The sequence below is a fragment of the Nelumbo lutea genome, chromosome 1 (assembly GCF_056320005.1).
Source record: "Nelumbo lutea isolate HS-2025 chromosome 1, American lotus-T2T, whole genome shotgun sequence".
Taxonomy (NCBI): Eukaryota; Viridiplantae; Streptophyta; class Magnoliopsida; order Proteales; family Nelumbonaceae; genus Nelumbo; species Nelumbo lutea.
Window position 1 is genome coordinate 99554346 of NC_142684.1, and position 72089 is coordinate 99626434.

The 72089-nt window shown below is 41.1% G+C and overlaps 2 protein-coding genes across 11 annotated transcripts; both read right to left on the bottom strand.

Moving 5' to 3' along the window:
- Positions 1-17926: 17926 nt before the first annotated feature.
- LOC148876382 (uncharacterized) lies at positions 17927-19276 on the bottom strand. The gene has a single exon (XM_088978956.1). It carries the CDS (start codon positions 19124-19126, stop codon positions 18068-18070), a length of 1059 nt encoding a protein of 352 aa, XP_088835082.1. The 5' UTR covers positions 19127-19276; the 3' UTR covers positions 17927-18067.
- Positions 19277-20709: 1433 nt separating this feature from the next.
- LOC148876383 (endonuclease/exonuclease/phosphatase family protein) lies at positions 20710-59731 on the bottom strand. 10 transcript variants are annotated; one of them, XM_088966707.1, is made up of 10 exons: positions 59160-59560; positions 58931-59042; positions 57696-57926; positions 57317-57402; positions 43155-43270; positions 42492-42572; positions 39984-40184; positions 23997-24148; positions 21660-22387; positions 20710-21093 (listed from the first exon to the last, which is right to left on the bottom strand). In XM_088966707.1, exons 1-10 carry the CDS (start codon positions 59265-59267, stop codon positions 21022-21024), a joined length of 1887 nt encoding a protein of 628 aa, XP_088822833.1. In that variant the 5' UTR covers positions 59268-59560; the 3' UTR covers positions 20710-21021. The 10 variants fall into 10 exon arrangements, with proteins under 10 accessions (XP_088822833.1, XP_088822840.1, XP_088822836.1 ...); XM_088966714.1 differs by having other exon boundaries at positions 43155-43265; positions 59160-59555; XM_088966710.1 differs by having other exon boundaries at positions 40008-40184; positions 59160-59555.
- Between the last annotated feature and the right edge of the window lie 12358 nt (positions 59732-72089).

Sequence of the window (72089 nt, forward strand, 5' to 3'; positions counted from 1 at the left end):
CTTCATTTTACATATTCAATACCACCCATGTTTGCATTGTTAAATAGTTTAATTCTATGATTTCTTATTATATCCCACACACATTAGTTTAGGTTTCTTATATGTCAAATAGATTGATTTTATTTCCAAATTTAACTTGATTTATTGGGCCTTCTTAAAGCAAGGCAACTTCTTTCTTAATTGTATCTAATAAAATCCATCCTTTACTCAAATAAAATGTATCTTAGGTCTTAATTATTTCTAATAAAATCTATTATTAATTACTCTTACCAATAAGATCTCTCTCCTTCACTCACTCTCTCTCTCTCTATCAATGTTTGTAACATTTTTTCTTGTCCCATTAAATCCCAAAGTATATTTGTATATTAAAATAAGGTTGCCTAATCATAATCTTTTTTTTTTATGTTTTGAAAATTCTTTTAAACAAGTATATAAAATCTGACATTTACAATGACGATAATAGTTTTTCATTGGGTGTTCATGAAATGAAATTTACTAACATGTAGCTATTTTGGTTGCTCACAAATTGAAGAGAAATGGAAATCTTTTTGTAAAGAGTATCATACGGGTTAAGAAACTATGAGAGCACAGGAAATCTTGCATAATGACCATAATGAGCAAGATATTTACAATCCCACCCCTCACTCTAATATACTCTATTAGCATAAATTCAAAGAAAAATGCTTGTTAATGTTTGTTAGGATAGACATAACAGATGAGCCACAGTAAATTGAACGATTAATTTATGGTACAACATTCAAGATGGTATAAATTTTTTTTCTTATAATAATTATTAATTATGATAATAACTAGTAACCATTAAATTTTATAATTCTATTTTTATTTTGTCTACTGATTTTACATCAAGTATTGTTTTGCCCATTGATTTTATTTCCCGTTATGATGTCATTACTCCATGCGAAGCGTCATAAAAATGATTTACACAAAAATGATTTCTAAGACAGGTTTATATGACATCTATCAATACCATGCAAGATGCAAGGTGCCAACTGAGGCAGGGGGAGGGTTGGGTTGGGTTGGGTTCGGGGGATGGGTAGGGAGTACAATTGAGATCAGATCTGCTCTTTACTTAGGGCGCTTCACATGTGCCTCACACACACATCCTCCTCACACATGTCTCACATACACATCGTACCATGTATTGGGAACATCTTTCATATTTGTAAGTTATTTATCATGGGAGATGTTGTCAGTGCACGGTGGATGTACATGTAAGGTGCCCAAATGTGAGGAGCAGATCCCGTTCCAGTGCAATTGGGTTGAAGTTGACACACCAACCTGTTAATGACTTGTTTATGAAAAAATCATCATTAACCCAACACACAAAAAAAAAAAAAAATGATTAGCAAACGCCAAGTTGATAGAACGGGAAAAATGAAAGAGGGGTTACAAAACACGGGAGAATTTGATATTTATAATATGCAAATAATCCGAGTAACTATAGGCCCTTTTTCACGATTGGGCATAGAATGAAGTTTGTGAAGTTAGGTTAATTTCAAATTGATTCAGCTGGTTAACTATAACCCAAATCTATTTAATTTGATTAAACATTCATAAATACAAATATAGGTTTTAAATTAATACTGCACTAATTCAATATTAATTTTAAAATTAACTTTTCTTGATTTAAAATATATTTAAATTCCATTTAAGTATAATAAAGATTAATAAAAATTTATTGACTACTATGCGAAAAGACATGCATGATACCAGAAAGACTTATAACCAATAATATGGCATAATAAAAGTCATAAACAATCAGGTAGATTTTCATCGAAATTTATGGGATTTTGATTGGTCAAAGGATTTTTAGCATTATAGATTTTTCCTAAGAAAAATTAATCAATTTAACAATGTTTTAAAATTCTAAATTTTTTATTAAATTAAGAGCAATTTTTATTAATTTAAATTTTATTTGAAAATAATAAAACTATTAAAAAGTTATATAAAAATAACTAATAAAAATGAAACTTCATAAAATCTAAAACCCATTCAAAAATAACATACTCATAAACATTTATAAAAACTAATAAAATTTTATAATTTTAAAATTACTTTTACTAATTTACAAACAATCTACTTTCATTTAAAATTAGTAAAATAATAAAACTACCAAAAATAATAAAAAAATATTTAATTAAATTAAATTTTAAAAATTTAAGGGAAAGAAGATAAAAACATTGAGAAGCCTATTCAAATTACTTATTGTGTCGACTTTACTATATTAGGAATGCTATAAGTCTCCTACTTAGAGATCGATGTTAACTAGTCAGGTTTAGTATTGGTATGCCTCAATACAAACTTGAACCCAAACGCTACTAAATTTAAGAGGGAAAATCAAACCCAATCATATCCCATATATTTAACACATAAATTATGTAACAAAGCCAAATATATATATATATATATATATATATATATATATATATATATATATATATATATATATATATATATATATATATATATATAAATACTAAACCTGACTAATGATGCACAATCTAGATGCTCTCAATTGGTAGATGACAATCTACCAATTTAAGAGGGAAAATCAAACCCAATCATATCCCATATATTTAACACATAAATTATGTAACAAAGCCAATATATATATATAAATACTAAACCTGCTAATGATGCACAATCTAGATGCTCTCAATTGGTAGATGACACGGATGCCGAGTTGAAGATTTTCTTGTCGGAAGCCGAGCTAAGTATGGCTGAGCTAGAAGTAGTTCGGATGCCGAGCTAAGTAGCAACGAGTTATGCTGTCCTACAAGAGAGCAATATTAGAGTGCCCGGGTTGTTTTACCCGAGGAGGGCACTTTGATGCTTAAATCAGCGATTTGAGAGTTTTAGAGAATATTGGAATGCTAGAAGCTTAGAGAATGCAAGAGTTGAATCGTGCATTCCTTCTCTCAGGAGAATGATGCCTTTATATAGGTACAATGGATTAAAGACCTTTTGTAACGGGTCCAGGATTCCCAGGGAGTCGGGAAGCCGCTTCCGCTAAGTTGGGAGGGAATATTTCCATCAGTTATGTAATTTGCGTAAAGAGATAAGGTCCATTCGGTTGACTCTAATGCGGGTAGGCCAGCTTAACGGTCGAGCGTTATTACTCCAGAGAACTTGGCATTGATAACGGGTCTGATGGAGGATGATTTGACCCGACCTATTGAGATGATGATACATGGACCTGACTCAGCACGAGCAATAGCTCAGCAGCCTGGCCTGACCGCGACCAAGTAACCAATTTGTGGAACAACTCCCTACGTCATAACTCTCTATAGGAGGAGCTCACTACAACGCGAGCTCCAGATCCCTCGAGCTACTGAGAATGGAATACTCCAAGATTATTTCAACTCGCGAGCTAGGGAAACCAGCTCACTTAGCACCTGGGCGGAAGAACTGCCCCAAAGACCAACCTTGATGAGGGTCACCTCGAAGTACCCCTAAGGGCTTGCTACTAGGTAGCTCGTGACAAGGATGGCCCGCTACAAAGTAACTTGCAATTGTGATGTGACACTCTCAGGAAGCTTCCATCTGACAAGGCCGTACTCGTCAGACTGTGCTACGTCTCTCGACTGACGGCGTAGTCCCTGCCCGATTGACAGTCTGCCCCACATCTCTCGACAGATTGTGGCGTGCCTGTCTCTTCATAGATGTGTCACTCAGCTACGCAGGCAGTACGTTGTAATGATCACCTGTGCAGCGCCGGCAGGTAACGGCAGCGACAGGAGCCCAGTGGTGGTTACGCCGGATATGACAAGAGCGCCCCTATAAATGCCCTTAAATCAAAGAGACACACTTTCTCTCGGAATTAGATCTGAACTTGCACTCTTAGTTGCTCACGAGCTAATCTTGAGACGTAGTGATCCAGTGCGATCTACACTCTTAGCCTTTTGTATTCTCTTTTCTTCCTCCCTAGTGTTCTAACATAAGCTTCGAAGTATTCCAGCCTGGAAAATCCCTGGGAATCCTTCTTCTTCATTTTCTCAAGTGCTGTTCGTTGCCAACAAGGAGCCAGTCAGCAGTCAACAGTCAACTGTATCGAAGATCCTACACGCTCCCCTACCTGCGTTGCTTGCAACCTACCAAAGCCGAGCTCGTACTCCGCAACACTCATGAAGGTCTGTGTGGCAGACACTTAGGGGGCAGGGCCCTCGCCGAAAAAGCACTACAACAGAGATATTATTGGCCAACGGTGAAAGAAAACGCCATTAAGCTCATCAGAAAATGTGACAAGTGCCAAAAGCACGCCAACATCCACCATCAGCCCGCTGTCGACCTCAAGTACCTCACCAGCCCGTGGCTTTTCGCATAGTGGGGTATCGACATACTTGGGCCATTTCCACCAGTGACAGGCCAGAGGAAGTTCTTAATGGTAGCAGTGGATTATTTCACCAAGTGGGTAGAAGCCGAACCTCTTGTAACAATCACAGCCCGAAACATCCAAAACTTCTTTTGGAAGAACATAGTGTGCCGCTTTGGGTTACCTCGGGTGCTAATTTCTGACAACGGCAAGCAGTTCAAAGACATCAAATTCCAGAACCGGTGCCAAGACATGGAGATCCGGCAGAATTTCACCTCGGTCGCACATCCTCAAGCAAACGGTCAAGTAGAGGTCACAAACAGAGCTATTCTTCGCGGACTCAAAGTGCGCCTAGACCGAGCTAAAGGACTGTGGCCAGACGAGTTACCCAGCGCTCTATGGGCTTACCGAACAACAGAGAAGACCGCCACAAGAGAAACTCCCTTCAACCTCACCTACGGCACTGAAGCAGTCATCCCAGCTGAGATTGAGGTTCCCTCGCTATGACTGGAAGCATATGACAACAAGGCAAATGAAGACAAGCTACGTACCAACCTCAACCTACTCGACGAAGTAAGGGACCTTGCATATATCAAGACCGCAACTTATCAACAAAGAGTAGCTCGGGAGCCAGGGTCAAGAAGCGGAACCTCCGCCTTGGCGACTTGGTCCTTCGAAAAATTATGGTACCTAAGCCCGGCATTGGTAAGCTCGGACCGAATTGGGAAGGACCTTACCGAGTGAAACGAGTTCTCAGGGAAGGAACGTATGAGCTCGAAACCCTTGAAGGGAAACAAGTACCTCGGGCATGGAATACTATCAACTTAAGACAATATTACCTATAACTACTGAGTAAACCATGAGTCACTCCTAGAGCCTAAGGGCAAAATGCCGAGCTAACGCGACCTCGGTGCAATAAGACCTAGTCATCTCTATGGCATGGGCGAACTACTGAGTAGACCGTGAGTCACTCCCAGAGCCTAAGTGCCAAAATGCCAAGCTAATATGACCTCGACGCAATAAGACCCAGTTGCCTCTATGGCATGGCCGAACTACTGAGTAGACTGTGAGTCACTCTCGGAGCCTAAGGGCCAAAATGCCGAGCTAACACGACATCGACACAACAAGACCCAGTTGCCTCCATGGCATGAGTAAACTTCAAGGGCAAACTATGTCACCCCCTCGGCCTAAGGGCTAAAACACCGAGCTAACAAAGACCTCAACATCAGGAAAGACTTAGCCGCTTCAGTGGAGAAGGCAAAGTATGAAATATCAGAGGCATAGGTGGCTCGGGTTTAAACCCCACGAAGCATGGCTCGTCTCGACACATTAGTTGAACCAAAGTATAAGCAACAAACGTCGTTCGGGCATACATGGTAATCACTCCGCGGTATACTATAGGGATGCCCTAAACGTAACTGCCAAAAGGTCCTATTTTGGGTATGTAGCCCTAACAGCTTGAAGTGATGAGATCACTCTAGCAAGGATAAAAAAAGCACATCATACTTAGAGGAAGAAAAGAAATTTCATTACTGTTTCAAAAAAAAAATAAAACAACAACCGAGCAACATAGCTCGAGAAAGTTCAGTAGCAGGTAAAAAGGGCACAACTGCCCAACAAGATCTTTTCAAGACTGGGTTTATGGCACCCGGGAGCCACCAGAAATCAGAAGCAGAAAACCAACACTGCCAGCCTCAAGGGTCCACCTCGTCCTCGTCCTCTTGGGAGTCATGCTCTTCCTCTTCCGCCTGGTCCGCCGTCTTAGGAGACAAGCCCTTCATAGTAATATTGTCAAGGTTGAGCCCGGAAAATTTCTTTCGGACCAACCAGTGGCAAAGCTTGAATCCGAAGCGATATGAGCTCGAGCCATACTCCACTTGGAGGTCGTGATGGGAGTCCTTGAAGTCCTAGGCTACCTTCTTTCTCTCAATCTCCACCATGTTGTCGAAGTTCCGAGTTCGATCCAAAAGAGTGGACTCCAAGTCTCGAACCTGTTGGCGAAGGAGCCCCCTCTCCGCTGCTACCCTCGATGATTCCTCCCTGTAGCGCGTGCTCTCTTCAAAAAGCCTGGCAATCTACGCCTCCTGGTCTCGGACGAGTAGCTCCCAGGACTTGCTCCCCTTGCGAGTGTGAAGGAGTTCGCCCCGAGTCCGGTCGAGCTCGCCCTGGAGCTTCTGAACGTTGACATTCTAGTTATGAGCATCATAGGAGTGGATGTGTATCTGGAGGGCCATGGCGTGTATGGTGGTGTTCACCTGCCAACAAGAGACCAGAGTCAAAGGACAACCAAAGGAAGCAAAAGACAAAGGAGAAGTGAAGGACCACTTACCACCATACAGTGAGAGGCAGTGAGTGCGGCAAGACCCCCAGGTTCCATCACCCCCCACTTAGCAACCTCTTCGTTGTAGATCACTCTCTGGCTCCTCCGACGAGCCACGATGAAGTCATTCAAGCCCTCCTAGTTCCCCACTAGGAACTGTGGGTAGGGAAACGACTGAGAAGAACCTGGAGGGACCACCCCTTGCTGTAGAAGCTTGCCCTCCTCGAGGCTGGCCCCACCAGCACCTCCTTCGGATGGGGGCGGCAAAACTTCGGGCGGCGGAGAGGTGAAGTCTGGCTCAGTAGACCCAAACTCGGTACCCCCAGAGGGGGGAGTCCGGTTGGGGTGCGACCTCTTCACTTTGCGGTTCTAGTTGCTCGAGAGGAGGTGGCGCGAATCAACTCCAAACGTGATGGCTACTAATAAAAGAAACCACAAGATATCAGTTCGGTAAAGAATAGAGTACATGTATACACGCAATATTACTACAAGACACTACGCGACCTAGAAAGACAACCTACCTGGACTTAGGCCGGCCTGCACGAGCTTCTCCTCGGTCAAGTAGTCCGAATAGAGGAAGCCTACCGATGCCCAGGACAACATCATTTTCCGAGTTTCGGGGTCCAACTCGGTCCCAGGGTCCTGGATGGCACCCCTCCAAGAAGTGGGGAAGGGCTACCCCTCGGGGTTACGAACCACGAAATAATCCCGCTTCCTGGCGGGAATCTTATTTGGTAGCTCATGCAAGAGCTTATAACTACGGCGGGGAGAGAGGTAGTAAAAGCGCCTCTCCGGTGGAACCCCAGGAGTGGCATTTTTTATACAAAGAATAGAGGCAAAGATGTCAAGATTCAAAGAAAGACAGTACTCATAACACAAAGATATAGTTCCAACCATGTTCCGAATAGCGTTGGGATGGAGCTGATCGATGGCGACGTTAAAATGGTTTAGAACCTCCACTATTAAGGGGTGCAAAGGGAGACGTAGGCCAGCCTCGAGCTATTCCTGGAAGATAACTATGTCATTGGGACCATGCTCCCAAGGGAAGTTGCCAGTGGGGAGGCTGTAAACCAGGTTCCCAAGGAGGTGAAAATAGCGGATTAGAGACCTGAGTCTCTCTGCTGTCATGGAGTAAGGGCCGAAAGTGTCAGGCTCCCTCCCCCGGGAAGTAGATGCTACATCACTTCCCTCGAGCTCGAGGGAGCATAGCCATCCTAGTTATCGCCCCGGTGGTAGGTGTGGTATGGGTACCCAGACATGGTTCGCAGTGATTGGGACTCACCGGAGAAGACGAAACGGAGCATTCTGAGAATCAAACTTGGGACCTCTCGCATGATTGGGGTAGTGACGGCTGCACGACATCTGGAGTTAAGAGCCGCTTCAGCACGTTTTCGGTATTCGAAAAGTCAGAAAATCCCCTCATTCCCGCGTAGGCATTTAATATGAGTAGTCAATCAAGTTTGAATTTCGGTCAAATCAATCTGTCACACTCCATGAACTCCTCGCACTAAGGAAGCACTCTTAGCTCGAGGAGTGGGGGGCAATTGATGAAGGATGATTTGGCCCGACCTGTTGAAATGATGACATGTGGACCTGACTCAGCATGAGCAACAACTCAGCAGCCTGGCCTAACCGCAACCAAGTAACCAATTTGTGGAACAGCTCGCTACGTCATTGCTCTCTATAGGGGGAGCTCGCTACAATGCGAGCTCCAGATCTCCCGAGCTACTGAAGAAGGGAATACTCCAAGATTATTTCAATTCACGAGCTAGGGAAACCAGCTCACTCAGCACCTGGGTGGAAGAACTACCCCAAAGACCAACCTTGATGAGGGTCACCTCGAAGTACCCCTAAGGGCTTGCTACAAGGTAGCTCGCAGCTACAAAGTAACTTGCGACTGTGATGCGATGCTCTCAAGAAGCTTCCATCTGACAAGGCCGTACTCGTCAGACTGTGCCACGTCTCCCGACTGACGGAGCAGTCCTTGCTCGATTGACAGTCTGCCCCACGTCTCTCGACAGATGGTGGCGTGCCTGTCCCTTCGGAGATGTGTCACTTAACTGCGCAGGAAGTATGTTGTAACGATCACTTGTGTAGCTCTGGCAGGTAATGGCTGCGACAGGAGCCCAGTGGCGGTTATGCCAGATATGACAAGAGCGCCCCTATAAAAGCCCTTAAAGCGGAGAGACACGCTCTCTCTCGGAATTAGATCTAAACTTGCACTCTTACTTGCTCATGAGCTAATCTCGAGACATAGTGATCTAGCGTGATCTGCACTCTTAGCCTTCTGTATTCTCTCTTCTTCCTCCTCAGCATTCTAACTTAAGCTTCGGAGTATTCCCGCTGAGCAAATCCCTGGGAATCCTTCTTCATTTTCTCAAGTGTCGTTCTTTGCCAACAAGGAACTAGTCAGCAGTCAGCTAGGAGTGCCTAGATCGTATCGCATCAGAGTCCATGTAATAGGTTGAAGAACACGCCTTGTAGGTTGCCATTTGTACCCTACTTAGCTTGGTGGGTCCTCAAAAGAGGTCATTTCTTATACGAAGGCCCTTTAGGTCGGCTAGGCTAAGGTACTTTAGGTTGGCCTTAGGTGAAGTGCTACTAACCGCCCTACCAGGGTGATTTGCTTATTTAGTGCCAAGGTATCACCTGGATGCCACATATCGTGATATTATTCGGAGGACCAAATTACCCTTCATCATCTACAATGTCAAATCATCTAGTTTAATATGTGTTCACCCCAACCTGACTATGGCTGCCCTGATGGATTAATGTGGGCTTGCCACTTAATCTACTAACATCTCTAATCCTACTTCAATTTTACTTAACAATGCATGTACATCTCATGGGGCCTGACTAGTAGAAATATAAAAAGTATTGTAGAAAAATGCTGGAAACAGTATCAGCATCTAAAATGGCCATAGGGGTTCTCATAAAAAATCGAAAAACTGAACCAAACCAAATATATGGTTAACTAAATAAGTCAGTTCGATTTTGGTTTAGTGTTTTTGAAAAACAGAAGGTATCCGTTTGATTTTGGTTATCTAATGTGAAAAACCAATTCTTAACTGAAGCGACTGATATATACAAATACGTATATTGTTTTATTATTTTTATATTATAATTATAAATATTTAAATTTCAAAACATTTATCCAAGTCATTTCTGGCCCAAGTTTAGGAAGTAATATTTTTATGTTTTAAATGGTAATGAGTATTGACTGTCCTTGGAATGTTATTACTCATGCCTGCTTAAGGCTGTGTTTAGTTTGAAATTAAGGCTGTATTTGTTTAAGGTCTAAATGTGAAGCGGGGTAAATTCTAGACTCCCGTTCAATTTTACTAAACGTTTGGATGAAATTTTACATCGAAAATCGGTGAAAAGTTGCCACCGATAAAATCCATGTAAAACTCCATCTTCCATTGTTCATCATCGCCTTGAACTCGTCAAAGCTAACGTTTCCATCACCGTCGGGCATCGATGGAGCTGATCATCCGCCTGCAATCATCAACTGTATACGGCTCTCCCAACCCATTCAACACCATTTGCAACTCCACCGCCGAGATCAACCCGCTCTTGTCCATGTCATACAAGTCGAAGGCGTCCTTCAACTCACTCAGCTCATTACTTCTCTTCTTTGCCCCAATTGTTCTAATCTCTGTCGTTTTCGGTTCTTAGCCGAACCTGTCTCACCCTCTGCTCTCGTTTCTCTATCTTCCTCCTGCAATTACGGAGCTGTGAAGGTACGGGCGACGGCGCCTCTTTTTCTTTCTTCGTTAGGTGCTTGCAAGGTCTCCAAGAGTTGGAACTCAGGACATGTAGGACGATTGCGGATGGGGTCTTGTTACGATTAGCTGAACACGACAACTCTCTCAATTCTTTCCTTATATACGATGGAGGTGGCAGGGACGATTTCCACCAGTTTATAAGGCGATGCAGCTCCACCCTGCAGAAGCTTGACCTGCGTTTGCCTCTCGACCTCGATAACGACCACCTCTCTGCTGTAGCGAAGAACTTTCGTGGTGTCAGCCTTCGGCTCCAAAGTTGCTGCCTTGTCACAGGTGAAGGACTCAAGACTCTTGGGACGGCCATGATCGCCGGACTTGAGGAATTGGCGCTTATTAATTGACGTGGTCGAAAGAGAACCTGGATTGTTAACCACCTTGGGCTACAGCCTAAAAGTGCTCAGGAAGTTGGATTCTTTCAGGTCGATGAATCCATTTCCATCGGTGTCCATCTCCTCCATCATGCGTTTAACTTCATCCGCTGACACCTCGGTGCCGAGGGCTCGTAGGACGTCGCCGAGCTCCTTGGAGGATATCTTACTGTCATCATTCACGTCGAATCGTCTGAACACTCTCCCAATCTCTTCCCTCTTCTCAGCATCCAGTGCAATTGAAGAACCAGATTTCTTGGATTTGGGCTCCGAGAGCTGCTGTACTTGTTTTCTCTGATCTTCGTCATTACAACTACCGACCAACCGCTTTCGTTGTTCGGATTAGCGAAAAAAGATAGAAAAGAGAAGGGTAGGCAGTGAAATGCTTAAATTACTTGATCCTCCAAACTACCCCACATTTTTTTCTATTTTCTTATTCACTTGTTCTTGGCCATCAATAACAAACAATATCCCCATTGTCATCGGTGTTGATTTACCAGTGTCGTCAGTTCCACTCGCAGAGTTAACATGTGAGTTTTATTTTTTTTGCTTTCCCTTTTCCTCTTTTCTAGGAATCCGCCATGTTGGGTGTTGCCTTTCTTTTTCTCTTTTCATTCTTCGTGAATCAATAACCATGAGCATTTTTTAAACTGGCAACTGGATATAAAAAACTGAAAAATCGAACCGATTAAAAATAGTTAACCGATTTTTGTTTTAAATTTTACAAATAACAAAGGGCAGGTTCGGTTCAATTAGCCCCTACCACGTACAAAGCATATGTACATTTACTATTAGGCTGTGCTTGGTTATAAGGAAAAAGTAGGAAAAGGAAGGGAAATGTGGGAAAAAGAGAGTATCAATACCAGTACTCGACCACTATAGGTCTAATATGTTATAACTAGAGGTGTAAAGTGGGTCATGCCATGCTGCCCTCTACGGTGAAAAATTTAGGGGGTGGCCCGGCATGGCCCACAGCACAGGCCCATGTAGGTTCGCACTATGCCGTGAGTCGGGCTGGCCCGTGGGTCGAGACTTGGGCCAAGTCGGACTGTGCATCGAGCCAAAGTTATTTATTAAAAAAAATTGATAAAAAACATAAAATTTTAATTTTATATGAACTTTGTGTATAAAATTGCTTATATATACAATAATTAAATAAACTAGTATAATAAAATTAAAAAAATATTATTTTATTAATATATTATATGCTATATATTATTATATAATTATAATTTATATGGGTAATGCTGGCCCATGGGCGGCAAACGGCATGGCTCGTTTAATTGTATCGTGCCATACCGGCCCATGGACCTAAAACCCTAGGCCCAACACGGCCCACATGGTCATACCGGGCCTGGCATGGCCCATAGACTGTTATGCCAAGCCATACCAAACTGATCCAAATTCCTATAGGCCACGAGACACAGCCAGATTTACACCTCTAGTTATAACATTGGGATTGTCAATGTACCAAGTTTTAGGTGGCGTTCAGTAGCGTCGTATTGAATAACACTGAAAATTTTGCTTTTTCAACGATTGCAGGTCATTCAGCTAAACCTCTGAATCGATCCTCCAAATGCCCCAAAAATCCTATGAATCATTCTGTGATTGAACTAGCTCTGAGTACGTTCAAAGATAGTGGACGAAAATCACATGCCAACTGTGCCCTTAATAAAAACCATAAATATTTGAGAATCTAAAGAATAAACCAAGAGCGATCAGGCGAAAGTGTGAAAACCAAGATTTGAATGTTTCACATTTCATGTTTCTCCAATGGTGGCAACATGGACAAAAATGATGGGTTTCTTCTCCAATGGCAGCCACCCCTTCTCTTCATTTTTAAAGTGCTTGATCAAATGCTCAATAGAGTTCCAAACTAATAAGAAGGTCCAACATTCAATAGATGGATTTCAATTGATTGTCATTTGCTGTGGTTTTGAACGTGAAGGCACAACAGCTTGACAGGCAACTAATATTGCAGACTTACCGCTGTCTTCGATGTGTATCAAAAGCCACCGGTGCCTCTAGTATAATTGTTAAGGCTTCGCCTAAGCAGGTGCCCAGTTTGGAGGCTTGTCTTGCCTAATCATCAAATAGTTTTGTATATTGTGTTATAAAATATTTTTATGTTTTTAATTTTTTGAAATTATAATTATTAAATAGGTATTATTAAAGTAAAATATTTATTTTGTGTGTTTATATATTAATTTATTTTTATTGTTTTTTTTAGCATTTAATCAATATAAACATTGATAAATACTTTATTTAACATTGAAATACTTCAAAACCTGAACGAATAATGAAGAACTTAAAATTGTGTCTAATCAATACATTATCTTCTTCCACATCTTCTTCTTTTGTTACAACAAAATAGGGGTTCAGCCCCTATATTTTTAAAATTTTCTTTTCTTTTCCTTTTTTTATAAATATGTTGATTTTCTATACTTTAACATAAAGTTTATAATTTTTTTATGAAAATTATGGATAATTATTATTGAAATATGATTATGGAACCTAGGGACCTACCCTAGGATATATGTTTTTCAGTTAAAACAAAAAAAAAAAAAAAATCCATCTCCTAAGTACCACCTAGGCAATTAGGTGATAAGGCGCCCCCTTATTGCCTAGCCTCGCCTTGGCATCTTGAAAACTATGTTGGTACTATTGTCATCTTATATAAGGGCTTTCGGCCATTGGTTTGTCCATGGCCATTTTCGGTGTCAGTATAATTAATAAAATATTACAATATTTATTCACTTATTACTTATTTTATACTATTTATATTATTAATATTATTTTTTATAACATTAAACTTTTTTATTAATTTTTAATATCTTATCATTTTTATTTTTTTCATATTTGTTATAATAGCATAATATTTTAATAATTCTTATTTGTTATTATGTAAATAACACTTTAGGGATAAATTTGTAAAATGCAAACTTTTCAGACGTCACAACATTCAAATTACTAAACTACTCCACCATGTTTATATGTCAGCAAAAGAAGAAAAACAAATTTTTCCAGCGTATACTTTTAGGTTTGGATGATGATGTAACAATTTCCTGCATGCATTAAAAAAATTGGGATCTATGCTTACAAGGAGCAAAGAAGAGAATTCCCCATTTTGAAAAAGCCTCACGATCTGTTACATTGTTACTTGCAACTAATAACTACTCTGAGGTGCAGTCTAAATGCAATGGATTAGGACATAATTAACAACCCCAAAGGATTAAATGGAGTCAATCAAATTACCCCGCTAATATTTATGATTAATTTTGATGCTTCTATCATACCCAGCGGGAATTTTCCGTTAAAACTGAAAAACTAAATTTAAAACTTTGGTTTCAATTTTTTCGGTTCGGTTATTTTGGTTTTCAAGTTATGAAATTTGGTTAACTAAAAAACCAAATTAGTTAAACTTTATATTTATAATATATAATATGTTAATATATATTAATGGATTAAAGAAATTCAGTTTTAACTGAAATAACTGAAAACTGAACTGAAGATTTTGGTTTTTCATTATTTCAGTTTCAGTTTAATCTTCCATTTCAAAGTTTGGTTTTAAAAATTTGGGTTATTCAGTTCGATTTTTAATCGAATAAACCCATTGCTCACCCCTAAACTTGCATCAATTGCGAATAGCTATATCTAAGGTAACATCTCAAGAGTACAAATATGTTTCTAGGGAGAATGAAAAATCATAGTAGAAGGATGTAGAGCTAGAGATGATATCCAAGTAAGCAAAAGAGCTTGGTCTACAAAGAAAAATAATGGAGGGAGACTCTTAAGCTTATTAGAGAGTGCATAAATAAGAAAAGTTGAATTCCCATAGACAATAAGAGGTTTTATCAGTGATACAACAGCATTATAAGCTGAGTTTGTTCTGATATCAATCATACATGGGAATGGACTCAAAACTCTCTGTTAAACCTCGGTCCAGTAGTTGAAGATGATACTTGCGTCGTTTGCAGTGCAATTGTATTTGTACTAATACATATATATGAGAGTGCAAGTGAAAAGAATGTAAATTTTGATTTAATTTTTTTAGTTTGAAGAGTCTTGCTTTACTTTATTTGTACTGTAATCCAACAAATTAAGGTAAAAGCTAAGAAAATCTCCCCCATTATTGTAATTTAAATCCCTCTCTTGTTGCAAAACATTAAAAATAAAGTTGTGAATTCCCAACCTAGAAACATAAAGATGAAGGACGGAATTATTCATCTTTATTTCGATTCAAATCTCTCTTTCTAAATATATGCTTAATTCAACTATAGACATCTCCGCCTGTGGTTGTATGCCAATTTGTAATCATCATTATCCAACTACCCTAACTATATGTCAATTTATATCGATCAACATATATAAACGTTTCAGGTAGAAACAATAATGGTACAAACACAACTTAAATATTCTTCTATATGTATATATACAGGTACGTGTGCCATTAAAAACTAAAAGGGGTAAAAAGTTGAAAATACATATGTTTAAATTTTAAAAGGTTTTTTAATTGTAAATTTTTAAGGCCCTGAATCATTAAATACATATATATTTATAGATAAAAAATATGGATAAATTTCTTAAACTACGTTTATGGTTTAACTAATTGATTAAATATAACCCAACTGTTTAATTATTGTCCAACACTATCCCTAATTCGTTCCTCCCTTTTGACTACTGTTTGACTATTGTCTAACACTCTCCCTATTTCCCAACGGTATCAACACTATCCCTAAATATGTTTGACTATTGGATGAAACGTCTGTTTTGCCCTTAATTCGCTCCTCCAGTTCTTCATCTTCCTCATTCTAGTCTTTGTTGCGCAAGTCCAAATCCAGTCATCCCGCCTCCAATGCCAAAACTATTGGGTCCCATTAGGCTGTTCAACTTTGCACTGCTTGAGATAAGCATTCTCGATTTCAATATAGCTCTTTGATATTGGTTCGCTGCTGCGTCGAGTGGGATGAAAGGAGAATAGGGCGGGTCAAAGGTGGAAGAAGAAGAAGAAGAAGAAAGAAAGAAAAGAAGATAAAGGGGAGTGATAGAAAGAGAGAAAAAGATGTCGGAGAGGAGAAGGGAGTGATGCTGCTCCGCCACTATGCCAAGATTGGGAGGGTATAAAGCACCGGAGCAAATCAAAACCAAGAAGCTCGCGAACTTCTCTCTCTCTCTCTCTCTCTCTCTCTCTCTCCTGGAAGTCTGGAACTGACTAGAAGCTCGCAAACCTCTCGGATCCCTCAACGACCCTTCGACACCCCTAGGACTGCGAGATCTTCATTCACAAACCCTTCAAGCAGTTACAACCTTCCCTCTCAAGCCTCCGACATTCCAATTGAACCACTACAGCTCCACGAAATTGCACAGAGCTCACCGCCATAGAACAAAGCATGTCTGAGCATTTCCTATTGTCTGTTTCAACAAACAAAGAGACAGAGCTCCACTGTCATGGAACAGAGCATGTCCAAGCACACAAATGAGTCTAAGATCGAAAAGGGGTGGTCACGACGATGTACAGTTCCGGAGGTTCTGGGTTGCTGTGTGCAGATCGGAAAGGAGGTATGGATTAAGATCTAGGTCTTGATCACCAAATTCCGACGAGCTTCAAATGATGCTAGAGGAGCGGCATGAGTCAAAGATTTGGACTCTCATATGTTTGTGATCTGAACTCTCATATCTTCAGAACTGCTTCTAGGACTGTGAAGGCCATTCTTTCTAATTCCAGGAGGGGTGGCAATGCCTTGATTGGCAGTCCACTGTATCAGGAAAGAGGTGAGGAGAGAGAGAGAGATTTAAAAGGGTATTTTTTAAATTTAAAATAAAAAATATTGGTCACGTGATGTCCTATATGACTGAGTGAGATAGGTTAATAATAGGGGAGGTTTTAGTCAATTGTCAAAAAACTTAAGGGCACTCTAAGACAATAATTAAACAGTAAGGGTCTGTTAGTCAATTAGCTAAATAGTAGGGGTAATTTGAGAAATTTGCCCAAACATTGATATTATATGATGCTATTAAAATAATATGTTCCGATTTAACATAAACTTATATATGGTCAATTATATAGTAGATATATAAAAATCAACTAATCAAATGATCTCTTGAAAACGTCACTTTTTGAAGTAGGCTTTTAGAAAAGTGCTTTTTTAGCCTTTGGCTGATTACTAACTTGTTTTTCTTATTCTAAATAGCTAATTGCAAACATAAAAAGCAAAATGCACATTTTTAATGAAAAAAAAAAAACTATTTCAAGCTTTTTTATTAAGGAAAATTGTCTAAAACTCACCATAACTTTTCAAAACGTCCTGGAAACCCCATGCCAATAACTTGACATTAAACAGACCAATGAGTGTTAATAGACTACCATTTTCCCTTTGTTATATTCAGTCATTTTTCAATATTTCAGAAGTATCCCTATTATTATTCCACCCAAAACCCATTTTTCAGCTTCATTGTAATACTTTTGAGCAGTACAATGAGAGCAAAACGTCTCTCAAAGAGTATAAATCTTATATATATATAAGGCACTTGGATGCTTAAGGGCATTTTAATCAAAACAATATATTTAATAAGGCTGATTTGTCATTTAAGGGCAGTTTGGTCATGAAAATTGCATTTATGTTAACATCGACAATTTAGGTCAATGTACACTAAAAATACTCTTAACAGATAGATGGTGACTTGGTGAGTTTTGAGATCAAATCAGGCCCTACAAAAGGGCGCCCCAGAATGTCCCACAGCACATCTCTGCCGTGTATTGGGGAGTGGGGACATCTCCCAATGATAAGTATCAGAAATTATAAAGTATGACCGAGAGATGCTCTCAATTCAGGGCGGAGATGTACTGTAGGACATTGTGGGGCGCCCCTCTGATTTGAAGTCGTGAGTTTTGTAAAATAAATAAAAACTCATGCCCAACATGGGGCTGGGTGGGCGATCTTTGGAAAATAAAAGTGATGACGAGTTAATTTAAGAGAAATGCTAACAATTTGCCTCCCTGTTTTTTTATTTTCTCTGAGCAAGACTTTTAACATCTCTCATAATTGGAGAAGCAATCCCAAACATGACTTAATATGAAATGAAGGGTTTTTCAAGAGTAGTCCGAAGGGAGGAAATAGAATCAGAATTGAAAAAGGAAGTGAATTAAGATGTAACGAAAGGGAAATTAATTAACATGCATATGGATATATGGAAGTATAATTTCGGAATTCGGATTGACAACCCACACATGAATAATAATCAAAATGCTTGGATTTTCTCAGGGGGCCTTGCCTTGTATTCTAGCATGTGTAAACCCGACGCATGCATCCACAAAATCCTCGTCGATGAAATCCGTGGAGAAGATCTGCAATCGATCCTCACAACCCCGAGAGATGCACTGCGATAGAAAAAGCCTTCCATGTACATGGATCCTTCTAGTCACCGGCCACACACACACTATAGGGTTATCGGCCTGTGGCGTCACCGTATTCTCCACCCTGTAAAAGAATTTCCTATTTGACACAGGTGGCTGCTCGCTCAAAAACTGGAGGTTGCTCTCGAACTTGGTCGACGGCAAGTCGGTATCGATCCAATTGTCCCTCAAGTAGCCGGCACTCCATAGTGGACCGCCGGCCTTGGGCGGATCTGCTTTCTTTGGCTTCCACACACATATAATTCTCTTTGGCAGCAATTCCGCCACCGTCTTCTCAAACACACGGTCATCCTGGTGGATCAGGAACTCGCCCAGTTGTTCTTCCAAGTACTTGTCAAATTCAGGTGGGTCTTGGTGTCCATATTCTGTGCGCATCTCTAGAATGATTATCTCTGATTGGGTCTCAGCCAGGAACTCCTTGATGTCTTTGATGACAACTTCAATCCCATACGTGATCAGGATGCCATGGCACACCTGGCGATCCTCCTGAACTCGGATGTCCAGGACCCTGGTACCCCTTACGAGCTGTTGGTAGATTGACAGAGTCTGGCATTGCCCAAATGGGCGAGTGATGAATGGGACACCAATTTTGTCAGTTGCTGAGTCATGGGTACCCGGCCAAACGATCTGGTTTATGCGAAGTTTCTGCGGATCGAGGCCTGACATCCAATTCTTCCGATCTGGAGGGCGGTAATCGAATCCAGGGAATTCGTTACCCGAGTTGAGGTGAAGATCGGTGAGAATCTTCTTCTCGCGCGATATGGCTATTCTACGCTGCACCTGTTTGGAGAACAGGATACCCATTGTTAGGATCGGAGAAGAATTCTTCTGATTCTTCTCCTTTCCTCTTGGTGCGCATTGCAGGGAAGAAGATTTAGTTTGTCTGGGTTGTATTACTATCATATTTATACGGCACTGTTATACGTTCAAACCATGAAAATCCTTATTTAAAGGGTCACCAGTTCAACCGCGCGTGAGGTCTTGTCCGACTGTCTGAGTCCTACAAGTTACAAAACAACATGGATAGAACGATAGGTTTCATGGTTTGGGATGTTGATCGCTGATCAGTGGACACCGGATCGAGGTTATAAACTTTTATAATAATCCTTAGCTTTTTTGAGGTTGGTCCACGTGTTTGGCTGTCCAAAGATGTCTCTACTCTGAGATGTCGGAGTACTCTCTACTCTTAGGGCACTCCGGTTAGATTGCTTTCTGTGATTTATTTTAGTGCTGCAATGCTTACTTCTTGGTGCACACCCACTCGCCACTTTCACTTCCATACACCGTTAGCCCACTCAACCCAAAAGATTTATGACTTCTTTTTTGTTTATGGTAAATGCCGAAACCTTCTCTCTCTTTTCAAAATTGGATTAAGACTTTCCTTGGCAGAGTTATGCCTAAGGGGTTAGTCATTGCTAATTCTTTACATTTCCAAACAGTGGACGATGCGGGATTTTTAAGACATTCTTCCAATAATCTCTCACATGAAATATATTTGAGTCGTCTTTTAAAACAGAAGAAGGTGCGGGTTCATGTTATTTGTTTCCGCCATTAACTCAGTAGAAGAAGATGCAGGTTCATCGCCTGTGGACGTGTATGTATCTAATATTAGATGTTTATCACATTAATTTTTTAAACTTGCAGTTGAAGTCAAAACCCTTCTCTGTGAGAAGAAAAAGATGGGTATGGGTTTCGGTGGTTAGAGATGGTTAAGAATAAAGGACAAAATTGAGTTTTTAAAGTATTATAACAGTCAGGCACTATTACACGTATGTGAATGGAATGTGGAAAAAATAGGTAAGCCCAAGAGGATATCAAGTCATCCACTGACACCGGTAGCCAAGACCATCAGATAACATTCTCGTTGCCTAAGTGCACGTATGATCCAGAACTTTGTGATGTTGATGATATATACCAAGTATTTAATCCAGAGCATTCAATCAGTGATACAGCATACTCATAAATTATCCCAATAACATGGTCAATCTTTCTGTTATTTTTATCATCCGGTCATTTAAGCTTTAGCTCCTGATGAAAAAATGTGATTGGCATGAGAGATTTAAGTCCTCTATGTATACCATCTGGATGATACGGACAACATCCTTGGTGCTGCTGCGTTGCAATGAGAGGTCAAGTCCTCTATGCATACCGTGTGGATGATATGGACAACCCATTGAAATATGATCCAGAGCAAAGAAACGAAAGACAAATAGCCGGACAAAAAGGGAACAACCAATAAGAAAAATAATTGTTGGGCAAATTTTTGTACTTTAATAATTGTTTGACTTGCTACACTGCAACTTTCAAGTTAAAAATCCAAGCCAGCTTTCTCAATAGATTCTTTCAGTACAAATATTACAAACACAAAAAAAAAGAAAAAAAAAAACTCATTGCTATTACTTGTTTACTTGCTTTGCTTTGAATGTGTAAATGTGAAAACAGAGAAGAAAATAAAATGAGAAGAGAAGCAAGTAAAAGGGAGTAGGTTTGAAGAGAGAAAAAGTACGAGGCTTGAGCCTCTCTCTGTTATGTAAATATGTCTGCATTACAAACAAAATGACCATTATACTCCTGCTTGTGTACCCTCTATAACAGCACTGATTGACCCATATAACTTCCCCAAATAGGAAAGAAAATTATAGACTGCCCAATACACTTACAAAACAAGTATGAAAATAGAATATTAGCAGTCTAACAATATCGAAACGTTATAGCTCATATTTCCACATCATCTCTTTAACTGGGTCTGTAATCCTCACGATCGTAGGATTGATTCAGAAAGTCAAAATCTGCAACTTTCATTTCTTCCTATATTTTGAAGTAGCCCATTTGAAGTAACCACAGTTTGTTTCTGGATTAGATGCAGGTCCCTGAAAGAAATCAACAATTCGTGGATTAGTCTATAGCAAATTCACTTGCACCTTCTACACAGACAAAAGAGAAAGCAAAAGGTAACCATATAAGTGCTCCCAAGGAAGATACAATTCTCAACCCCAAGTGCTGTAGACATAAAGGATATCTATTATTATTTATTTAAATAACTAATACTTAACAACCCTTTCTTTTTTTTTTTTTTTTCTTGTTTTCTATTTTTTCTGGACGGCTTGGGGGAGGGGGATAAGGAGTGCCACATGAGAACTGATTAGTAATACCAACTTAAGAATTAACCCAAAGAAAAATATAATCAGCAACATAACTACTTGAATTCTTGGCATCTTTAAAATGCATATACAAATATGAATAATAAAATTAGGACTTTACGACCTTTATGTTACCACTAAAATTTACTTTTGGACTATCAACAGCTTTAACTATTTTAATTAATCAATATCCATATATCCCTTGTTGAGTTAACAGTATAAAACAATGAAACTATCACATTAGTGATAACTAGAAGCTGAAAATACCAACTCAATGTACCCCCATGTGTTAGTACCTCGGCACGAGCGCAGACATAAAACCTACGACCCAAGTTTGGACCTTCTTTCTTCACTACCCGTGTAACACAAGGCTCACTATGGCCCTTGCATAGAGGTACACTATTCTGCATGTGCTCTTGGATCCTTTGCCACTCCAACAATGCAACATTGTTTTTCTCCTTTCCAGAAGAACCACAACCATTTATATTTGCATGATAAGGAGCAGGTGGGGTCGTGTTCAACTCATTCTTCTTGCAGATACTGCTTTTATCATCACCTAATGGCGTTTCACTGGGGAGAATCATTTCTCCGGTTACATGAGGAGAACCAGCCTTTACATCTGACTTGTCTACTTGAACAAGTGAAAAATCAGAACCATCGGTATCAAAGACATCATGGTTAAGCTTTTTCTTGAAGAATGAGCTCAATGTGAGTTGAGAACAATTACTATGTCTTGCCTTTTTTCTGGTTTCCATGCACTCAAAAGATATTAATTTTGTAGCTTTACTTCTCGACATTGTCATAGTGTTCTCTGAAGCCATACTAGAAACATCACTGAAATGTTCATTTTTTCTCAAACCAAAACCTTGAGACTCTTCATTTGAGGCAGGAACCTTTTCATCTGAAAATGAGCTTTTTGCATTCTCACTGCAACTCTCCACTTTAATGTTTGCATCTGAAACTACTTCTGAGACACCATCATTTTTATCCCGTGCAGCTACATGTCTTTTCATAAGCAATGACTCTGTATCAGGGTAATTATTTAGAAAACTTGTAGACGTAAATAAAAGGCACATACATCAAAAAATGAAAATACGATAATTACTGCACGAGGAAATGTGGTTGAGAAGTACTAAGAACTCTTGCTCATAAATTCACAATGTACAGAAATATGAAAATGGCTCAAAATTTAAAGCATGAATTTTGCTTTCCTTCTCGCCTTTTCAGCTCATTTAATTTACAAAGGATACAGAAACATATTTACAATTACAACGATAAATAAATATTCAACAAGAGAAAGCAATAGAAATTGAGTACCAATTATATGTTAGCTACATGTTAAAAAGAACCTTGCTCAATTCACTGCAAAACACTTGATTCTCGTTTTTTAAGTGAATATGCAGCCCTAGATAGATAGGAAAGAATGCCATGTGTAATTGTAGCTAGGATAAGGTTGATGATGATGATTGTTAAGTAATTTAACACAAAGAGGGCAAAACCAAAAACTATGTCACTGGCAAGGGAAATACCATAAACAGGGAAGGATTCCAACCAGATGAACAACACAAGCAGTGATATCTCTTAAAGGAATCATAGCAACCAAAGTAGCAGTCCTCAAGACCCTAAATCAAGTAGAAGACAGCAATCCACCTGTAAACTTGACAGTCCCTAGTAATCATATGGGCATCAAAAATATAAGGCTGTCCCTGAAAAAATCTGAGATAATAAAGACCTACTAATCCCCATATTGTTTTTTCTGCTCCAGTTCTCTTCTTCAATTATGTTATTGTCATATTGATGTTAACCCGTCTTTGGAGTTTACTTGTTTCTATATTCTTAGTAGATACAAGTATTCAAAAAGAACCCAAAGCATTCAAAAGCTAACCATATTAATTTTTATCTATTCATGAAACAAATTTCTGCATTTGTCTCTATAAAAGAATAAAGCAGTTTGTCAAACCTTCTAATCCATGATTCCTCCAATCCCAAGTCAGTCCCTCATTTGCATTTGTTAAACACAAGATTCTTCTTGGCAAATAGAAAAGTTAAAACGCCATAACCTAAACCAGTACAAGGGTAAAGTCCACATGTATACCAAATAACAGCCTTAGTTCTGAAATGTTAGCATGTCCTAAGAGTCCTAACCTATGTTCTTGCATATAGCCCAACAAGTTACAGGAAATATTTTAGAAGAAAAATGTCCTGTAAATGCTTTAAAAACATAGAAACCATTCCCAGGTAGGGGTGATTATTTGTAGCCCAGCACAAAATCCTGGCGTGGCCCAGCCCAGCCCATCCTGCAATATATACATACATATATGTGTTCTTTTGTACTATATATAAATATTATAATATGGCACATAATACAAGTTATATAGAATATTTTATATAATACAAAATGTTATAATACTTTATATTAAATTATATATAGCATAGGCCCGAAGCCTGGACCAGGCCTAGGCCTAGGCCCAGGCAGGCTATAGCCCTTACCATGGTGCTATGCCCAGCCTGAGCCTGGCTCATCATCACCCCTATTCTCAGGTATAGGTGCCATGTCTTTTCTAAGAAGTAGGAACAAACAAGAACAACAAACACAATGCATTTGTCACAAAGGATGGGGAAATTTTGCATACCAATAGTCTGTTGGAACCCATGGACTCCAGGCACATATCTAGCAGATAAAAATGGAGTATCATGCTGTGAAAGATTTGGAATTTCCATTAAATTGACAAAAACAGGAACATGATCTGAACCTTCCAATTTGATACTTCTTCCTCCTTTCCATCTGTACATTGGACAACAGAAAAGGAAATATCAATACAATGAAATAAATAAATACAATTTAATGGGGATAGACTAGGGGTGATCATGGGTCAGGCCAGGCTAGGCCGAGCTTAGCACCTATGATAAGGGGCATAGTCCTGACCTGCACCCTAGGCTGATTTATAAGTATCATATTTACTATTTGTATACATATAAAATAATAACAATACATACATATGTATATTCCAGACCAGGCCTAAAGTATTGGAGCCAGGCCTGGGGCCCAAGCCAAGCCTGGACGGAAAACCTAGGCCAAAACCTGGAAATTACTAGGCTGGGATTCTATACCAGGCTAGAAGTGATCACCCCTAGGCCCTAGGATAGACAGAATCCTACTGTAGGAGTTGCCATTACATGGTTAAGACCGTCAAGAAGCAATGCTAGTGGCTGTGAGTTAAACCTGAGCTTAATGCTGTATGCTTATAACCAAACTGATGCAACGCTAGTGGCTGCAGTTATCGGTTTCTTTGTTTTGTCCATTTTGCCCAAGAGACCCATTCTTGTAACTGTACATACAAAGCCTCTCTTGATAAAATAAATTCTCTTGAAGGACGGGGGTTGATCATTTTAGACACCCTTAGTTCTGTTTATTTATTTATTCTTTTAATACAATTACTTGCATCTCATCTTGGAACCCTAATTTATTTAATATTATTTGGTCGAGATGGTATCGGAGACTACAAAATAGAATTATGATGCTTCAGACCTTTATTTAACAAGTTTCTTAGTCTTTTGTTGGTGACAGCCTACTTATATTCAGAGCTGGTTTCAAGTCTGAAGTCAAGATTTTAAGAGTGACCATTTTGAATTTCCGATTGGTTTATCCAAATAAGGTGAGTTTATTGTTTTCAATCGGATTCTCTTTCAGCTATTAGAGCCCTTAATGGGCTGGATTCTAGTATTTATTTTGGTCTTCTTATAGTTGGCTTGATCAAATTAAGTCTATTTCTATGGTATTTGTTTCTATTCAGTTTGTATATATTTCTCGTTCAATTTGTTCATTGAGAATGGATTTTTGTTCTATAGAAATAGAAATAATGTTTGGGTAACTAAACTATTTCTTACCCGTGTTTTGAACTGTAAATTTTTCATCATTCCACTATTTAAGGTAAACAGTAGAAGTGAACAACATAACTACAAATATAAAATAAATAAAATGGAAATAATTCGGCCACTCCTAACAAATGTTATTAGTTTTGATGAATGAATGGTGTTGCTTTTTTGGAATTTGGAAATAGTAGAATATTTGTGTAAGAAAATAGTAGAATTAACAATAGAAATAAGTTGTAAACACTAGAATATCTAGTGCATATTCAAGAAGTCGGAAAGTCAACAATGGTGTTTCTGGTCTTGTTTAGGTGTTTAGGGGTTGTGCTGTGTTAGCCTTTAGTTGCATGTGCTTAGTCCTTAGCCTTTAGTCTTTGTCAAGTGTTTCTTGTTATGCTCTGTTTCCTATGGGTCTCTTTTGCTCTCTGTGTTTGTCTTTTATATTCTACCATTTCCATTCTCAACTATCAAATTGATAATCAATGGTAGATTTCTAACAAATGCAAATAAAACCAATGCATGCAAGACTGACTCTCCCAACTACCAAGCAACAGAAGTTGTACAAATCAAAATTGCAAACAAATTTCCTTGTAATTACCATCTACAGAGTTTCTGTTAAATTTTCCAAAAAGAAAACTATTACATACCTCATTTAAGGGACTTTGGTTGAAATTGCAAAACAAATTAAACAAATAAGGCCATCAGAAAACCTTTCAGCCGAGCTTCCTTTACCTCCGAAACCACAGATTAATCAGCCATGAAAAGGCAATTATTGACAATTTCCTAAACCTGGGTACACTTCCAAGGTCTACCTTGGTCCCATCCTTCAATGTTATAGTAATATCTCCCCATTCACCAATAAAATGTGGCACCACTTGAACTTCCTTAATCACTTTGTAATAGAAATTGCTCCTGTCTTGCCCCATTAGTAATGGGTTTGCTTTTGCTACTTGTACATGTTGGTTTAGAGAGGAAGTTGGTGGAGGATAGTTGGTGGACAGATTAGAGGAGATTTGCAGGGTTTGGGGGGTTGAACTTGCACAAGGGATGGAAACAACTGGGGTGGAAGCCACTGTTGGATTATTTGTTTGAGAGAAGAGTGTGTGGAGACTGACAGGCTGTATATCCATTATCTCACCTTGCTTGCAATGTGTTAGATTCTCTGATTTTGGGAGAATAATTACGTTTTAGGATTTAAGACCTAACTCCAACCAAAACAGGTTGGGAGAAATGCAGAGTAATCTACTAGTGTTTTAAGCTAGTTACCGTTATCTCTATCTCTCAAAACAAGGGTTGGGAGAACTACAGATCAGAGGACCAAAAAACAGAGCGTCCACATGTCTACAACAAAGAAACAGCAAGAAGACAGCCATACCTGTGTAAATGATTTTGGTTGGAAAAAAGCCGTCGGAGATGTGTTTCTGGCCATTCACTGTCCTTGACTCAGCGTTCACCTCCCTGGGTTATGCATTGGTAGAGATGAGGTCAGAGGAATGATGAATGAACATTATGGCTTAGAATTTATTATTTTGAGCGGAATGACAAAAATGCCCCTACTCTCACGTGAGAATGTGGCACACGTATTTGTAATTAATAAGGGACGTTGTGGGAACTGCGCATTCCCAGAGAACATGTTCTTTGAGACTGCCGATTTGTCACTCCCAAAGAACACGTTCTTTGGGTGCTGTTTTCACGCAGGAATGGCTCGTTTCTTTCGTTTTATTTTTGCCAAACATGTTTTTGTTCTGCAGGAATGCCAGAAATAGCAGAAACACTCTCACGGAACGTTGCCAAACAGGGACTTAGCTGCTCACTTATTGGCTCAAGAAGCCAGGTCTAGGAATGGTTTTTAGTGTTGGTGGAATTCTCAACTTTTATGGTTGAACCAAGTATGTCCCCGATCTCTAATATAATAGTTTATTTATCTATCCAACCTCAGTTGAAGTCTCATTCTGAAGACACAAAGGAATTTCATTAAAGAGAACTACCACATTGCTCAAAAGGTAAGAAGCAAGCTAAAGATGGTGCAATCAGATTCCAAGATAGAATAATACAAACTCCTATTTCATGGAGTTAAGGTTACAATAATAACTGGAAATCACAAGCCCTGGACATCCCTATTCAACCTGATTCCTTGTCACCCTTCCCGTCTGGCCCTAGCTACAGAGTCTGCTAATTCATTTGCACTTCTAGGCACCCAGTTGAGTGAGCTACTAAATATGGTGTCCAAAGAGTGTGCCTGTCTCACCACCATCCTGACTTTCCAAGGAATCATATCTTGTTTCCTCATCCACCAAATTATTATTTGGCAATCTCCCTTTACCTTCATGTTCTCCAATCCTTTCATAATCATCAATTTTAGGCCCTGAATCAAGAGTCCAACTATAGTATATTAATGAATATTTGCAACACGTTAAATCAAGATTTCAACCAATCATGTTAAAGACACCACATGACCTACTTTTCAACTGTGACATGTCATTTTATCACTGGTTCACATTTTTTGCTTCATGGTGCAGTCCATGCACCATAGATTTTGCCCTGAATCAAAGCATGTAGTTCAGCCCTTATAGAATTTTCAAAGCCAATGGGACCAGAAAAGCTAAGAAGAATGTATCCATTGTGATCCCTGATTATACCCCCATTCCCCAATCCCTGGAACTCCAAGATTCCCAAGACTGCACCCATCAAAATTGAACTTTGAGCTTCTTCTCTACTGGCACCTTCCAACTGATCATTACACAAGCTACTCTGGAAGAAATGATATGGTACAGGTCTTCTTGGAAAGCAAAGGGAAAGGAAAATCATTGCCTTGAGATTCTTCACATCTTAAATCTCATGAGTTCAAGGAAATTTGGGTATATATTACATTGTAAGAAGAATTTATGTGCAAAAACCATTAACACATCGTGATTGAATGCAAAGCATGCCTTTACAAGTGTTGAAATAACTTAGTTTATTCTGGTTATTTTATTCAGTTTATTTTTCTTGTTCTGTTTAGAATAACTTAATTTTTATATTCTGTTTATGTACTGTAAGTGCTGCAGGGGCATAAGAGTCCTTTCCCCATCTTTTAAGTGTCGCCGTATATAATATAATATATTCTGGCGCCGCCAGAACAGATTTGACTCCCAAACACTTTCTCTTCTCTTCTCCCTCTCAGATCTCTCCTCTCTTCTTCCTTAATTCTTTTGTACTTTTCTGCTAATATGGTATCAGAGCAGTGCTACTGGGTTTGAGAGCATATCGAACAAGTGTTTTTTTTGTTCTTCATCTTGCTGTTTTTCCAGACTGAGGTCAGAAAAAGATAACCTACGACTGATAAAATTTTTTTTTGTACTTCCTTCTTCCTTCTCTTGGTCGTTTACCAAGAAAAAATCATATGAATCAAGACTGCTGAATGCTGCCAGAGTGGTTGTTAGGTTCAAACCGCTTTTCTGTGGATCGTGTGATCCTATACCTGAGAATGAAACACCTGTAGGTCTCGTATGATCTGTTTTTTACCCGTTTTGGCGCAATGACACTGTTGTATGGTCTCTCCTAATAGCTGGTGGGTTTGGTTGATCTGGAGGAATGGTGGACTGTGACTGTTGGTCTGTGTTCAGACTGTCCAGACTGGAGTGTGTGCATCTCTGGTGTGCTTTTAGAACTATTTTTGGTGTCAAGAGGGATCTTAAGGTGTGTGTGGAGGCTGAATAGTGAACTGAACCATGTCCTCTGAGAATTCTGCAACTTCTTGAGTTTCTAGAGGTTAAAACAAAATGAGTGGGGAGCTGGATATGAGTTTCCTCATGCCTGTAATTCCCTTTGATGGACTAAATTACCTTGAATGGTCTAGGGGAATTAAACTCTACATTACTGCTAGGGGGAAAATAGGGTATATTAATGGTGAAGTGAAGGAACCAAAGGCTGGACGTATTGAACATAACAAGTGGAACCAAGAAAATAGTATGATGATGTTGTGGCTCTTGATTTCCATGTTGCCACAAGTAAGGAAGGCATTCATATGGGCTGAAACAGCTTGCGAAATTTGGGAGCAAGCAAAATCTACCTATTTGGAGCACATGCACTATGCAAAGATATACCAACTACAAGATGAATCCTCCACTTGCAAGCAGGGGGAGAGTATTATTCAGATTTGACATCAATCTAGAAGGAACTGGATCATTATCAAAGTGTGAATTGGAAATGTGATGATGCAAAGGCCTACAAATCACTTGTCTCTCAGCAGCAAGTATTTGCTTTTCTTTTGGGGCTAAACCCTATGTATGGGTCTATTAGGGTGAAAATCTTGGGAAGTAAGGACTTACCTTCAATCCAAGAGGTTTATGCCTTAGTTCAGTCTGAAGAGAGTAGAATAAGTGTGATAAATGGTACAAAGGGGGAGCCAATTGCATTGGCAGTCCGGGGAGGTACTAGTGCAAATGGCGGAGGTTCTTTTAAGAAGGGTGATATGCAGAAGAGAATAGATGACAAAGACAAACTTTGGTGCACCCAGTGTCAAAAGTCCAAGCACACTAAAGACATGTTGGGACCTCCATGGGAAGTTCAAGTGGGCTCAGGAATTAAGTAAGAAATCAACATCTGATCAGAGTAAGAAGCCAGCTCAGCAGACTTAGAAGAAATATAACTCAGCAAATGTGGCATCTCAAGAGACTAGTCCCACGATAGTCCCCTAGTTCTGATCCCAATGAAGAGATTATCAATTCTTTTAGTGACCATTTGGAATTATATGGTAAAACACTTCGCCAGATGGATTCTAGCCCAACTCCTACCTCCTTTGCATCTACATCAGGTAACTCTTACCACTTGCTTCCATGTGTCATCTTATACATCCGATTCCCCCTAAATAATTGACTCTAGAGCTTCAAATCACATGACTAGTAAGTCAAATTTATTTCAAACATATAACCTCCTCTCTAAGAGAGATAAGGTGAGATTGACCAATGGGTCATTCTCTACCATAGCCGATCAAACAACCATCTCCCTTCCTCTCGGCCTTACCCTCGCTAATGTGTTACATGTTCCAAAATTGCCTAGCAATTTACTTTCCATTAGCAGTATTACTCACTCTTTGAATTGTTCAGTAACTTTCTTCCCTTCTTGTGTGTTTTAGGATTTGACCTCGAAGAGGACGATTTGTAGAGGAAGCATGGTGGATGGTCTCTACGTGTTGGAAAACAAAGCCGGTCTTATGGCTACAGAGTCTTTGAGTTCGTCATGTGAGAGTCACACCTACTTATGGCATAGTTGTCTTGGTCATCTTTCTTTTTTTTTATAAATGCCTTGGTCATCTTTCTTTTGAGTCATTAAAGCTTATGTTTCCAAAGTTATTTAAGTCTTTGTCAGTTAAAGAGTTTGATGTAATCTTAGTTATGTGTCGTAGGGGCACTTTTTCCATTTTTACCTTTTATGTTTTATTAGTCACCCTAACTTATAAATACGAATTCTGGCACCGCCAGCTTATGTTCTCAATCTAAATCTTCTCGCCTCTTATTTCTCTCCTCTCTTCTTCTTCTTCTTCTTCTTCTTCTTCTTCTTCTTCTTCTTCTCTCATCTCTTGATCGAGATCTTTCTTCTTTGCCGAAATCATGGTATCAGAGCAGGTCGGTGCTCTGTAAATTTTTTTTTTGGTCGATGACATCCTCTGTGTTCACTCGACTGAGAATGAAGAAACCAAGTTCTTTCTGAATCTCCCTCTCCAGTTCTAGGCAGAAACTCAACTAAGTGATTGCAAATGATTGTTCTGGACCTGAGAACCCATCGGTTGGATCTCCCTCTCCTATTCTGGGCGAAAACTCAATTGAAGTGATTGCAGAAGAGTCTTGATGACTGGTTGAGTCCTTCCAAGAGGTTGGTGGCTCCTTTTTCTTCTATTCCCTTTATTACTATTGGACTGGAAAACCCAAAAACCACTTGAACTGTACTCGGACAGTTTTTTTTAACCTTTTTTCTTTGGTTCTTGGCACTGGTACCAAGAACAAGTTGAGGGTTGCCTTGACCGAATGGTATAAGGGAAGTTTAACCCCTTCTTTATGGGTCAGATGATCCAGAAACATGTGAACTTATGGAATTAGTTGTAGGTCATGAGTGACCTGGTTTGGTTGACTGTTACGGCAACAGTGCACTGATGCTTGTGGCTTATATTAGCCTTGGAGAAGTCTGTTACACCTGTGAACTTGTTCAGATGGCTGGTATAGCAGAAGAGTACTAATACGCCCGATACGGGGCATATCGTATCGTATCTTTTACAAACGATACAATCCGAAACGACTGTTTCCAGGTGTTCCAAACCCCCATTTTTTTAATAAAAACCAGCCTATAATCTTTCTAAAAAACCAAAGTTTGAAAAAAAAATTAAAAAAAAGTGTTTTGGCCATTTCTAAGTACCGATACAATACGACCGAAACTCGTATCGTATCGATACTTTGAACCTTGGATTTAGCAACCTCTAGAACTTCTTTCAACCAAGGAGGAACAACAGTATTGACTCCATGAGCTTTCCAACAACCATTACTCCCTTAGATGGCAAAAATTATTTGACATGATCAAAGGAGATGCAGTTGTACATCACAGCCCGATGTAAAACAGGATATATGGAAAAGTGAAGGAACCTAGGACTGGTAGAGCTGAATATGATAAGTGGGACCAGGAAAACTGCATGATTATGTCATGGCTCTTGACAACTATGGTACCATCAGTGAAGCAGAACTTTATGTGGGCTGAAACAGCCAAGAAAATATGGGAACAAGCAAGGTCAACTTACACCGAACAGAGGCACTATGCTAGAATCTTGCAATTGCAAGCCAAGTCTGCAACATGTAAACAATGGGAAAGAAGCTTATCCACCTACTATTCTGCCCTCACATCTATCTGGAAAGAGTTAGATTACTATCAGAATATTGACTGGGAGAGTGAAAAGGATGCCAAAGCCTACAAACAGTTAGTGACACAGCAGTGGGTATTTGCCTTTCTGTTAGGACTTAATCCCATATATGAACCCATTCGAGTTCAAATTTTGGGCAGCAAGGATCTTCCCTCTGTCCAAGAGGTGTATGCACTAGTTCAATCCGAGGAAAGTAAGAAATCTGCCATGAATCCTCCCAAGGGAGAGACCATTGCCTTAGCCACAAGAGGTAATATAAATTCAGCAAGAAAGGGAGATGATCAGAAAATGGTTGATGATAAGGATAAACTGTGGTGCTCTCATTGTCAGAAATCCCGACACACATGGGAGACATGTTGGGAATTGCATGGCAAGCTGAAGTGGGCACAAGACTTAAATAAGAAATCAGCACAAGAACAGAACAAGAAACCAAATCAGAAAAGGTTCACCTCGGCTAATTTGGCCTCTCATGAGTTGCAGAGTGGAGGAACTACTATGAACTCTCAGGATTAACCCCCTAGGTTTGATCTTAAGGAAAATATTATCACTGCCTTTCGTGACCATTTGGAGCAATATGGTAGGGCCCTCACACAAACTGATTCTGGACCAACTCCTTCAACCTTTTTTGCCTCTTCCTCAGGTAACTTAGCTTCTACATTCCATGTGTCTGCTAATACCTCTGAATCCCCATGGATTATTGATTCTGGTGCTTCCAATCACATGACAGGTAAGTCAACCTTTTTCCAATCATACACCCTTCTTTCTGGCAAAGATAAAGTGAGGTTAGTTGATGGATCCTTCTCCTCCATTGCTGATCAAGGATCTATATCTTTGTCATTTGGCTTACCTCTGTCAGATGTTTTACATGTCCCTAAACTGCCTATTAATTTACTATCTATTAGCAGCATTACACACTCTTTGAACTACTCAGTAACCTTTTTTCCTCAATCTTGTGTCTTTCAGGATTTGGCCTCCGGGAGGACGATTGGTAAAGGGAACATGGTGAATGGCCTCTGTGCTAGAGAATAGAGTTGATCTTGCGGCCTCAGAGTCTTTGAGTCAATCAAATAAGAGTCAGGTTACTTTGTGGCACAATCGTTTGGGTCATTTGTCTTTTGAGTCTTTGAAGTATTTGTTTCCAAAATTGTTGAAGTCTGTGTCTATTAATGATTTTCAGTGTCAAGTGTGTCAGCTAAGCAAGCATTGTAGAACTTCATTTTCTTTATGTAATAAAAAATCAGATGTTCCCTTTTCCATTGTGTATTCTGATGTTTGGGGACCTGTAAATATTCCAACAGAGAATGGCTACAGATACTTCATATCTTTCATTGATGACTTCTCTCGATATATGTGAGTGTACCCTATGCACTCTCGAGACAAAGTTCCTAAACTTGTGAAGGCCTTCAAACGTATGGTATACACAATTTCAAACGAAGATTCAAATTTTCCAATCAGACAATGCCAAAGAGTATTTTCATGGTGACCTCACAGAATTTTTTGAAACTTGTGGCTCTATTCATTGTAGTTCTTGTGCTCGAACCCCTCAACAGAATGGGATTGCAGAGAGAAAGAATTGTCATCTCTTAGAGGTTGCTCGAGGATTGTTGCTACACATGAATGTTCCAAAAAAGTTCTAGGTGGATGCTATTATGAATGTGGCTTATCTTATCAATCGGATGCCATCTCGTCTCTTGGAGTACAAGTCCCCTCATCAGCTCATCTTCCCTACAGCTCCATTGTTTCCTATCCCTTTGCGTGTCTTTGGGTGTAAGTGTTTTGTCCATGATCTATCACCTACCCGTGGTAAGCTAGATTCCAAAGCCATTGTTTGTGTTTTCCTTGGCTATCCCCTTTCCCAAAAAGGTTATCGTTGCTTTGACCCTATTTCCAAAAAGTACTTTGTATCCATGGATGTTTCTTTCTTTGAAGATGTGCCTTTCTTTTCTACTTCTCCTCCTGAGCCTCCTCCATTTCGGGTCTTTCGTAGATAGTAGTACAAAAGTCAAGGCCGTAATCAACAAAGTTCAATAGGCACAGAGCATCCTGAAGTTGTGCAACCTATGCCATCGAACTCTCAGGGGTTGAATCAATCACCGCATCCAGGTACTATTATTCCAGTTAACATCCCTGAGCCCATTGATATTGATACTTCTAATTGTGATCTGGATCTTCCTATTGCTAAGAGGAAAGGTGTCAGATCATGCACCACAAACCACCCAATGGCCATTTCCTTATCCTATGAGCATGTTTCACCCTCTTTCCATGCTTTCCTCTCTGCTATTGACAGTGTTTCCCTTCCTAAGAGTGTTGCAGAAGCTTTACTTGTTCCTGAATGGACAAATACAATGGAGGAGATCAATGCCCTTCACAAAAATGGCACTTGGGAGCTAGTAGATCTTCCTGAAGGAAAGGAACCTATGGGGTGCAAATGGGTATTCTCTGTGAAACACAAGGCAGATGGCACAGTGGAGAGGTATAAGGCCCGACTAGTTGCAAAAGGTTTTTCACAGGTGTATGGAGTTGATTATGCGGAAACCTTTGCACCTGTAGCAAAAATGAATTCTATTCGAGTCCTCTTTTCTTTAGCAACAAATCTAGACTAGGAGCTTCATCAACTAGACATTAAAAATGCTTTTTTGAATGGTAACTTAGAAGAAGTGTATATGATTCAACCTCTAAGTTTTTGTGCTAAAGGAGATGAGTAGAAAGTATGTAGACTGAAGAAATTTTTGTATGGCTTAAAACAGTCTCAAGGACCTGGTTCAATAGGTTCCACAAGGCAGTTCAACAAATGGGTTTTAAGCAGTGCTAGTCTGATCACACACTCTTTGTGAAGAGAGAGCAAGGAAGAATGGAAGCTTGAATTGTGTATGTTGATAACATTATTATCACCGGTGTTTGGCACTCAGAGATACAAAGATTGAAGAGATCTTGGCCACTCAATTTGAAGTGAAGGATTTGGAACCTTTACGTTATCTCCTTGGAATTGAAGTGGCCCGCTCTAATCAAGGCATCTTCATCTCCCAGAGGAAATATGTTCTTGATCTCCTGAAAGATACGGGGAAGCTTGGAGCAAAACCTACTAACACTCCTATAGATGTAAACCACAAGCTCGGGGATTGCAGTGATGAGCCCATAGCAAACATAAAGCAGTATCAAAAATTGGTGGGCAGACTTCTCTATCTATCTATGACAAGATCTAACATTGCATATGCAGTGGGAATCCTTAGTCAGTTTATGCATGCTCCCAAGGCCACACACTTGGAGGCAGCACATAGAGTTCTTGGATATTTGAAGAAATTCCATGGGGTAGGACTCCTATTTGGAAAACATGGGCATATAAGAGTTGAGGTTTACACTGATGCAGATTGGGCTGGTTCTATGGATGACAGAAAATCTACTAGTGGCTATTGTGCTTTTGTTGGGGGAGACTTTGTTACTTGGAGGAGTAAGAAACAAAGTGTGGTGGCCAAGTCGAGTGCAGAAACTGAATATAGAGCCATATCTCATGGTGTGGCAGAACTTCTATGGATAAAGAATCTCTTGGGTGAATTGGGCTTTCCTCTCGATGATCCTATGTCACTATACTGTGACAATAAGGCTGCTATTAACATTGCAACCAACCCTGTTCTCCATGATAGAACTAAACATATAGAGGTTGACAAACACTACATTAGCGAAAAATTGGAAAAAGGAGAAATTTGCACTCTCTACATCAGCTCTGAGGAACAACTTGCAGACATCCTTACTAAAGGATTAAATTCCATGTGGCACTATAATCTTTGTGACAAATTGGGGATAATTGATATCTACGCCCCAACTTGAGGGGGAGTGATGTAATCTTATGTATGTGCCGCAGGGGCACTTTTGTCATTTTTACCTTTTATGTTTTACTTGGTCGCCCTAACTTATAAATACGAATTTTGGCACTGCTAGCTTATGTTCTTGGTCTAAATCTTCTTCTTCTTCTTCTTCTTCTTCTTCTTCTTCTTCTTCTTCTCTCATCTCTTGATCGAGATCTTTCTTCTTGGCCGAAATCAGAGTTATAGTGTCAAACATGTCAATTGAATAAACATTTTTTTGTCAACACCAATTGAGTAAACATTGTAGAAGTTCTTTTCCTTTAAAAAATAAAATATCTGAATTTCCTTTTCACATTGTATATTCCAATGTTTGGGGCCCCGTTACTCTACTTTCTAAAACTGAATATAAGTATTTCATTACTTTGGTTGATGACTATTTTAGATATACTTGGATTTACCCTATGCAATCTAGAGATGAAGTGCCAAAGATTGTGAAAGATTTTCAGCGCATGATTTTTACTCAACTCTAGACTGAGATTCATATTTTCCAGTCCAACGCAAAGGAGTACTTTCATGGTGATGTTGTTGTAGATCTCTTCATCGGAGTTCTTGTGCGGATCGGAGTTCTTGTGCTAAGACACCTCAACAAAACGATGTTTTGAGAGAAAAAATAGTTATCTTCTTGAAGTTGCTCGTGGATTCTACTACATATGCATGTTTCGAAACGCTTTTGGATGGATGTTGTTATGTGTGCTACATATATTATCAACCATATACTGTCTCGGTTGCTAGAGTATAAGGCCCCACATCAACTATTGTTTCCTAAGGCTCCTTTGTCCCCTATTCCAATGCATGTCTTTGGAAGTCATTGCTTTGTTCATAACTTGTCCCCTACTCGTGGTAAGCTTGATTCTCATGATATCCCTTGTATTTTTCTCGATTACCCTTTATCTCAAAAGGGTTATCGATGCTATGATCCTGTTTCACGCAAGTACTGTCTCTATGGATATATCCTTCTTTGAGAATCAACCTTTTTTTTTCGATTTCTCCTCAGGGGGAGAGTAAGGTTGAGGAGAAACACACCTAGGTTCAATTACCTCCTCTTCCTGATCCTCCTCCATTGCGTGTCTTCCTTTGTCACCACAAGAGCCAACAAAGCTCAAGAACTGTGGAACCCTACACTATGCAACCAACATCATCAGACTCTCCAGAGGCAAATCCCCATCAACCAGGTACACTTGTTCCCATTGATATACCTGATCCACTTGATATTGATCCTCTTGTTATTGATGATCTTGATGTTGGTCGAATATTACAGTTGGGAGTTGGTGGATCTTCTTGAAGGAAAAGAACTAGTTGAATGTAAGCTGATGGTACAGTAGAAAGGTACTAGGCCAGGTTGGTGGCAAAAGGGTTTACACAAGCGCATGAAGTAGACTATGTAGAAACCTTTGCTCCAGTAGCCAAGAAGAACTCTATCAGAATCCTCCTTTTATTGGCAATTAATTTTGAATGGGAACTTCACCAATTAGATATTAAAAATGCATTCTTGAATAGTGACCTAGAGGAGGAGTTGTGCATGACTCAGCCTCTAGGTTTTTGTGCCAAAGGTAGTGAGGAGAAGGTGTGTAGATTCAAAAAATCATTATATGGGTTGAAATAGTCACCTTGGGCCTAGTTTAGTAAGTTTCACTTAGTTGTACAACAAATGGGTTTCAAACAATGCCAGTCAGATCATACTCTGTCTGTGAAGAAAGGCGAAGGGAAAATTACAGCTCTAATCGTGTATGCTGATGACATAGTAGTCATAGGAGATTCGAAGACTAAAATACAAAAGTTGAAGAAATTCTTAGCCACTGAGTTCGAAGTGAAAGATCTAAGCCCCTTACGATATTTCCTTGATATTTAAGTTGTTCGCTCTCAAAAGGGCATCTTTATATCTCAAAGAAAATACATATTTGATCTTTTAGAGGACACGGGCAAGTTAGGAGTGAAACCAATTGATTCACCCATTGAACCTAATCATCGGTTAGGTGACAATCAGGAGGAGGCTATGAAAGATGTGAAGAAGTTCTAGAGACTTGTAGGGAGACTCTTATATTTGTTTATGACCAGACCTGACATTGCTTATGTAGTGGGTGTCCTTAGTCACTTCATGCATAATCCTAATACAGCCCACTTTAAAGTTGTAGAAAGGATCCTTAGATACCTTAAGAGGTTCCCAAGGGCCAATTTGTTGTTCCAAAAACATGGGCATTTGAAAGTTGAATTGTATATAGATGTTGAATGGGCAGGAGTAGTCGATAACAAAAAGTCTACTAGTGGGTATTGTACCTTTGTAGGAGGAAACTTGGTTACTTGGAGAAGTAAGAAACAAAGTGTGGTGGCTAGGTCCAGTGCTGAAGCAGAATACAGAGTTATGTTTCATGGAGTTATTGAAATCATGTGGATAAAGAACCTATTAGGCGAACTGGGCTTTACAGTTAACAGCCCCATGTCACTCTATTGTGACAATAAAGTTGCTACCAACATTGCCGTAAACCCAGTCCTCCATGATAGGACAAAATATATTGAAGTGGACAAGGATTTTATTAGGGAAAAACGTGAGTAGATAAGTATGCACTCCCTATGGCAGTTCAGAAGAACAAATTGCAAATATTTTTACCAAGGGTCTTCATCCTATGCAGCACAATGATTTGTATGACAAGTTGGGCATGATTGACATCTATGTCCCAACTTGAGGGGAGTGTTGAAATAGCTTAGTTTATTCTGGTTATTTTATTCAGTTTATTTTCTCTCATTCTGTTTAGAATAACATAGTTTTTTTATTCTGTTTATGTATTTTAAGTGCTGCAGGGGCATAAGAGTCCTTTCCCCATCTTTTAAGTGTCGCCCTATATAATATAATATAATATATTCTGGTGCCACCAAAACAGATTTGACTGCCAAACACTTTCTCTTCTCTTCTCCCTTCTCTCTTCTCTATCTCCTCTTTTCTTCTTCCTTCTTTTGTATTTTTCTGCTAATAATTAGGGATAGATGAAATAAGGCATATCAAGCAGTTTTCAAAGAGATGTAGTGTAGATACTCAACCCAAGTTAACTTTCCTAATTAGGATCCTCTTCCCAGGTGCCTGGTTTTGCCAATGAGATGCAGTAACATGTTTAGTCTATGATCTCCTTTATTTTATCTTCTATTGTTTTTGATACCTTCTCTACCATTTGTCTATGTAGGCGCAGTTGGTTCCTGTATCCTTTCTTTTCTTTTTGGATTATTGATTCTAGTATGTCAAATCATATTACTAGTCTTTATCCAAATCAATCCCACTATAAACCATACATGGGAAATAATAAGATCATCATTATGAAAGGTGAAGACTCTCTACATTTCCCTCAAGTTCCTTTTTTTTGATAATTGAATGAAATTTCCCTCAAGTTCCTTTTACCTACCACATGTTTTCCTTGTTCCAAAATTGACTGATAATCTAGTTGCTATTTATCAGCTTATTGATTATGATTATGCTTATACATTTTTATCACAATTGTTCTCTCTTTTAATAAGCAACCAAGAATGTTTTAGAATCTCATTGTAAAAGGGATCTCTTGTCCTCTTCAATAGTTGTACACTTCTCATTCCAAGAATCATGAATGATGAATATTCTAGTTTCTATGAACCTCCTGACTTTTGTCAGCTGAGACTTATACGTTACAACAGTGAGATTCGATCATCCCCTGGGTTATCAAGACTGCACCCTTTTTCTGTTTGCCCTATATAATCTTTCTCTATTTTTATATTCCTCTTTCTCCCCTATTTTATGCAAATTACCATTAAATCGCAACTTTAACCCTTGCATAGACCATTAAAGAGGCCGTAATTTAGTGATTTCCTTCCTGAAATTCTTCAGACTTCAGAATTGTCATATCTTTAATTCTTCTATTTTTAATGGCAGCTGTTTCAGGCAACTTGGGCAGCACTTCCTAAGAGGGTTGGGCAAACAGCATCTATTGCCAGGTCAACCTTCTCGTGCTCATTTTAGTAAACTGTTCAGTTCTAAAATTTACCTAGGATTGTTATCAGGCTTCCACCTTTTAAACTGTGTCATTATGTCACACTCTTTAACATGGCAATTTACAAAGTTATGGCCTTCTGTATCATGGTTTTGATGCAAGCATGATCCTGCAATGAGAATATGGTCAATTCTTGACCCATAATTGAATTCCTCTGCACCAGTATGCTGTGGCCAGCAAGTATATGCTTCTTTTCTGTGGCATTATTCAATAGAAACATTGATTAGACACATATACAAAATAATTTGCAAAAGGAGAAATCCAAACGAAGACAAAATTCATCCCAGAAAAACAGAAAATATTATGCCTATCATGTCTGTAAAGTGCCTAACTTTCATTTGAATTATCTCATGAAGATCAAAGAAGTGCAATACCAAGTCTGAATAGAATTTAGTACTTTGACAAAAGAGAAAACAAGTACAGAGTTTTCCTCCATTAATTTGGCATAGCTGTTATTCACTCAAAATAGACTTCAGATATTCAGAACTAATTAGTTACAATTTTGAAATAAACGTGCCTTGGATCAATGCTTCAACCTAATTCAAAATTTATGATGCTCATGGGTCCAATATGAGGAATCGCAAACATATATCAAGTAAGCATATTTTGTTTTTTCACTTCTAGCATAGATTATTTGTTTCTTGAATTCTAATAATCTGGATGAACACAAGATTCACCATATATCAAGATACCTAACCTATCTTGCAATCTCTGAAGCATATAGAAGACACTTGAAACCTAACATCTTAAATTTTTCATCCAACATGGTATAAAGAAATTAAAAATAAGATGCAAACAATATTTTTTATTGTTAACACTAGTTTAGAAAAAAGAAGAGACCTTGAAGAGAAAACAAAAGCCATTAAGAAACACAAATTAGGTAACAAAGACACAATTGTGCCTCAGATATATGATGGATCTAGATGGTTTAAAGCTTTAAGCTAATTAAAATCTGATCAATAATGACAAGAAAACATCCAAATGGTTCTAAATGCACATGAATCTTATCCACTTACAGAGCTATTTAAGTACAGGAAAATAAGGTGTGATGCATGAAAAAAAAACAAAAAACATTTCTATTCAGTGTGAACTCACTTTTTCATCTTTACATTAATGAAATAAGACTACAATGTGATATTCCATTGTCAACAAATTTATAAAGTTATAAATACTAGGCCTTCAAATAGACTGGGACTGGGTCAACTTATCAGACATTAGCTGATCGGTGCAGGGTTTAATTATTTTAGACCTAATGAAAGTTGTTGGTGGTTAACCAGTCTACCCCAGTCCATCCTGGTAAGACCTAAGCTGATCAGATATGTACTATTATGTAATGGCATAATACAAAACATTTGTGCAATATAAAATATCATATTATATCTATACATTTCTATGAGATCTTTAGCAAGCTACTTATAATTGGGTCCAATCAATAATAGGATGGATCTCACTTGTGATTTTTTCTAGGGCCATTTGGTTTGCATCACCTCTGGGTTGTAATTTTGATGTCTAGAAAATCTTCTATTGAGATTTTGCCTTCTGATAAGCTTTTAATTTTTAATAGGGAAGCTGACAGAAGCCCATTTTTGTGCTGGACTTGTTATTCTTTACAAAATCTGGTTATTCAGGAATGATTTAGTTCTTAGAAATGTTTCTTGGACTTTTGAAAAAGCTATCAGGAATATCACAGTTGCTTTTGGTGATTGTGGAGCTTCTCATTCTGAGGACTTATGCTCTCCCCCAGCTTCTGTTAACTGTGTCCCTCATTTGTCTACGGTTTTGTCTATTGATACAAGATTTTTCTTCTTTGATGATGGGGCTTTGATTAATCCTTCTAAAGGTTCTTATGGTTTTGTTTGTGTTTCTAAGGCTGGTGCTTTTGTGGTTGCCGCAGGAGGAGCTGCAGGGCTGAAGGGCTCAGTGCTGGAGATGGAGATGAAGTCTATTTTGGTTGCGCTTTTGTTTGTGTGCAGCCAAAATCTTTTTCATGGGGCTTGGAAAATGTATGGCTTTATGCTGTTATGCATTTCTGTCTTTATTTTGGATATCAAAAGCTGCTTTCTTTGGCTTATCAGAAAAAAAAAAATCTTTCTCATTTTGTTATTTTCTCCGACTCTTAGTTGGCCATTTCTTTTGTGAATGGTGTATTGGTTCTTGTCCTTGGTATCTGGAGCATCAGATGGACTCTATTAAGGTTGTTTGTATGCAAGGATGTACAGTTTCTTTCAGTATATTCCTAGATCTAGGAATTGTTTGGGCCATGAGATGGCCAAACAAACTAAGTCTTTTGAGGAAGAGCAATGTTGGTTAGGCTTTCCCCTGCTCTTTTTGATAGCTTTATTGTATTCTCTTTCCTCTGTAAATTAATATTTGCTTGGATAAAAAGATTGATAATAGGATTATCAATACCAGGTCTACCATAACTGGGCAATTGACAACCATAATAAACACAATACATGGTCATTTAACAGGAATATTAAATCGAATGACTGCAGGAATTACCGGTCAGGATGTTTTGCTCTAAAAACATCATAAAAGGGGCCTCCTCCACCCACTAAAATCGATCTAAGCCATCTCCGAAACCTAAAAAAATTCAACACAGATGTCAAACCTCGGAATATCATATGAAGGACAAAACTTATTTCCGTTCTATGTCCCTTCTATGGTTGACCAAAAAAAATTCTACTTTAAAATAGCCATCTTCATAGCCTTAAATTCAGCAAGCATGTATTTTGCAACCATAAACAATATGGTTGTGTTTGGATCAGGGCAGAATTGGAATAGAAAAGGAGGGAACAAGAGTTGCAAGTCCTCAGATTTGTCCATCCAAGTCCATTTGGGAAATGGAATTAAAGCAGATTTTTAACTAGGGGGTGGTCATTTGAATTCCAGAATTGAAGCCGGAGCTTAACTCAGTTCCAAATCTGCTCTGCCATCCATACACAGCCTTCTTTTTCAGCCATAAAATGCAACTTTATTAAAGAAAATGATCAGAAGAATGTGTCCTTTATGATGAGAACCCAAACCCCAGCCTTTTGACAAAGGCAGCCCAAATGAAAAAAGAAGTCAACAGAATACAAATATTAAATCTCCAATCCAGGCATACTGAGAGCTTTGTGGCCCAAAAGTCACAGCCTTTCTCAAAGCAAATCAGCTATTACTCACTGATTTTCCTCAAAATCTGGGCCAGCTTCACAGCGATCTATAGCAGAAGGAGCAATATTGAGATCACCAACAATGATGACCCTCTTCCCCCGACTTAAGAGAGATTCCCATCTTTTCTACAACAAAATAAATTGATATCAATGGAAAGTAATTAGGTTAGCTAAAATCGTTCAAAAAGCATGGTATGTATGCCTTTTTATCATCCACCTTCTAGAAAGAATAAGAAGAGCCTTAAACAAAGCCTCCATTTTATACAAGAGATACCAAATCAAAAGAGTCCTTAAATGAACTTAACAATGAAACTATAAGAGGACAAAATTGGATCATCTCCCCAAAGCTACAAGAGAAACCATAGGCTAGACACTTTTCTAGAATTTGCATAAGTGTGAAGAAGAGAGAATCACTGGATGCCTTATTGTACAATGGTTGCCAACTTGCCACCCTTCTTCATTTATTGAAAGACCAAAAATGCCACTAAATCTCAAGCTATTTTCTGAGTGAAAAAAGAATATAAGAATTATATACTAAGGTGGTGTTTGATTAATCCATATCGGGGTCTGAAATCTGAAAAAAAAAATTGCTTTCCAGAGGTTCAGTCCTGTTTGTATTAACGCCTGAAAAGTGATAAAGGGTCTGATTTGGTAAGAGGTGGCCCATGCACAGAACGTTTTCAGATGTGTTTCAGATGGCTCATAATGACTAAAATGCCCTCCTTTTAATATTACAGGCTTTGAAAAACAAAAATAAAATAAAAAGCAGATTTTTCTTTTCAGATTTTTTTTTTATCAATATAAGAATCTTTTTTTTTAGCAAAAGGTAAAGTATAATTGAATTAATGAAAAAGGTCCTTTGTACAATGAGAAGCTGTACAAAAAGCCAGAAGGACCTCAAAAGAAGGTCATCCTTAAAAAATTACAGTCAGAAGTAACCTCTTTAAAGTCAGAAAGACTAGACAACCAATTTCTAACAAAGGCTAAAGCCGAATTGGTGACTTCTTCCAAAGAGGATTTGAGATCAAAAACCTTGCTATTCCTTTCTGTCCATACCGCCCACATAATTGCTAAGGGAATTGCAGACCAGCACCTCTTTCCTTTTTTTGTCATCCCTTGGATCTGCCACACCTCCAGGGAAGCTTTAACTGAGGCCGGCATACACCAACTTAACCTCAAACTTCTTAAGAAGTGGTTCCAGATTTTTGTAACAAACTTGCAGTGTAAAAACAAATGTTTATTGATTCTGTAAACACACCACAGAGGCTATACCTCAGATCACTACAGTTAAAACCTTTCTTCACCAACATCTCTTTAGAGAGACACTTCTCTAAAGCTGCCACCTAAACAAAGAACTTGACTTTGTAGGGGTGCCACAGTCCCCCAAACAGCCCAGCTAGGAAAGAGAGCTTCAGACCCCCCCCCACTATGGAGTTATAGAAGGATTTAACTGAAAACTCCCCACTTCTGTTCCATCTCTACATCAAGGAATCCTCTTATTGAAGATTCAACACCTAAGACTGAAGGGAAGGTAGGAGATTTCCAACCTGCTAAATCTCCCAGTCATTGAAATCCCTTCTAAAGGCCAGAACCCAGCATATAGCATTGTCCCTCAACACTAAGGTATCAACTACCATTGCCTCTTTATCTACAGCCAGACTAAACAGGGTGGGAAATAGTTCCTTAAGAGATCGCTCCCCAGTCCAGGGATCTAACCAGAACCTGATCCTTCTCCCATCCCCAACTTTGAAGTCGACTCCCCTTCTGAACAGGTTTGAAGCTCTGCATATTCCTTTCCACAGACTACACCCATAAGTCGGCAAAGGCGGACCACTACCCCAACCACTGTCATCCAGCCCATTCACAAGCACTGAAAATCTTGGAGTGGAAAAACAAACTTTCATCCAACTTCTCCACTGGAGCCAAAGTACATTCTGTTCAGCAAATAATCCCAAGAGAAGAAAAACCAATTAACATGGTCATAAGCCTTCTGTAAGTCAATTTTACAGATTAGCCCACTTTCTTCACTTCTTAGCCTTGAGTTTATTAGTTCATTTGCTATGAGAACTACATCATGAATATGCTTGTTGTGGACGAAAGCCCCTTGGTACTTAGAGATTAGAGAGTCCATCACCTTTCTTAACCTGGTGGCCAGAAGTTTAGCTAGGATCTTGTAAACACTTCCAATCAAGCTAATCAGTCTGAAATCTTTCAACTCTGTATCTCCTTTCTTTTGGGGATGAGGGAGATAAAAGTTGCATTTAAACTTCTCTCAAGGGCTGCAGAATCATGAAATTCTTCCAAGACCTTTAATAGATCAGATTTAATGAGCTCCCAAAACTTCTTAAAAAACAGAATTGTGAAACCATCTGGCCTAGTGCCTTTTCCCCTTCCAACTCTTCTACAACCTTCTTAACCTCTTGCTCCGAGAAAGGTTTTTCCAAATCTAAACTCTGCTGTTCAGATAAGCATTCATAATTCAAACCATCCAGCCTTGGTCTTTTCTTGCAAAGTTCCTTGAAAAGATCTTTATAAAAATCAATAAAAGCATCTGCTATGACTTCCTCATTGCTCATTCCCTGCCTTCCAATTCCAACTTTTTTATGGAATTAACCCTCTTTCTTGCATTGGCCACCTTATGGAAGAAAGCAGTAATACTATCACCTGCTTTCAGCCACATTACTCTAGCTCTTTGCCTCCACTTGACTTCAACTTGGTGCATTAGAGTGTCAATACCCTCTTAGCTAAAGATCCATCTCCTTTTCTCCTCATCCAATGACCCACTCTCCTCCTCTGCATTAATATCAGCTATGATTTTCATGCACTCTTCCTTTTCTTCCACCTCCATCTTTGACATTCTGTTCTGCCAAGCCATGATTTTTCCTTTCAACAAATTTAGTTTTTGAAGAAAACATGGCTGGAAAAACCTTCAAAAGAACAATCAGACCACCACCTTTTAACATTTGTTACCAAATCCTCTGAGTCCAACCAGCAATGCTCCAACCTGAGTGGAGGTTCTTTTAATCATTTTATTAAAAGATTAAAGAAGAAGATGCAAGAGAAAAGGGGAGGGAAAATTACTCAAACTTGCAACAAAGCCCGAAACAAGTTACCCCTTCCCACCCCTTGTTTAGCAAGTGCATCAGCAAGTGTATTAGAACTTCTCTTCACCCACTGAAATCGAACTCCATATTCTGGGCCAGCCATTTAAGCCTTTTTTTTTCATTAACATAATTCCAAAGCCCAGTTTCTTCTTTTTGTAGCCAATTAATCACCAACTTAGGGTTGCCTTCAACAACCAGTCTTCTAATATTTAACTCATTTGCCTTTTGCTCCTTCCAGTACATCCATAATCTCAGCTCTAAGTGAGTCAATTGTACCTATTGGCCCTGAATATAAGGCAGCAACTTTTCCTTCGTCATCTCTGAAAACACCTCCAACACCTAAGGAACCTAGGTTACCTTCACTACTCCCATCAAAATTCAGCTTAATGAACCCATCAGCTGGTGGAGACCAAAGAGGCATACTTGCAGCCTTTTCTTTTTTGATAAAAAAAGGATCAATTTCATTAATAAAAAACTAGTGCAGTTGCAAGCTTCCCTTGGAGAGGCACGAGCTGTGTCCTCTCCTACCAGTAGGAAGAAAGACAAAGGATAGAAAACAGATTCAGTCTACAATTGAGCCCAATACAAACATTCCTTATTTACCCCTTGCTTTGCAAGACCATCAGCCATAGAGTTTGCTGACCTCCCCACCCATTGTATCCTCACTGTCAAGCTTCTTGTTAGGCAGTTGAACTTTTTAATTTCATTCTTAAAACACCACACTACAGATTCCGGATTTTGTAGCCAGCCCACTACCACCTTGGAGTCCCCTTCTATTATCAACTGTTCCACACCTACCTGCACTGCTAACTGTACTCCCTGGATAGTGGCAGCAAGTTCCGCCCTAGTAAAGTTTCCAACTCCTATGGGTCCTGAGAAAATAAGAACCACATTCCCACTCTCATTCCTCAGTACCCCTCCCAACCCAGACGGACCAGGATTACCAAGACTACTCCCATCGAAATTCAGCTTCAAGAATCTTTCAGGAGGGGGTTCCCAAACCATGCTCACTTTAGTTTTTATGGATGAGCAATTAGCCACTTCTAACCAATTCCTCCACACATCATTGAATGAGAATTGATGGAATAGGTCTAGTGATTTTAGCCATAAGATCACCCTATTTAGAATGCAGTCCTTCATCTCTTCTGGGTTTCTCTCCTTCTCTTGGAAAATTCTGGCATTCCTTTCTTCCCACACGGACCAAATCAGCACTGCTCTTGCACACCTCCACATAATTCTTCCTCTTCTATGCCGCCAAGGGAAGAAAGCAGGATCAAAGAACAAACTTGCATCTGCTGGCCTAACCAACCTGCACCCAAACAATGAGAAGAGCCACTCCCATGACTCTGCAGTAAATGAACAAGATATTAGTATATGGTTATAGTCCTCACCATGTGACCTGCAAAGAATACACCAGGAAGGTGAGAGACATACAAAATGTCCTCTTTTGTATAGTGTCAAAGGTGTTTATTTTCCTATAATACACTTCCCAGCAAAAAGTCATAACCTTAGGGGGAACAGGACTGCACCAAATTTCCTTAAAAGGGAAAGGCTGATTGGGGGTAGACTAGGTAATGGATTTAAAGAAAGAAGTGGATGAAAAGGATCCATTCCGCTGGGGTGTCCAAATCCGAATATCAGGTTCATAAGGGTCCAAACATACCTTATCAAGTAGACTTAGCAGATTTGTGAGAGACAATTTCCTCTTCCCTTAAACCTCTGTTAGAATGTTAGAGTGATGTTCGGCTGATAAGAGTTCTTATTAGCCCATTCTTATGTTTAACTTATCTTGTAACTGGGCTTGTGTTAATGGGCCTAATCCTGTTTAATGATTTAAGTCATCTGGGTGTCCCATCACTAATCAGGGGCATCCCAGTAATTTCTTGTACCTTGTACTATATTCATCTATAAATAAAGGACTGGTCGACTGGATAGTACAGTTCGACATTCACTTCAGTTCTGTGGTTCTCTTCTCTTCCTTGCTACTTCGAGTATAGCTCTTCAGATTACATGGTATCAGAGCATTAGCTCCTTCCTGGTTTCAGCAGGCACACTCTTTTCTCTTGCTGTTTTTTCATCTTCTCTCTTCCTTTTCTGGGTTACTGCAGTGAAGACCTAGGAGTGTAAGAGAGTAAAGCAAGTTCAAACCTAGGGTTTTTCTTGGTTGTAGGACTCAAGGGAAGTAAGACCCAGAAGTAGATGTCCTACTAGATTATCTCCAGCAAATAGTAGCTATTGGGCTACTAAGAGAGGTCTGTATAGGACAGACCTAGTTGAGGACTGATTTCAGCAGTCCTAGCACTAGCCGAAAGGGGGAGAGCTTCCTCTACAGTTGCAGCTTCGTGCTCCAGCAAGACTTGCGCAGAACAAGTGGTAAAGACTTAGCCTTCTCTATAGTTGCAGCTTCGTGCCCCAGCAAGACTTGGGCAGAACTGTGGTAACTTCAGTTACAGATTCTCTTCAGGTCGGTTATCAGTCCTACTTTGTGAACTTCAGTTACTGCACTGCACAGTTACTTCAGGTTGCAGAACAAGCCCTAACTGAAGTAACTTCAGTTACTAGCACTGTGAACTGGTTTAGTTACTTCGACCAGTCCTAAACAGCACTGCACAGTACCCGAACTATGAACACTTCTACCAGCACTGTGAACACTGTGACCACTTCGGCCAGTCCTAAACAGAACCACCTACAGCACTGTGAACAACTCTTGGACTGAAGTCAGGATGTCCTCACTATCCGGTGAAGTTTCCTCTAGAGATAACAAACCTGTTACAAGGTCCTCAAACCTGGAAAACCCTAATCTGCACAGCTTGCAGATTACAAGTGTGCTGCTAGATGAGTATAACTTCAGAGAGTGGTTTGTCTCAGCAATGCTGTTCATTACCTCTCGTGAGCTCACAAGCTATTTGGATGGAGACAAGAAACAACCAGAAATTGGTAGTCTTGAATATACCATGGCGCAAGGAAAATGCCACAGTCATGTCTTGGTTGTTGGCCTCTATGACTCCTAGGGTGGCCAGAACTGTTCATCACTTCCCCACAGCTGCTAAAATTTGGGAGAAAGTATCTGAGACATATGGCCATAAAAAGAACAATGCTAGAATCTACAGGCTGAACCAAGACATTGCAGCCCTAAGGCAAGGAGACATGTCCGTGGCAACCTACTTTGCAACACTGGAAGGCCTCTGGGAAGAGCTTGATCACCATTTGATTTTGGATTGGGAAAATGCTAATGATAAGGGGAGGCATGATAAGCAGATTGAGGAGGGCAGAGCCTTCAAGTTTCTGGCGGGTCTTGACCCTGTATATGAAGGTATAAGGTCACAGATTCTAGGGAGAGATGAATTACCTGAGCTTCACCATGTCTACTACCTAGTGAGGAATGAAGAAGTAAGGAGAAAGGAGATGCAAGTTGACTCCCAGACACAGTCAACAGAACTACCTGGAGAACATTCAGCCTTAGTCTCCACTAAGGGGAATAGATTTTCAGACAATAAGTCCCTCAAGTGTACACATTGTGGTGGTGAGAAACACACAAAGGAGAAATGTTGGGTCCTGTACCCTCATCTGAAGCCAGTTGCTCTGAGAAAGGACAAAAGGCAACATAAGGGCCACACAGCAAGTGGGAATCTTGCCACCAACAACAGTAGTGACAACTCATAGAGTATTCAGACAGTGTCATCTTCCACCGCAAGGCAGGCTGCCGACTCTTCTGGACCAAGTACTTTGGGTTTCACAGCTAGTGAGGTAGAGGTTCTCAGCCGGGCATTAGCCCGTCTGAAGAACAATTCTTTAGCTTCCACCTCTCTTGCCAAATCAGGTACAACCTCTGCATTTAGTGCATCTAGTTCCATTAATTCTACCTCTTGGGTGATTGATTCCGGAGCCACTGACCATATGACACATATGTCCTCCTTATTCTCCACATATCATTTGTTGTCTGGCCAGGATAAGATGAGAGTAGCTGATGGGTCCCTCTCCACCATCTCTGGAAAGGGGGTGGTTGACCTAAGCAAGGATCTCTCTCTTAAATCAGTCCTACATGTTCCTAGTCTTACCTCAAATCTGTTGTCTGTTTCAAAGCTTACAAAAAACTTGAACTGCAGTATAACTTTCTTTCCTTCTCATTATGTCTTCCAGGACAGATTGACGAGGAGAACGATTGGGAGTGGTCATGAGTATGGGGGCCTCTACTATTTTGATGAAGATGTCAGCTCAGCCTTGCAAACTTCTACTACTAGTCCGGAAAGTGTGGAATCAATAGCTAGGCTGCACTTGTGGCATGCTAGGCTAGGTCATTTGTCCTTTTCTTCCTTAGCAATGTTGTTTCCCGAATTATGTAAGGGCATTCCGAGTCAGAGTTTAATTTGTGATGTGTGTCAAATGTCAAAACAATGTAGATCAATGTATCCAATTTCTAGTAATGAAATTCAAGTCCCTTTTGATTTGGTTCATTCTGATGTTTGGGGTCATTCACCCATTGTTTCCATTGATGGCTTCCGTTACTTTATCAGTTTTATTGAACATTATTCTCGGTGCACTTGGATTTATCTGTTGAAAGGACGTGAAGAAGTTCCCCGGATAACTATGATGTTTTGCAAGATGGTTGAAACACAATTTGATAAAAAGATCAAGCAATTCCGTTCAGACAATGCAGCTGAATACTTTGAAAGATCCCTGAACTCATTCATGAAAGATACATGCATGTTACATCAATCATCATGTGCTTACACCCCTCAGCAAAATGGGGTTGCTGAGCGTAAGAACAGGCATCTATTGGAAACAGCTCGAGCCCTTCTTTTCCAGCACAATGTGCCCAAGCAATATTGGTCTCAAGCTGTTCTCATTGCATCATACCTGATAAATTGGATGCCATCTAAGGTACTGGGTATGAAGACCCCTTTCTTTGTTTTGTGTCCCACTCTTCCAGAATTTCCTCTTCCCCCGCGGGTTTTTGGTTGTACATGCTTCATACATGTGAAAGATCCAAAGAAGACCAAGTTGGATCCTAAGGCTACAAAGGGAATATTTTTGGGGTACTCTCCTACGCAGAAGGGGTATAAGTGTTATGATCCTGTCTCCAAGAAAAAATATGTCACTAGGGATGTAGTCTTTTTTGAGTCTCAACCCTATTTCCAATCTTCTCAGAATCCTCTTCAGGGGGAGAGTAGTGGGTTGGAAGAGGATTCTCATTCTCCCTTCTTTTTTGTTCCCATTTCATCACCTTCCACTACTACTAGCTGTAACATTCCGGGTCAACCTAGTGAGACTTCCACTGTGCCAGTTGCTTCTCCAGATTCGGCTGATGCTTCTGAAGGTTCCAGTAAACAAGAGAAAGAGATACTTACATACAGTAGAAGGAAGAAGGCCCCTCAACCTCATGATTGCAACCAGTTGAACTCAGATCAATCTGTCTCTGCAATCCAAGGTAATTCTGATTCACTCAATTCAGATTTGGATCTTCCTATTGCTCTCCGTAAGCCTATTCGTTCTTGTACCACTCGACATCCCATAGCCGATTATGTTTCTTACTCACACTTATCCCCTGCCTATCATTCCTTTGTGTCTGCTCTTTCCTCTGTATGTGTCCCTTCCAGGTATTCAGATGCGGCATCTGATCCAAAGTGGAAAGAAGCCATGAATGAGGAGATGAAAGCCCTAATGAAAGCAAGGACATGGGAATTTGTGGACCTGCCAGAAGGGAAAGGCACTGTTGGGTGCAAGTGGGTATTCACAGTAAAGCACAGGGAAGATGGGTCAATTGAGAGGTACAAGGCCAGACTTGTGGCAAAGGGATTTACACAAAAGGAAGGAATTGACTACAAGGAAACCTTTGCCCCAGTAGCAAAGCTCAACACAATCAGGGTTCTACTATCACTAGCAGCAAAATTCTCTTGGGAACTTCATCAGTTGGATGTGAAGAATGCCTTCCTAAATGGTGATCTTCATGAAGAGGTATTCATGGAACCCCCACCTGGATATGATGTTGGAAAGAAGGTATGTAAACTAAGGAAAGCATTATATGGTTTGAAGCAATCTCCCCGGGCATGGTTTGAGAGACTTTGTTTGGCCATGAAGAAAGTAGGGTACACTCAGAGCAGTGCAGATCATACATTGTTTACAAGGAGACAGGATGACAAACTTACAGCACTCATTGTGTATGTGAATGATATGGTGATTACTGGAAATGATGTGAAAGAGATGAAGAGGCTGAAGGAGTTCTTAGCTTCAGAATTTGAGATCAAAGACCTGAGAAATCTGAGATACTTTCTTGGAATTGAAGTTGCTAGATCAAGAGAAGGACTCTACATATGTCAAAGAAAGTATGTGCTAGATCTCCTAGAGGAAACAGGCATGATGGGGTGCAGGCCAGCAGACACTCCAATAGAACCAAGCCATGGATTACAAGAATCAATGGGTGAGGAATACTGTGATAAGGAAAGGTACCAAAAGTTGGTAGGAAAACTGATATACTTATCCCTTACTCCGGCCAGACATTGCCTATGCAGTGCATGTTGTCATTCAATTCATGCACTCACCAAAAACCCCTCATATGAGAGCAGTGGAAAGAATCCTCAGATACTTGAAGACTTGCCCAGGGAAAGGAATTCTATTCAGAAAAAACAGCAAACTTGAAATTGAAGCCTACACTGATGCTAATTGGGTTGGGTCCGTTGGAGATAGAAAATCAACCTCAAGTTACTGTACATTCTTGGGAGGAAACCTAGTCACATGGCGTAGTAAGAAGCAGAATGTTGTGGCTAGATGAAGTGCAGAAGCAGAACACCGGGCTATGGCACACGGGGTTGCTGAACTCTTATGGCTCAGGACTCTCCTTAATGAGCTTGGTATCAAGACCGAGGGTCCTCTCAAGCTGTATTGTGATAATAAAGCTGCTATCAACATTGCCAACAATCCTATGCAGCATGACAGGACAAAACATATTGAAATTGATCGACACTTTGTCAGAGAGAGAATTATTTCAGGAGAACTTTGTGTGCCTTATACTCCATCAGAGATGCAGATTGCAGATGTATTAACTAAAGGGCTGGCATCAACGAAGTTCAGGGACATACTTGGCAAGCTAAACATGATTGATATTCATGCTTAGCTTGAGGGGGAGTGTTAGAATGTTAGAGTGATGTTCGGCTGATAAGAGTTCTTATTAGCCCATTCTTATGTTTAACTTATCTTGTAACTGGGCTTGTGTTAATGGGCCTAATCCTGTTTAATGATTTAAGTCATCTGGGTGTCCCATCACTAATCAGGGGCATCCCAGTAATTTCTTGTACCTTGTACTATATCCATCTATAAATAAAGGACTGGTCGACTGGATAGTATAGTTCGACATTCACTTCAGTTCTGTGGTTCTCTTCTCTTCCTTGCTACTTCGAGTATAGCTCTTCAGATTACAACCTCTACGAAACCCAAAGCCCCAATTTGGTGTTAACAGGTCATTCATAATGGAAAAAAACTTTGACACAAAATACTTTTTGTACCTTGAAACAGAGAACAAAGAAAGGAGAAGGTCCTTCAATGGAGCCTCTCCCACCCAGGTATCCTCCCAAAATAGGACTAAGTTACCATTGCAAACATCATACCTAGCAAAACTGAGGAATTGAGGAAGAATGCCATGAATAGCTTTCCAAGGTGTTGCCAAGGTTGCTCACCATGATACTTTAGCATCCCTAAAGTTTTCTGAGCGACCATAAATACTACCCACCACCTCATGCCAAAGTCTCCCTCTCTCCATTGGCCAACTCCATAGCCACTTCCTCAGCAATGCTTTATTTTTTTTAATCAAATTCCCTAACCCCAATCCCCCTCTCTTTATTCCAGCAAACCACCTCCCGTTTTATCAAGTGATCCTTTTTACTTTCCCCCGGCTCCCAAAGAAAATCTCTCATCAACATCTCTAGCATCTTAGCTTCCCTAGGTGGTATCCCAAACACAAACAAGAAATAGGTTGGTAAGTTAGCAAGTGTGGCTCTTATCAACATGATTCTACCCCCCAAGGATAAGTAGTTTTTCCTCCACGAAGTTCACTTCTTTTGGAACCTCTCTACCACTAGACACCAAAAGCTACTCTCCCTAGGGTTTGCCCCTAACAGAAGCCCCAAGTAAGTCATAGGCCAGGACGAGATAGAACATCCTAAACTTCTTGCTATAAACTCCACCTCCCTATCCTCCAAGTTAACACCAGCTACACAACTCTTTTCGAAGTTGACACTCAAATTTGACAATCTCTCAAAGCTTCTAACCAATTCCTTGAGATTCCTCACTCTCTCAATATCATCCCCGTCATAGAAAATCAGAATATCATCTGCAAATTGGAGATGGGTGACCGGAATACCATCCCTCCCTATTCTCCACCCTTTAATCACATCTTCTCTATCAGCCTTTGAGATCATTCTACTAAGCACCTCTGCTATTAGAGTGAAGACGAAAGGTGATAGAGGGTCCCCTTGCCTGATACCCCTACAGGCTGGGAACTGTGGCATACTTGCAGCCTTAGACGAAGTTGAATCAGCCACTTCCAATTTCTAATCTAAGCATCTGTAAAAATATCCTCAAAAATCTCTAAAGATTTTATCCGCTACACCACTCTAATGGTAATGACTTCAATTAAAGCTTCCCTACTTCTCTCCTTTCCAAAAAAAATGTCCTCATATTTCTTTCTTCCCAGATTTTCCAACAGATAGCCTGCTCTAGTGCGTCTCCATAGTATTTGACCCTTTTTCTTTGGCCACCTAACAAAAGAGGAAACAAACAAGCTTTGTATATCCAGTGAGGAAGTCCCCCTACAACCAAACAAAGAGAGAAACCAATCCCAAATAGACAAAACAAAGGGGCAGGAGATTAATAAGTGATAGCAAGTCTCACCATTATCCTTATAGAGAACACACCAGTGTGGGATAAACACCAATTGGATCTTTTTCTTTGAAGTAGGTCGCAAGTGTTGAACCTTTCAGATTTCTGATGGTTAAGAAGAGCTATTTTGCTTTGCATATTTCAAGTTTTAGTCTTATCAAACACCACCTAAGGAAAGAAAATCAACAGCTGTAGATTTTTTTTATCAGTAACTATAAAGCTTTATTAATTCAATTAAAAGAACAGTATGCACAAGGTGATATCCAGGAGTAACCCAAGATTTGGCCTAGTATTATTAGCCACTCATTGTAATATGTACAAGCCCTGAATAACTGTTCCCTATTAGCTCCTTGGTTTTCTTGCCATCTTCCAAGCAGTTGGCAATCCTCAGTATCCTTTCGTTAGCAAATTTTTTACTCCTCTATATGCTTCTTTACCTCCCTCATGATACCTCTATTGTTATAGCTTTATTTATTAACAAAACAGAGAAAGAGAAAGGAGATAGAAGAAAGAATAAGAGAATAAGAGGAGAAATAGAGGAGAAGATCAGAAGAACAGACAATCTTCTTAGGAGAGAGAAGAAAAGAGTACTCACTTTCCTAGCAGCTGGTCAATAAATTCAGTAATTAAATGTCATTTACATACTTGAACCTGTTTAATGAAAATTAGGACTTGTGTGTCCTTATTAGAACAAGAGAAATGTCTAAACTACCTTTCCGCCCAAGCAATTAATTTGTACTTAAGTTATCTCTCAACATCTATAAACCAATGAACCTGTATCAGATTTTCTTCACCAGTCCACTATTGTTTTGGAGTCCCCTTCCACCTCCAAATCCTGTCATTGCAAAGATTTAGCTAGTCTTAGATCGTGCAATAAAGTCACTAGTTCAGCTCATAGTGAATTTCCTTGACCAATGGGTATTGAGAATAGAGTCGAGATGTCACTTCCATCATTTCTGAAAACTCCCCATATCCCTGATGAATCTGGGTTCCTGAGAGGCTGAGACAACAGCAATCAATACTGGATTTGACTCAGCCCCTTTGTGGTGGTGACCAGCAAGGGGTGGGAGAGATTTGACTGCCAATATTTTGCCACTTCACGACAATTCCTGATTAAATCATCTGGTGAGAAACATTTGAATTCTTTCATGGGTCTTCACCCAATGGGCCATTCCTTACTAAGATGGCCTTCATGATACCTTCCTTGCTATGATGAGGCTTCTCTTTAAAAGTTCTGCTATTTCTTTCTTCCTATAGGCTTCATAATGAATCAGTTGCAGAACTTTTGTCTTCAAAGCTTAGAAAGAGATCTGTATTCATTTCCAAGACTCAAGACAAAAGTATGTCACAAACTCCATAAAGAAGGAAGCTAACAGAAGTTTCCTAAAAGAGAGCTGCAACTACCCCAGCATGGTATTAAGGTATCCATCTCAACTTTCAAGATTCCAGCATGTCCATGTCATAATAGATAAATGCATTATAGATATTATGACCAACAAAAGAAAACATTCAAATGTAGATTTTTCATATTATGTATAGCTTAACCGCATTTATTACCTATTTGGAAGTTCCAATTGATTAGAACTGATATGCCTACATATATGCCAGGAACAATAGCACCTAAATAAGAAAAGGGAAAGGATATTTACCTCTATATTTTATGGTAACTGAACCTCAAGTCATAAGACAAGGAATTACAGAATAATAAGCTTCCAGCAATAGGACACATGCAAGTTGAAAGCCATTTACTATTTTTTGCTTCCACTAGTTCAACTTCAATCAGTAGATAATAATAAGCTTCCAGCAATAGGACACATGCAAGTTGAAAGCCATTTACTATTTTTTGCTTCCACTAGTTCAACTTCAATCAGTAGATACTATAGTTCTTGTGTTCATGAATTATTTTGTGTGTGCCAACTATAACTGAAATAGAATACAGGTTGAACCTAAACAATCAAAACACAAAAAACAAAAAGTACATCAGTTTTCCATAAGATATCATCCATATTTCACACAGTCCACAGGTAGATAGACAACCCATCATACACAGCCCTTATGCAGCAGCATCTAATTACAGAGTGTCATATCATTCTAACTGTTGAATCAACAAAATATGCTGCAGTGCAAACTAATGTGTATAAGTCAAAATACACAAAAAGACATTGTACATAGCACAGGTAAAGATAAACCAAGTTACCTGCAATATCTTGAAAAATGTGAGCTTAAACTGGACTCTTTCCACATCATTGGGTTCAGCTCTAGGTCCATATATATTAAAAAGAACTGCAAAAATACCTCTAGCATAAATTTAAATGTCAAATCATTATTTAAGCATTCCTAGACTATGTGCACAAGAGAAAAGGTAGAAAACAGACATTTAACTGCAAGAATGTTTTTGGGTTCTAATGGTGTGGTTAAAATGGACTTGACACCTGACAGGATATGTTCCTTCCAACAAAGTGGCTCCGTTAATATGGTGCTTATCACTCAGCAACTTATTCCTTTTTATCGGTGAGCAATCAAAGCAAACATGTTTAAAAAACAAATAGATGTCACTCAATAACATGCTAACTCACCAAAATGACCATGATCTGTAATGATACAACGTCCCTCACTGTCAACTTTAAGGAGATGCTCTCTTGTAATTCCCTCAAGGCATTCCACTTTTGGAGGCACTTCATCCTTATTTATGGAAACCCCTATTTGAGAATTTCCAAGAAGACCAGTGAAACCCTCTTCTGCAGAAAGTGGCAAAGCCACTTCATTACTTGAGAATGCTGAAGATACCCGGCAAAATGTTGCAACACCTGAAAATTAAACAAGAGCTTTTTGTGGAAGGTAGTTCAGGAAAAAAAGAGAACCACATAGGAACATTATGCAACTTCAGAGACCTTTCTAACAAGTACAGAGCTTCAATATCAAATGGTCCAAATCACTGGAAAGTATCTCAAATATAAAGAACAAGAGGAGAAATGTACAACCAACAAATCCCATTGCACTCATAGAAATGACAAGATCTGTATGTCTAAAAGTTTCAATGGTTTGCAGAATAATCTTCATAATTCAATGAGGAAGATCGAACTATGACAGAATATGACCATGCAATCCCACAATTGAACATGGAAAATAGGAACCAATGAGATACTTCCGACCATATTCAAAACAAAAGCCATCAGAACTAAAATATCCATGATTGGTATAACAGTTAAGTGTATTTCCACAAATCAATTATGATGTCGAGGTGTGACTTTCATTGCAACTTAAGTGTAAAGAAAGCATGGTTAACAAGAATATACACATCTGGGTTTATAAGGGATGGAGTAAGGGAGGAGAGAGAGGAGATATTATACTAGTTTATGTTGGAGCAAAATGCTAAATGCAGCTTTTCCCAAGATTTTAATAATATAATTAGGTTCCCTTATCCAAAAAGTTTAAGAAAGCTTAAAACTACCCAAGAATTTAAGTCTACAGTGGTCTTTCCTCAAACTAAAGAAATTCTTTCACAGCTTATACATTCTTATTATCATGCCCAAGAAACGAAGTAGCACACCACTCGTTAAGGAAATGCACACTCATTCTTTTTGAACTAAAAAAGAAAAGACAGAATAAAACCTAGATACTTAACGCATCGCCTATAATCAATATTTCCCTTGTGAAAGAAAGGTTGGAAGGTGTCCCTTCTAAGCATTCATAAATGGAATCTAATACCTCCCTCTCCATTTTGTGAACAAAATTCACCTGGAGCTAGAAAGCATAATAATTTTGTTTTATTTTGGTATATTCTGTTGAGGCAATTAAACAAACAGGTTACCTGAATAACAAACACGTCCCTTCTCGAAGGTACGAGTGCAAGAAAAGAATGATTCATATCCCTCGGCCATAATTAAGTCCGCTTTCAAGTCCTGCCTCGACAATTTGGTCTCCTGCTCTTCATCAATTTTTGCCACCCAGAAAACCGGTGGAAATACAAAAAGGTAAATAACCAAAAAAGTTAAAAAGAAAATAAAAAGCCCAAGGAATTCTACTAATAGAAAATAAACCTGAACGCAGATGATATCGGCGTCGAGGGAGTTGAGTAATTTACGAAGAGAACCGTGTTGGGATATGCGTGGTCTCAGACCATTAACGTTGTAAGTTACTATCTTCATCGCTTCCTCCCTTTAATGCTTGCAGTGCATCAATGCATCATAAAATGTTGCTCCGGACCTCGCATAAATGACGATTAGCAGACCGACCGTTGAACGAACCTCCTGCTCAATGTTATTAATGAAATTGGATCCAAATCCGCTACAATACACTCAATCCATACCATAGTCTTCTCAGATAGATATGGTTGTTATGAATGTCGGAGAATTGGAGGTTCAGTCAGACAGGCGAAGAGCGTGCAGGCTCAGGGTAGTGGAAGAATGCTTAAATTCTTAAAAGCTTTTAACTTCAAAGCGACAAGAATGAAACAGGCGCATTGATAAGTTACCCGAGTGACGAAACCACGGTGGGATCCCGTGAGGCGCCAAGGGTGAGGAGCAGATCCCGTTCCGTTGAAGAAGGCCTAATGTTTTTTCTTTTTCTTCATTTTTTTTTTGGGGTTTCTACCGTTCCAGCCCTAGTAGAGTACTGCCCGTAGAAAAATCCTTTTTGCGGTCGATTGGGTCAAGGATTGAGGTCAGATTTATGGAAAACTCCGTTTTGGAAATTCTTTCAAGTGAGTCCTCGAATTTCAAAACATGTTTATGCAATGATATGGGCTTTGAATATCTCTCAATGAAATAAAGCATATAAGTCGGGAGATATTTCCAATGCAAGGCTCCAAAGGCTGCTCTAACTTTGCCCTTTTAAATTGTCTAATAGGTCTTTATCATTAATTGACTGCCACTGTCACATGACATCTAGTGAGCATTAAATAATTTCAAAGTGATAAAATTACTCTTTATGATATTTTTTTGATCATTTTATGCATTTCGTCTAAGTCTTAAAGAATGATAGGGGAAGAAGGGTTATGAAACCAGACATTGATTAACTGTTGAAGCTCCTGCTCCCCTATCCAAGTTTCGTTATTCAACGATCAACTGTAACCAAATGATCAATTGGAACCGGACGAAGAATTATACTATTCAAGGCTTAAGGCTTCCTCTACTGCAATGAAGCTCATTAAAGTCTTTGGATGGAAATGAATCTGGTACAATCATTGTTTTAAGATTTAAACCTTGAGGTATGAGGTGTGTACGTCTCAAGGCAAAGCACACAGATTTTGCCTCAAGGCTTAAGCCTCACACTGTTTGTTAGAATGAGGCATGAGTCATAACTTGAGGCATAAATAGGCATAAGCCTCAAGTATTAATGATTAATTAGTGATTTAATATTGATGGTGCGCAATCCGGTCACTCCTATCCGGCGCTTGCGTGGCTCTTGAAAGATACCTGAGATGAAGAAGATGAAGGATACCCGGGGGCTTTCCCAATGGGAACACTTCGATGCTTAAGTTAGAATCCTGTGAAAGGTGCAAAGAGAGGATGAAGGCTAAGAGTGCAGATAGCGCGAGTATCAGGAGTTACCTCTGTTTCCTTGAGATTGGGCTTCTTATAACATAATTTTGTTGCATCAGGCCCACTAGCCTTTGACAGGGCAGGTATAACCGCCATTGTCATCCTGCCACAGCCGTTACAGGCAGGGCTGAGGTAGCACGTGCGGGGCCGTCATTGTAGGGTACGTGCCTATCAGGTGTAAGGCACCCTCTAAAGGTGGTAGGCACAACACTGTCTGACGAGGGACATGGTTGTTGTCCTCAGATTTGTTGGGTATGGTGGTCGGGCAGGAGATCTTACTACGATATGCCGAACTGCTCTTTCGTGAGTTACCCCATGCCGAGCTATCCCACAAGTGCCCGTGGCAAGTTACACCAAGCTGTCTGACTCGAGGTGTCTTTACCTCAGGGTATCTAGAGGCGGATTCGGGTGTTCCTGTTTGGGAGTGGCCCAAAATCCAATGGGAGGAGCTCGGGCATCAAGAAAGGCCAGGGGGCCCCGAGCTCGAAGGTAGCCCGGAATGCCTTAGCCTCGGGGAGGAGGTGGGGGTTAGGCAGCACTCGACGGGTAACTTACCCCGTCGAGTTGCCAGGTTGAACTCGGTGGACCCTTCCCTCCGAGTCGCAGTTGCGCTTGCTGTGCTGTCATGCTGAATCATTGCTTGAGCAAGGTCACACCCACGTGTACCCGTGCTACGAGGTCGGGCCAAATCACCCTCCATCAATTGCCCCCCACTCCCTGTGCTGGCGGCATTGACCCATCACGAGGAGTTCATGTCGCATCGGGTGGATTTGGCTTTGGTACTCATGCTGCTTTGTCATGCGATTCGCCTATCTAGACTGGTCTAGTTCCCGGCTCAGTCAAAAGGAACCCGAGTCGCATTTGGTTTATGCGCGGATGTCACGCGATTCGGACTTCGTGGATGCCAAAAAATGCGCTAAACTAATTTCACCTCAAGGAACCCGTAGCCGATTTTTTTGAGAGCCATTGGATCGTCTCCATCTTGACCGTTAATGCCCGGGTGTAACGGCTATAAATAGTGGGGGACCCTTGGTCATTTCTTCGCCACAAAGTCTTCACCGTCAGTGTTGAGCTCGCATTTGAGGTTCCTAGCTTGGGTCTTCTAGCTCGGTCATTCCCCTTAGTTTAGTTCGTGTTTCCTGCGATGAGTCCTTAAGCTTCCTTTCCTTTTTCAAATATTCTTTCCTTTCCACGTTGTGATGTCGTCTAGTGTAGATAGCCTCATCAACGAGCCTGAGGTGGGTACCTCGGCTCAGGGTGGCTCTTCTGCCGCCCAGCCGTCTGATATACGGGTGGCTTTGGGTCATCTGGCATCCACCTCCCACTGAGGTCGGGTGCCAAATCAGTTTGGCCCTTCCACCATGACTCTGGAGAGACTCCAGGACCTCATATAGAGGTTCAACCTTCCTAGGGAGTACTCTTATAGTCTCCACACCGGCAACTTTCCATGGGAGCACGATCCCGATGAGATCATGGTCTTCAGGGAGCAACTGGTCGCCAGACTCCAACTTCCTCTTCACCTCCCGATTGTTGAGGTGCTGGTGCACTTTAATATTACCTTGGACCAACTTCACCCGAATTCCATACGAAATGTGGTCGGGACCATTCCCCTTTGCTTCGACCGCTCCTTCCCCATTGACCTAGATATCCTTAGTACTATCTTGGCAATAAAGAAGAGCGCTTCAGGCACTCTCCCCAGGCACAGGCGGACTTATTACCTGTCTCCCCGCCCGGGTTTTAAATTAATGCATCTGCTCCCGAGTAAAGTCCCAGCCTGGAAGCGGGACTACTTCGTAGTTCAGAGCAGCATGGGGTGGCCCTTTCCTACTAACTCGAGGGTGGCCATTCAAGACCCCGGTGTTATCCTCAATGGGAAGACCAAGAAGTCACTTCAGTCGTGGGCTCAGCTCAAGTTGAATTACAAGGACTTCACAGCCGAGGAGAAGCTCATCCAGGCCGGCTTGAGCCCGATTAGGTTTTTCTTTACTCTGGCTTTTATGTCTGCATGCTTACTTCGGGGCTACTAACGCCGAGTTTCACTGCAGGTCCTATGGAGGCGGACAAGATAAACGGTCAGAGGCTCTTTCTCCAGATGAAGAGAAAGAAGCACGTAGCCAAGAAGGCGTGCGTCGAGTCCCCATAGGCCTCCGCCGAGGTTCAGCCTCCATAGGCCCCAGTTTCGGAGCCCGAGCTCCCTGGCGCCCATCCTGTCATCGATTTGGAGGGGGACATGGCTCCTCAAGGGCCCGAAGTGGCGGCCAAGCCCACCTCTAATCCCACCGAGACTGTTGCTGGGAACGCCGTTAAAGCTATTGCCGAGGCTCGAGGCTCGTCCTATACAGGCTACAACAGGAGATCGTCCTGCTGAAGTCACTGCTGAGGTTTCTGAGGAGTCCACCCATGCGCCGGGATGTCAGAATCCAGCTCGGGCAGTCAGGAAGGCCAGAGCATTCTGAACCCCTAGTACAGCCTTCAGAAGAGTAAGGATGCTGCGTACCCAGAGGAGGTCGCAGAATGGGTCAATCTCACTCCTAGTCAACTCGGTGCCCGGGCTGCTTCTCATACCATGGTGGTGAGTTCCCTGTGAAAGATTCTCTTTCTTTCTCTTCTCCTTTTTTTTTTTACTAGTCTCCTTTTTGTAGGTGAACTCAGTCGTGCATGCCTTGACCTTTCAATTTGATCGACATTTGAAATAGGCTTTGGAAGCTGAGAAGTCATCCCGCGTAGCCCATACCGAACTGAGGGCAGCTCGCGGCCAAATCCACCGTTTGCAGAACGATGCCTCAGCTCAGAAGAACTTTATTAAGGTGCTGCTGGCGGAGAAGAGCGAGCTGGCCCGAGACAAGGACAAACTGAGGGCCGAAGTGAATGGGTTTAAGGTCTGTCAAGAAGCCTTGGGGCTTGAGGCTGACAGTCTCAAGGCAAATCAGGAAAGTCTCAAGGCAAATCGAGACGCCCTGAAGGTCGAGGTGCAGGGCCTCAAGGAAGCAAAAGGGAGGTTGGAGCACGAGGTGGAGTACCTCCGAGCCGACCTCAAAGAGAAGATCAAGATCTTTGAGGATGCCCTCAAGGAGACTAAGCTTTAAGCAGTTATCAACTAAGTCCAGTCTTCAAGATTTGATGATGTGATGACCAAGGCCTACCACAAGGGCTTCAAGCTCAGCCGGTGGTTGATTAGGCATCTCTACCCCGGTCTTGATACAAGCGCCATCACTACTTCACGGATCACTGATGACATAGTGTGTCAGTCAGCGGATGATCGGGACTCTGAGGACGAAGGCACTGGTGATGAAGTAGAGGCCACTGGTCTAGTTACTGCCCCTGAGGAGGTCCCTGGCGAAGGCAACGAGCCTCCAAAGTAGCTCAGTCCTTGTATTTGCGAGCTTTGATCTTTTTTCTCTTCTTGTAACAAAACCTTTGGTAATGAAATATTTGCAATAGAAATACACTTTGCTAAATGCTGTGCAATCTTCTTTACTTGTTGAAGTAATTATCTTATCCTGAACCGTTAAGCTATTAAGATAAACACCCGAAGTGAGGGTTTCCCAACTGTCGTTACCTCGAACTGTCTTCCAGTATTTAGTAGGGGTAACCTTAAGTACACCGAGGTGAGTAACATAATAGGGTATATGCCTAACTTGTCTGCACTCAGGTTAAGTTGACATCGGTTGTCCTTGATGGGTTCAACCTGTTGCATGCCGGGGTGGGCTATGCATCACAAGGTTCGTACCCGAGCTACCTGTGCCTTAGGCATTACAAGTACTTAGCCTATGCCAATGAGGCGACTAGGTCTTATGCGGTGCCGAAGTCTTTGCCATTTCAACACCTTAGCCCTTAAGCTCTGGGAGCGACTCGAAGTCTACTCTCCTTGATCTTTGATTTTGCCCATGCCGAAGAGGCGACTGGGTCTTATGTGGTGTCGAGGTCTTTGCCAGTTTGACACTTTAGCCCTTAGGCTCTGGGAGTGACTTGTAGTCTGCTCAGTTGTTACAGATAGTATTGTCTTAAATTGATAATACTCCATGCTCGAGGTACTTGCTTCCCTTTGAGGGTCTCGAGCTCGTATGTTTCTTCCCCGAGCACTCGTTTCACTCGGTAGGGTCCTTCCCAGTTGGGCCCGAGCTTGCCAGTACCGGGCTCAGGTACCATAACCTTACGAAGGACCAAGTTACCAATGCGAAGGTTCCACTTATTGACCCTGGCGTTATAGTATCAAGCTACTCTTTGTTGGTAAGCTGCGGTCCTGATGTACGCGAGGTCTCTTATTTCGTCAAGTAAATCGAGGTTGGTCTGTAGCTCATCTTCGTTCGTCTGGTCACTGTATGCTTCTAGTCATAGCGTAGGTACTTCGATCTCTGCGGGGATAACAGCTTCGGTGTCGTAGGTGAGGCCTATGGCGGTTTTCTCCATCATTCGATAAGCCCATAGAACACTGGGTAGCTCGTCTACCCACAACCCTTTAGCTCAGTCAAAGCGTGCTTTCAGTCCGCGAAGGATGGCTCTGTTTGTGACTTCTGCTTGACCTTTTGAGGGTATGTGACTGAAGTGAAATTATGTCGGATTCCCATGTCTTGGCACTAGTTCTAGAATTTGATGTCCTCGAGATGTTTTCCATTGTCAGAAATCAGTACCCGAGGTAACCCGAAGTGGTACACAATGTTCTTCCAAAAGAAGTTTTGGACGTTTCGGGTTGTGATCGTTACAAGAGGTTCAACTTCTACCCACTTGGTGAAGTAATCCACTACTACTACTAAGAACTTCCTCTGGCCTGCCGCTGGCGGGAATGGTTCAAGTATGTCGATGCCCCATTGTGCGAAAGGCGACGGGCTAGTAAGATACTTGAGGTTGGCAGCAGGCTGATGGTGAATATTGGCGTGCTTCTGGTTTTTGTCACATTTTCTGACGAGCTCGATGGCGTCTGCTTTCATTGTTGGCCAATAATACCCCTGTTGTAGTGCTTTTTGGGCAAGGGCCCTGCCCCCCAAGTGTCCGCCGCACAAACCCTCATGAGTGTCGCGGAGTACGAGCTCGACTTCGATAGGTCACAAGCAACGCAGGTAGGAGAGTGTATAGGATCTCTGGTACAGTCATTCGTCTATTATGACGTATTTGGCTGCTTGGCGCTCTACCCTTCTAGCTGCATTGCGATCTGCAAGGAGGGTCCCATGTAGCAAGAAGCTCGCGAGCGGATCAATCCAGCTCGGCTCTGCTTGAACGACATGAGTGACCTCCTCTACCCCCCCCCCCCCCCCCCCCGAGAATGCTAGGCCGAGGCAGGTCCTCTATGTACACTGTTCTCATGGTGATATCGTTGGTGCTGGCTAACCGGGACAGGGCATCGGCCTCAACGTTCTCCGACCTTGGGATTTTCCTAATGAAGTGTGATTGGAAATTGAGCAGAGCCTCTCTTACTTTGGCTAAGTAAGCAACAATGGTTGGTTCGTTAGCTTCGTAATCTCCTGTGACTTGGTTGACTACGAGCTGAGAATCACTGCAGATGACGATGTGCTTGGCTTTTACTTCTCTGACGAAAGCTAGTCCAGCTATCAACACTTCGTATTCCACTCCATTGTTGGATGCCGCGAACTCGAAGCATAGTGCGTACTCCAATTTTGTGCCACTTGGGCCATGCAGAACTATTCCGACTTCGCTGCCATGCTGGTTCGAGGAGCCATCTACATGAAGGATCCAGGGCTCCTCATCCCAGTTCGCGCTTGGCCTAACTAGGAGAGACGCCACACTGGCTGCTACCTCACGGGGCCTAGACTCAACTGGCATGGGAGCTCCGGGCTTGCCCGGATTAGGGGCCTCGTGCTCAACCGGCATGGGGACTTCGGAGCTAAAAGTGTACTCGATAATGAAATCTGCTAAGGCTTGGCCTTAATAGTAGTTTGCGGCTTGTATCGGAGGTCATACTCGCCCGGATTAAGTAAGACTTGCCTTAGAGGTTTGTCGGTGAGGATGATAACAGTATGAGCCTGGAAGTACGGACGGAGTTTTCGAACTGCAATGACCAGTGCGTTGGCTAGCTTCTCTATCTCTGGATATCTCGTCTCTACTCCCTGCAATACTTTACTAACATAATAGATGGGTTGTTGGACCCGATCTACTTCCTTTATCAGTACCGAGCTGACCACTTCGTCACTTTCCGAGAGGTACAACTCTAAAATATCGCCCTCTTCGGGCCATGTTAAGATTGATACACTAGCGAGGTATTTCTTGAGCTCGTCAAACGCAAGCTGGCAGTCTTGGGTCCATTTGAACCCTTTGCTTTTAATTGACTTAAAGAAAGGTAGACAACGGTCTGCTGACTTGGACATGAAGCAGCTTAGGGCGGCTACGCGACCATTCAACCTTTGAACCTCCTTCAACTTCTGGGGTAGTTTCATATCTAAGATGGCCTTAATCTTATCCGGGTTGGCCTCAATGCTGCGTTGGTTAACCATGTATCCTAGGTATTTGCCCAAGGTGACACCGATGACACACTTGTTTGGATTCAACTTCATGTTAAATCATCTCAGAATTTGAAAGACAAAATGCAAGTCTTGTATTAATTCGTGTGAGAATTGAGTTTTGACGACCATGTCATCTACATAATACTCTATTTTTCTGCCCATTAATGGCTCAAATAGTTTATTTACAAGCCTTTGAAAGGTTATCCTAGCATTTTTCAATCCGAAGGGCATAACCTTGTAACAATACAGACCAAATTCTGTTATAAAGGCAATTTTTTCTTCATCTGTTGGGTCTGTCCTAATCTGGTTATAGCCCGAATAGGCATCTAAGAAACTCAGCAACTCGTGCCTCGAGGTCGCATCCACTAAGCGGTCGATTCTGGGGAGGGGAAGTAGTCTTTTGGGCAGGTTCTGTTTAGGTCGGTGTAGTCGACGCACATGCGCCACTTGCTGTTAGCCTTCTTTACCAGAACGGGGATGGCCACCCAGCTTGGGTAATGGACTTGTCTTATGAAGTTGGCTATGAGGAGCTTCGCGACCTCGTCATTGACTGCTTTCCATCGCTCTGGGGCTAGGTTGCATTTCTTCTGTCTAACAGGCCTAACTACAGGATCAATGTTGAGCTTGTGAGTTATAAGATTAGGGTCTATACCAGGCATCTCTATTGCAGACCATGCAAAAACATCTAAGTTTTGAAGTAAGAAACTTACTGGTTCGGATTGTAGGGGTTCCTGGACAGAAGCACCGATCTGAAGTGTTTGAGTTGGGTCTGTTGCTGAAGTCGAAACAACAAATGCTTCTTCTATGGGTGCAGCTCATTCTTTGCCTTGCTCCATAGGTCGCTCCAGTTCGAGGTCGTCGGCCACCTTGGTCTTCCCCTTTAGGGCGGTGATATAGCACTTGCAGGACTCGAGCTGGTCACCCCGCATTACCCCCACACCGAAGTCTGTAGGGAACTTCATTGCCAAATGATAAGTGAAGGCCACTGCCTGTAGGACATGGGTGATCGACCGACCTATTATGGTGTTGTATAGGGAGGGGGTCGTGACCACTAGGAAGTCATGGTTGAGTCTGACTACGCAGGGCCATGTGCCAACTTCCACAGGTACTGTTACTTTCCCAAGGGGCCTGACTTCTTCTCCGCTGATGCCCACCAAGGGAGTGTTCGTGGGCCACACGTCACTTCCCTGCAACTGAAGCTGGTTGAACGCGATTTTGAAGAGGATATCTATCGAACTACCTGAGTCAACGAGGATGCGCCTGACCTCGAAATCATTGATCCTTAGTTTTATGACAAGCGCGTCATCGTGGGGGTAGTGGACCCCTCACGCATCGTCCTTCGTGAAGAAGATTGGTTCTTCTGTCTTTGGCCGCTTCGGAGGATTTTGTTCTTCCCTGGCAGCTTCGTGAACTGACGTCCAAGCTATTGTTGATGTACAACCTACCACGATCGAGCCTCCCACTATCATGTGGATGATGCCTCGAACCGGCCTCTCTTCTAGAGGTTGCCTCTGTGACTGTTCGGCCGGCCTGCTGTTGGACTCGGGAGCATCCTTACCGTGCTTCCCTTGCCGACCTGCCCTATTATTATTATTATTATTATTATTATTATTATTATTATTATTATTATTATTATTATTATTATTATTATTATTATGTACAAAGTTCCTTAAATATCTGCGATGGATGAGCTCCTCTATCTCGTCATGGAGGTTCTTATAGTTCTCGGTACTATGACCATAGTCTCTGTGAAAACTACAATACATATTCTTATTTCTTTCATTGGGATTCCCCCTTAGGCGGGGTGACCACTTCACGTACGGGGCATCCTTGATTGCCATCAGGATTTTGGCCCGCTTCGTGTTTAGTGGGGTATAATCAGTTCGGTCCGCTACAGGGACTCGGAACGGCTGACCTGGCTTCGCCCCCCGAGCTACATCCTTTTTCTTTCGGCTGCCCCCTTGGCTGGAAGGCTCTCCTTCTCTTTTCCTCTTCTTGGGTGCGCTATCGCCCTTCTGGTTGATCTCTTCCTCCGTGGCTATAAACCTATCTGCGAGCTTGAGGAATTCAATTATGGTCACCGGTTGGTTGACAACCATGTGCCACTTGAATTCTTTGTGTGTCACGCCCTTCTTAGATATGCAAGGCGCACTACAGGGTCCAAGCACGGTATCTGCACACATGCATCATTGAACCGATTGATATAGCCCCGGATGGACTCTCCCTCTCTCTGGACTATGTTGAGAAGGCTTTTCTCAGTTCGCAGGCACCGTTTGCTAGTGACGAAGTGGGACGTGAAGGCTTGCACAATCTGCGCCCAACTTCTTATTGATCTGGGTGCCAGGTTTCGGTACCATGTGCGGGCCACTCCTCTGAAAGTGGCAGAGAAGGCCACACACATGCAAGACTCACTAGCCCTCACCAGGTGCATCTGCGACTGAAAAAGCATCCACATGATCATTTGGGTCGAACGACCCATCATACTTGTCGAGAGGGGGGAGCTTGAAGTCCTTAGGCATTGGAACAGCCAGGAACTCGGGAGACAAGGGGAAGGAATAGAAAGAAGGGGAGCTTTAACTTTACCCGAGCTTACCTCTTCCCTGCCTTCGAGCTTGGGCAGGTTGCGGGTGGTAGATCGGCAAGCTCGGCGATGACGTCTCTGCTTTTTGGCGGGCTTCGCATTGGTGCTGCTCACCTCCGTGCTGTTAGGAATGGTTTGCGCAAGAAGCAGCTTTGGCCACTGGTGATGGCTGCGGACAGAGGAATCATGCTTGGAGTCTGCAGTCAAGATCTTAAACCGGTTCTCCATAAGCGGGGTTTCAAACTTTGATTGTTGAGGTGATGTAGACCTGGCGAGCTAGGGTCCTCCCGACCTGACCACCCGCGGCGAGACCGGAGTGGCCTGTCTTTCTTGTCTGTCGTGGGAGGAGGCTTGGCTCTTAGGGGGGGTTAGGGAAGCTTCTCCTTGGTGAGAAGGGCATTCATCCTGGCGGCGAGACCTAGCTCGCTAGGAGGCTGGGTGCCGAGGAGGGAGCTGAGGCTGAAGCTGAGGCTGAGGAAGCTGAGGGAATTGCTGCTGATAGTGGAATTGGGAGACATGGTGCAGCACTTGCTGCTGGTAAAGCTGGTGTTGTTGGAGCTGCACTTGGGCTTGCATGGCCCGCACACACTATATCAAATCGTCGAGCTGGTCCTGGCTGGTCGCCAGAGGGACGACAGTTGGTTTAGCAAAGGTCATTTTGATAGGGGGGAAGGGGAACACCCACAGGCGCCACTGCTCGTGGCACGTTCAGGCTAGGGACTCCGTCCACCGAGAAGGGAATGGTGAAATGCCCAATGCAGATTGTGGGAACTTAGGGTTGTTCCTTGGTGTTATCCATCTCCATGCTACGTCCGACATTGCTTAAAGAAGCCATGAACGCCGAGTTTTCAGAGAAGAAAGGACTGTAAATGTTTAGAGGAAGGCTTTTAGAAGCGATTCCCATAGACGATGCCAAATGATGGTGCACAATCTGGACACTTCTAGTTGGCATTTGCGTGGCTCTTGAAAGATACCTGAGATGAAGAAGATGAAGGATCCCCGGGGGCTTGCCCAATGAGAACACTTCGATGCTTAAGTTAGAATTCTGTGAAAGGTGCAAAGAGAGGATGAAGGCTAAGAGTGCAGATAGTGCGAGTGTCAGGAGTTACCTTTGTTCCTTGAGATTGGGCTTCTTATAACAGAATTTTGTTGCATCAGGCCCACTAGCCTCTGACAAGGCAGGTATAACCGCCACTGTCATCCTACCGCAGCCATTAGAGGTAGGGCTGAGGTGGCACACGCGGGGCCATCATTGCAGGGTACGTGCCTGTCAGGTGTAAGACACCCTCTAAAGGTGGCAGGCATGACACCGTCTGATGAGGGACATGGTTGTTGTCCCTAGATTTGTCGGGTACAGTGGTCGGGCAGGAGATCTTCCTGCGATATGCCGAATTGGTCTTTCGCAAGTTACCCCATGCCGAGCTATCCCGCAAGTGGCAAGCTGCCCATGGCAAGTTACACCGAGCTGTTCGGCCCGAGGTGTCTTTACCTCGGGGTATCTAGAGGCAGATCGAGGTGTTCCTATTTGGGAGTGGCCCAAAATCCACTGGGAGGAGCTCGGGCATCAGGAAAAGTCAAGGGGCCCCGAGCTTTGAGGTAGCCCGGAATGCCTTAGCCTCGGGGAGGAGGTGCGGGTCAGGCAGCACTAGGTGGGTAGCTTATCCCGCTGAGTTGCTAGACTGAACTTGGTGGACCCTTCCCTCTGAGTTGCAGTTGCACTTGTTGTGCTGTCATGCTGAATCATCACTTGAGCAAGGTCACGCCCATGTGTACCCGTGCTATGAGGTCGGGCCAAATCACCCTCTATCAAATACAAAAACTATGTATTTTTATAATTTAAAACATATAGAAAAAACACTTCAATAATTATGGAGCAGATAAAAAAAGTAAAAATAAAAAAGCAATAAGGCAAATTAGATTCTATTAGCTTTTCTTAGTGTTTTAAGAGAGTTCAATGCAAAAAGGACTAATCAAGTTTAGTTTCTTTTGGATAAGGCATAAGTGAAATGAGATTTTTCTTATTGTTCTAAATGTACTGTCCCAAGTTTCTAATTTTTCTCATTTCTTCTCCTAATGGATCTTTTATCTTTTAAATAATAATAATAATAATTTTTTGGGTGATTGCCGAGCTGAACTAAGGGTGCATGTGGCAGACTCCATAGTCGCCCTCTTCAAGCCATGTCAGCATTAATCATGTAACAGAAGAGCACGACTAGGAAGGCATGCCCCACATGGACATGGAAGCGGACTTCGCCGAGGAAGAGGGAACCCCCGAAAGACCTCGGAGAACAACCTCATCCTGACAACCCTAGAAGCCCTATCTGACCAGAACACGGATATTTAACAATAAATAGTCATTCCCCACTCGAGATAAGGGACTTTTGGAACTCT

Bases quoted from the DNA above. Each gene is read 5' to 3' on its own strand.
- LOC148876382 (XM_088978956.1), bottom strand. From the start codon at position 19,126: ATGATAGTAATACAACCCAGACAAACTAAATCTTCTTCCCTGCAATGC.
- LOC148876383 (XM_088966705.1), bottom strand. From the start codon at position 59,267: ATGAAGATAGTAACTTACAACGTTAATGGTCTGAGACCACGCATATCC. The intron at 42,573-43,154 runs GTGAGTAATAGC...GAATTTTTTTAG, and splicing joins CCAGATTTTGAGGAAAATCA to GTTTCGGAGATGGCTTAGAT. The intron at 24,149-39,983 runs GTAAATTTTAGA...TCCAATGTACAG, and splicing joins AAGCCTGATAACAATCCTAG to ATGGAAAGGAGGAAGAAGTA.